This window comes from Staurois parvus, unplaced genomic scaffold (genome assembly GCF_062004578.1).
Source record: "Staurois parvus isolate SC_StPar_1 unplaced genomic scaffold, SC_StPar_1.0 ptg000376l, whole genome shotgun sequence".
Classification (NCBI taxonomy): domain Eukaryota; kingdom Metazoa; phylum Chordata; class Amphibia; order Anura; family Ranidae; genus Staurois; species Staurois parvus.
Window position 1 is genome coordinate 1,490,187 of NW_028318172.1, and position 72,089 is coordinate 1,562,275.

Below are 72,089 nucleotides of genomic sequence, written 5' to 3' on the forward strand. Positions count from 1 at the left end.
TGTAATCTAAGACGTGCTGGGTGTAATGGAGTTCAGTGTGAAATGTAATGGGGAAAGTGGGTGTCATCTAAGATGTGCTGGGTGTCATGGGGTTCAGTGTGAAATGTAATGGAAGAAGTGGGTGTAATCTAAGATGTGCTGGGTGTAATGGGGTTCAGTGTGAAATGTAAAGGGAGAAGTGGGTGTCATCTAAAACGTGCTGGGTGTAATGGGGTTCAGTGTGAAGTGTAATGGGGGAAGTGGGTGTCATCTAAGACGTGCTGGGTGTGGTGTCATGGGGTTCAGTGTGAAATGTAATGGGAGAAGTGGGTGTCATCTAAGACAGCGTTTTTCAACCACTGTGCCGCGGCACACTAGTGTGCCGTGAGATATTGTCTGGTGTGCCGTGGGAAAAATTGCAATTTCATCCGTAACATGTGGCCTCGGCTCACAAATAGACCAATCGTTAGAACAGCAATGGGCAAACTACGGCCCGCGGGCCGTATACGGCCCGGCGGACCTTTTAATCCGGCCCCCGGAGCGTGATGCTGTCAGGATGATCTGTCCCCCTCGACGTATCTGCGCATGTGCCGGAGATCGCCGATCGGCTGCTAATGCCTGAAACTGGCACATGCGCAGATACGTCGAGGGGGACAGAGCCTCATAGGAGACAGATTTTCATGCTACACCGGAACGGCGAGAGGAACGCGCGGAGCAAAGGTAAGTGAATTGACACAGGGGGGGCTTGGGGACTTAATATGGGGGATGAATTAATATGGGGGATGAATTACTATGGGGGATGAATTACTATATGGGGGATGAATTACTATGGGGGATGAATTACTATAGGGGGGATGAATTACTATATGGGGGATTAATTACTATAGGGGGGATGAATTACTATGGGGGATGAATTACTATAGGGGGGATGAATTACTATGGGGATGAATTACTATATGGGGGATGAATTACTATGGGGGATGAATTACTATATGGGGGATTAATTACTATAGGGGGGATGAATTACTGTGGGGGATGAATTACTATATGGGGGATGAATTACTATATGGGGGATGAATTACTATAGGGGGGATGAATTACTATATGGGGGGTGAATTACTATGGGGGATGAATTACTATATGGGGGATGAATTACTATGGGGGATTAATTACTATATGGGGGATGAATTACTATGGGGGATGAATTACTATATGGGGGATGAATTACTATGGGGGATGCATTACTATATGGGGGATTAATTACTATGGGGGATGAATTACTATATGGGGGATTAATTACTATGGGGGATGAATTACTATATGGGGGATGAATTACTATATGGGGGATGAATTACTATGGGGGATGAATTACTATATGGGGGATTAATTACTATGGGGGATGAATTACTATGGGGGATGAATTACTATATGGGGGATTAATTACTATGGGGGATGAATTACTATGGGGGATGAATTACTATATGGGGGATGAATTACTATATGGGGGATTAATTACTATGCTTACTATGGGGGAATATTACTATACTTACTATGGATGACACATACACATCATTCATCTACTCTTGGTCCGGCCCCCGGGTCCAATATATGAACCCATTGCGGCCCTCAAGTCAAAAAGTTTTTCAATAAATTTTTTTAACATTTTCTAATGGTGGTGTGCCTCGTGATTTTTTTCATGAAAAAAGTGTGCCTTTGCACAAAAAAGGTTGAAAAACACTGATCTAAGATGTGCTGGGTGTCATGGGGTTCAGTGTGAAATGTAATGGGAGAAGTGGGTGTCATCTAAGATGTGCTGGGTGTCATGGGGTTCAGTGTGAAATGTAATGGGGGAAGTGGGTGTCATCTAAGATGTGCTGGGTGTCATGGGGTTCAGTGTGAAATGTAATGGGGGAAGTGGGTGTCATCTAAGATGTGCTGGGTGTCATGGGGTTCAGTGTGAAATGTAATGGGAGACATTGGTGTCATCTAAGACTTGCTGGGTGTAATGGGGTTCAGTGTGAAATGTAATGGGGGAAGTGGGTGTCATCTAAGACGTGCTGGGTGTAATGGGGTCAGTGTGAAATGTAACAGGGAAAGTGGGTGTAATCTAAGACGTGCTGGGTGTAATGGAGTTCAGTGTGAAATGTAACGGGGAAAGTGGGTGTCATCTAAGATGTGCTGGCTGTAATGGGGTTCAGTGTGAAATGTAATGGGAGAAGTGGGTGTCATCTTAGATGTGCTGGGTGTAATGGGGTTCAGTGTGAAATGTAATGGGAGACATGGGTGTCATCTAAGATGTGCTGGGTGTTATGGGGTTCAGTGTGAAATGTAATGGGAGACATGGGTGTCATCTAAGATGTGCTGGGTGTAATGGGGTTCAGTGTGAAATGTAATGGGGGAAGTGGGTGTCATCTAAGATGTGCTGGGTGTAATGGGGTGCAGTGTGAAATGTAATGGGAGAAGTGGGTGTCATCTAATATGTGCTGGGTGTAATGGGGTGCAGTGTGAAATGTAATGGGGAAGTGGGTGTCATCTAAGACTTGCTGGGTGTAATGGGGTGCAGTGTGAAATGTAATGGGAGAAGTGGGTGTCATCTAAGATGTACTGGGTGTCATGGGGTTCAGTGTGAAATGTAATGGGGGAAGTGGGTGTCATCTAAGACGTGCTGGGTGTAATGGGGTTCAGTGTGAAATGTAATGGGGGAAGTGGGTGTCATCTAAGATGTGCTGGGTGTCATGGGGTTCAGTGTGAAATGTAATGGGAGACATGGGTGTCATCTAAGATGTGCTGGGTGTCATGGGGTTCAGTGTGAAATGTAATGGGGGAAGTGGGTGTCATCTAAGACGTGCTGGGTGTAATGGGGTCAGTGTAAAATGTAATGGGGAAGTGGGTGTCATCTAAGACTTGCTGGGTGTAATGGGGTGCAGTGTGAAATGTAATGGGAGAAGTGGGTGTCATCTAAGATGTGCTGGGTGTCATGGGGTTCAGTGTGAAATGTAATGGGGGAAGTGGGTGTCATCTAAGACGTGCTGGGTGTAATGGGGTTCAGTGTGAAATGTAATGGGGGAAGTGGGTGTCATCTAAGATGTGCTGGGTGTCATGGGGTTCAGTGTGAAATGTAATGGGGGAAGTGGGTGTCATCTAAGATGTGCTGGGTGTAATGGGGTTCAGTGTGAAATATAATGGGAGACATGGGTGTCATCTAAGACGTGCTGGGTGTAATGGGGTTCAGTGTGAAATGTAATGGGAGAAGTGGGTGTCATCTAAGACGTGCTGGGTGTAATGGGGTTCAGTGTGAAATGTAATGGGAGAAGTGGGTGTCATCTAAGATGTGCTGGGTGTAATGGGGTTCAGTGTGAAATGTAATGGGAGACATGGTTGTCATCTAAGACGTTCTGGGTGTCATGGGGTTCAGTGTGAAATGTAATGGGGGAAGTGGGTGTCATCTAAGACTTGCTGGGTGTAATGGGGTGCAGTGTGAAATGTAATGGGAGAAGTGGGTGTCATCTAAGACGTGCTGGGTGTAATGGGGTGCAGTGTGAAATGTAATAGGGAAAGTGGGTGTAATCTAAGATGTGCTGGGTGTAATGGAGTTCAGTGTGAAATGTAATGGGAGAAGTGGGTGTCATCTAAGATGTGCTGGGTGTAATGGGGTTCAGTGTGAAATGTAATGGGAGAAGTGGGTGTCATCTAAGATGTGCTGGGTGTCATGGGGTTCAGTGTGAAATGTAATGGGAGACATGGGTGTCATCTAAGATGTGCTGGGTGTAATGGGGTTCAGTGTGAAATGTAATGGGGGAAGTGGGTGTCATCTAAGATGTGCTGGGTGTAATGGGGTTCAGTGTGAAATGTAATGGGGGAAGTGGGTGTCATCTAAGACGTGCTGGGTGTAATGGGGTTCAGTGTGAAATGTAATGGGAGAAGTGGGTGTCATCTAAGATCGTCTGAGTGAAATGGGATTCAGTGTAAAATGTAATGGGGGAAGTGGGTGTCATTTAAGACATGCTGGGTGTAATGGGGTGCAGTGTGAAATGTAATGGGAGAAGTGGGTGTCATCTAAGATCTGCTGGGTGTAATGGGATTCAGTGTAAAATGTAATGGGGGAAGTGGGTGTCATCTAAGATGTGCTGGGTGTCATGGGTTTCAGTGTGAAATGTAATGGGGAAGTGGGTGTCATCTAAGACTTGCTGGGTGTAATGGGGTGCAGTGTGAAATGTAATGGGAGAAGTGGGTGTCATCTAAGACGTGCTGGGTGTAATGGAGTGCAGTTTGAAATGTAATAGGGAAAGTGGGTGTAATCTAAGATGTGCTGGGTGTAATGGAGTTCAGTGTGAAATGTAATGGGAGAAGTGGGTGTCATCTAAGATGTGCTGGGTGTAATGGGGTTCAGTGTGAAATGTAATGGGAGAAGTGGGTGTCATCTAAGATGTGCTGGGTGTCATGGGGTTCAGTGTGAAATGTAATGGGAGACATGGGTGTCATCTAAGATGTGCTGGGTGTCATGGGGTTCAGTGTGAAATGTAATGGGAGACATGGGTGTCATCTAAGATGTGCTGGGTGTCATGGGGTTCAGTGTGAAATGTAATGGGGGAAGTGGGTGTCATCTAAGACGTGCTGGGTGTAATGGGGTCAGTGTAAAATGTAATGGGGAAGTGGGTGTCATCTAAGACTTGCTGGGTGTAATGGGGTGCAGTGTGAAATGTAATGGGAGAAGTGGGTGTCATCTAAGATGTGCTGGGTGTCATGGGGTTCAGTGTGAAATGTAATGGGGGAAGTGGGTGTCATCTAAGACGTGCTGGGTGTAATGGGGTTCAGTGTGAAATGTAATGGGGGAAGTGGGTGTCATCTAAGATGTGCTGGGTGTCATGGGGTTCAGTGTGAAATGTAATGGGGGAAGTGGGTGTCATCTAAGATGTGCTGGGTGTAATGGGGTTCAGTGTGAAATATAATGGGAGACATGGGTGTCATCTAAGACGTGCTGGGTGTAATGGGGTTCAGTGTGAAATGTAATGGGAGAAGTGGGTGTCATCTAAGACGTGCTGGGTGTAATGGGGTTCAGTGTGAAATGTAATGGGAGAAGTGGGTGTCATCTAAGATGTGCTGGGTGTAATGGGGTTCAGTGTGAAATGTAATGGGAGACATGGTTGTCATCTAAGACGTTCTGGGTGTCATGGGGTTCAGTGTGAAATGTAATGGGGGAAGTGGGTGTCATCTAAGACTTGCTGGGTGTAATGGGGTGCAGTGTGAAATGTAATGGGAGAAGTGGGTGTCATCTAAGACGTGCTGGGTGTAATGGGGTGCAGTGTGAAATGTAATAGGGAAAGTGGGTGTAATCTAAGATGTGCTGGGTGTAATGGAGTTCAGTGTGAAATGTAATGGGAGAAGTGGGTGTCATCTAAGATGTGCTGGGTGTAATGGGGTTCAGTGTGAAATGTAATGGGAGAAGTGGGTGTCATCTAAGATGTGCTGGGTGTCATGGGGTTCAGTGTGAAATGTAATGGGAGACATGGGTGTCATCTAAGATGTGCTGGGTGTAATGGGGTTCAGTGTGAAATGTAATGGGGGAAGTGGGTGTCATCTAAGATGTGCTGGGTGTAATGGGGTTCAGTGTGAAATGTAATGGGGGAAGTGGGTGTCATCTAAGACGTGCTGGGTGTAATGGGGTTCAGTGTGAAATGTAATGGGAGAAGTGGGTGTCATCTAAGATCTGCTGAGTGAAATGGGATTCAGTGTAAAATGTAATGGGGGAAGTGGGTGTCATTTAAGACATGCTGGGTGTAATGGGGTGCAGTGTGAAATGTAATGGGAGAAGTGGGTGTCATCTAAGATCTGCTGGGTGTAATGGGATTCAGTGTAAAATGTAATGGGGGAAGTGGGTGTCATCTAAGATGTGCTGGGTGTCATGGGTTTCAGTGTGAAATGTAATGGGGAAGTGGGTGTCATCTAAGACTTGCTGGGTGTAATGGGGTGCAGTGTGAAATGTAATGGGAGAAGTGGGTGTCATCTAAGACGTGCTGGGTGTAATGGAGTGCAGTTTGAAATGTAATAGGGAAAGTGGGTGTAATCTAAGATGTGCTGGGTGTAATGGAGTTCAGTGTGAAATGTAATGGGAGATGTGGGTGTCATCTAAGATGTGCTGGGTGTAATGGGGTTCAGTGTGAAATGTAATGGGAGAAGTGGGTGTCATCTAAGATGTGCTGGGTGTCATGGGGTTCAGTGTGAAATGTAATGGGAGACATGGGTGTCATCTAAGATCTGCTGAGTGAAATGGGATTCAGTGTAAAATGTAATGGGGGAAGTGGGTGTCATCTAAGACATGCTGGGTGTAATGGGGTGCAGTGTGAAATGTAATGGGAGAAGTGGGTGTCATCTAAGATCTGCTGGGTGTAATGGGATTCAGTGTAAAATGTAATGGGGGAAGTGGGTGTCATCTAAGACATGCTGGGTGTAATGGGGTGCAGTGTGAAATGTAATGGGAGAAGTGGGTGTCATCTAAGACATGCTGGGTGTAATGGGGTTCAGTGTGAAATGTAATGGGAGAAGTGGGTGTCATCTAAGATCTGCTGGGTGTAATAAGACAGAAGGAGGAGTTAGCCCAGTTGTCAGGAATAGATTAGATGAGCAAATGAACAAAAATGATGAGTAGTGATGAGTCACTAGCAGGCAGAGGTGGGAGAGGTCACTTAGAGACACAATGCATTGTAGATCATTAGTACAGTGGTGTATGGGAGGGGTAGTGTCAAAGCTAAGGAAAATCTATTCCAGTGCAGCAGCAGACAATACAGGTTTAGAAATATACAGCGAGATAAGAGAGGCTAAACACTGCCTCTATATGCAGCAACACTGAACTATGGCTAAATACAAAACTGCCGATTAGCTGCAGCCAGTTTGTGTGTGGTCAAACCTCCGCAGAAACGGTGACTCTGGGGGCACACTGGCTGTGTCGAGGGACGGTCCGAGGCTCTATTCACATGTAACGGCTTGGTTACATGTGGACACCAATGGCAATAACACCTTTCTATTGGAACCAGCATTGAAGTGGTATAATAAAACTGATGAACAGGCAAGAGTTTTAATGTAGAAGACATGTTTTTTCTTTTCTGCATTAAAGTTACTTGCCTGTCTGTTTGCCACTGTACACTGATCCACGCATGCGCAGGACACTGTACAAATTCATCAATTCCAAAACTGACTGACAGTGATCAGGGATCAACACCTGGAAGCCGGCTGAGGGACGTTGCATTGCGAGAACTGAGGTGAGTATAATTCTGCTTTAACTTTTTCAGCAATTTGAGTTACAGCAGATCTTCTATTACTACACAGACCAGCCTTTGCTCCACAAATGTGTCAATAAGCAATGGCCGCCCATGACCCTGCTGCTGGTTAGCTGTTCTCCTTCCTTAGACCACTTTTAGCAGCTCCTGAGCACTGCAGGCCAGGAACATCCCACAAGAGCTGCAGTTTTGGAGATGATCTTATGCAGTTTTCTAGCTCCGGGGTCTCTAAACCTTTCATTCAAAGGGCCAGTTTACTGTCCTTCAGATTTTAGGAGAGCCGGATTGTGGCCAGTTGAGGTAGAAAGGTCCCAGGCCAAGCATCAGTGAGCATAAGCATGGTCTCAGGGTTGGTGGTCAGTAGGAGTAGTAGTACCCCTTTGTTGGTGTTAGTGGGAGGAATAGTATCCATCATTAGTATCAGTGGAAGAAATAGTCTCCCATTTTTAGTGTCAGTGGGAGGAATAGTGCCCCATCATTGATACTAATGGGAGGAATATTACCCCATCATTGATACTAATGGGAGGAATAGTGCCCCATCATTGATACTAGTGGGAGGAATAGTACCCCATCATTGATGCTAGTGGGAGGAATAGTGCCCCATCATTGATACTAATGGGAGGAACAGTGCCCCATCATTGATACTAGTGGGAGGAATAGTACCCCATCATTGATGCTAGTGGGAGGAATAGTGCCCCATCATTGATACTAGTGGGAGGAATAGTGCCCCATCATTGATACTGTGATGGAGGAAAGGCAGGACAGAACACACAGAGTGGATGGCAGATGCACAAAGCTTTATTGAGACAAACAGACGGCAGTCCTTCAATACGGGGGATGGCAGAGAGGGTGGATTTGCCACTAAATGGTAACGATGGGGCCCCACCCACTTATAGTCCACTAGGAGAGCCAAGGGGGTGTTCCTGTAACAGGGGTAGTCCGACACAGGAGAGGGGTGCGAGGAGTCACCACCACAACAGTTCAGGTAACAGTGGGGAAGCAGGTACTCACGGATCCAACAGGGTGCCTGGTCACCCAGGGGTAGAAGCAGAACGCAGGTACCTGTGGAGTCCGGATCAGGCAGGTGGCCTCTGGCTCTGGCAGACGGGCTGTGGTAGTCTCTCCCCCTTCTGTGGGGTCTCTCGCAATTGCAGGCAAGCTTTCTCTGGCCGGCCTCTTCCCTCCTGTGGGGTCTCTGTGAGGCTGGGGAGTAGACTTGCAGAGTCTAGTCAGAAAGGTCTCGCCGAAGCTTGAGATCCCTTGCGGACTCCACACCGGAATGAAAAACGGAGCTTCTAGCATCAGCCTCTTAAACTGCTGCAGGACGCTCCCCGGTCGCCTTGGCAACCGGGAGGGGGGAGGTAATACTAGACCTCAGGGAGAATCAGGCTGGTTACAGGGACATCCTGGGGGGCAGGGATGATCTCTGCACAGATGAAAAGTTGGGAGATGTGCAGAGAGCTCCCAGCCAGCTGGCAGGAAGGGAGGGGGCCCAGAATAATTTGATTAGGCCATTTGGCCTAGTGACACAGGGGACAATTGGAACAATACAGAGCAGGACTCTGAGGGCATGTTATACAAGGCACTAATAAGGGGATTAATAATTGGCAGGCTCCCACACCGTGACAGATACTAATGGGAGGAATATTACCACATCATTGATACTAGTGGGAGGAATAGTACCCCATCATTGATGCTAGTGGGACGAATAGTGCCCCATCAGTGATACTAGTGGGAGAACAGTGTCCCATCATTGATACTAATGGGAGGAATAGTGCCCCATCATTGATACTAGTGGGAGGAATAGTGCCCCATCATTTATACTAATGGGAGGAATAGTGCCCCATCATTGATACTAGTGGGAGGAATAGTGCCCCATCATTGATACCAGTGGGATGAATAGTGCCTCTTCATTGATACCAGTGGGATGAATAGTGCCCCATCATTGATACCAGTGGGATGAATAGTGCCCCATCATTGATACCAGTGGGATGAATAGTGCCCCATCATTGTTACTAGTGGGACGAATAGTGCCCCATCATTGATACTAGTGGGAGGAATAGTGCCCCATCATTGATACTAGTGGGAGGAATAGTGCCCCATCATTGTTACTAGTGGGACGAATAGTGCCCCATCATTGATACCAGTGGGAGGAATAGTGCCTCATCATTGATACTAGTGGAACAAATAGTACCCCATCATTGAAGCTAGTGGGACGTATAGTGTCCCATCAATGATACTAGTGGGACGTATAGTGCCCCTTCATTGATACTAATGGGAGGAATAATGCCTCTTCATTGATACTAATGGGAGGAATAGTGCCCCATCATTGATACTAGTGGGAGGAGTAGTACTCCATCATTGATACTAATGGGAGGAATAGTGCCCCATCATTGATACTAATGGGAGGAATAGTGCCCCATCATTGATAGCAGTGGGACGAATAGCGCCCCATCATTGATACTAGTGTGACGTATAGTGCCCCTTCATTGATAGCAGTGGGATGAATAGTACCCCATCATTGATACTAGTGTGACGTATAGTGCCCCTTCATTGATAGCAGTGGGATGAATAGTACCCCATCATTGATACTAGTGTGACGTATAGTGCCCCTTCATTGAAACTCACGGGAGGAATAGTGCCTCATCATTAGTGTAAGTTGGAGGAATTTTGCCTCACTATTGGTGTCAGTAGGAGGAATCAGAAGAATAGTTCCCGAAGGGCTGAAAAAAGGCTAGCAAAGGGCAGCATCCGGCCATTGGGCCACAGTTTGGAGGCCACTGATGTAGCCATTACAATTTGGCCCTTGTCATAATTGCTGAAATCCTTACTCTTGCTTACTTTGTTCTTCTTTGAACACATCAACTTCAGGCTCAACATGTTCACTTGATGCCGTGAGATTTCCCACCCATTTTCAGAGACCATTGTATCTAGGTTGTTCACTTCACCTGTCACAATATTATGGCAGAGGTTCTAACCCCTCCTCCCTCCCTTCCTCTTCTCCATCCAAATCTAACAGGAAACAAAGTTGGCTTTATATCGGCTACCCTGATTTAGATGATAAAGTGCCATCTTGCGGCCAATAAGAATAACACATATCCCGATGTTTACAAATGTGGGATTCCCGTGCAGTGCAGTGAGATGGCTGGCCCTCCTTAGAGGAAGCCGACGTGTTCGGCGCTGAGGTGTACCAAGATGGCTGACTTCGTACACGGAAGTGGTCCAGGTTGGATTGGCCTCTGTGGGACACCGTAGAAGGAGCCGGGTGACAGAGTACGGTGGCCGGGACGGCTGAGTGGAGAAGCGTGAGAGCGAGCTATGGCTGCGCGGGTTGGGAAGCGAGGTGCAGGGGGAGATGAGGAGCTGCCTCCATTGTATGCCGTGCTCATAGCAGACAGCTTCAATAAGAGGTTCTATCCGATCACCAAGGACAGACCACGGGTAAGAGCCGGAGAGTGCAGTGATAGAATGGAGGGTGACAGCCATGACATGTGTCATTGCCTCATCCTGGGCTCCTGTATGTATGGGGCAGCTCAGCTGGGCTCACCCCTTATTCATACTAACACATGGCCACGTGTGCTTTTATTTCCTATTTAATGTGTTCGCAATATTTCCAGCTGTATTCCCTTTTCTTCAGGTAGGAAATGCTCTGGGTGGGGGATGGATTTTATATTATTATTACTTGCCACTTCACTTCCAGTATGTCCCCCCCCCCCTCCTGGCCATGCCATTGTTTGCTGTTCAGCACTGTCATACTTTGACAATGACTAATGATTAAGGGCTGGTTCACACCATAGAAGCAGTCTGGATGCGTTTCTGCATGTGCGTTTTTGATGCGTTCAGGTGTATTTTTAATGTGTTTTCAATGCATTCCAGATGTTTTTTTTTCCCCCCTCTTTTTTGAGTCATTTGGGGTCCAGTGCATCTTTAATGTGTTCCAGTGCGTTCCTGATGTGTTTTTGATGTTTTGTACCACGTTCCAATACAGTTCTTTGCAGGAAAAATGCCGCTTGTTCTACTTTTTTTTTTTTTTTTTTTTCTCCAAGGACTGAAACGCACTGGACTGCAAGCACTGGTGTGAACCATGCCATTGACAACCATGTAACGTACTTTCAGTGCATTTCAGATGCAGGGAAAAACACACTGGAACACATTTAGTGTGAACCAGCCTTTAGGGCTGGTTCACACCATAGAAACACAGTCCAGATGTGTTCTCGCATGCGCATTAACACGTTTTTGATGCATTTTTGATGTGTTCTGGTGCGGTTTTAATGTGTTCCAGTTCATTTTTTTCCCCCTCTTCAATTTAAATAGGGACATGTGTGTTCCAGTGCGGTCAAATGGCTGACACGTTTCGGGGACGAATCCCAGCAAGGCTCCCATCATCCATCCACTACACATCTGCATCAGAGGCTGGTCAGTAGCTCTGAGGAAAGGGATTCATCTCCGAAACGCCATTTGACCGCACTGACAGTGAGAACACCTTGCTTGCCATTGTGGCCATCATCATAATACAAATTCTTTTTAGATACATGCTTCGTCTGTGAGTATATTTTTATTTTTCACTCCTTTTAATAAACCTTGGATAATGCACTAGGTGTGTGCGGCACCCTTTTTTTTCTCTATCTAGTGGCAAAAATTAAAAGTCAGCCCCTACAAAAACCATAGCAGCTGACTTTTAACCGCTTCCCTGCCGCCCTATAATACAAATACTGCTGCAGGGCTGCGCAAAATTACTTATATATACGTGATTTTGTATTTCCCAGTAGGGGTGTTCACGTCCTACCCGCGCCACCGTTGGTGGCTACAGCTGTCAATCACAAGGTCCCGGTCGGAGATTCCCCGCTGGCGTCTGGTGATTGCCGGCTAACACTGACGGGGGAGAGGTCTGTATGTAAACGAAACAGATCTCTCTTCCTGTCAGCTTCAGCATGCTGCTTTGTATTGCTCTGCATAGCACAGCAATACAAAACCGCATCCCTCCCTAGTAAAGCGCACACAGTAAAACACACACAGTCGCCCCAGATGTTTTGATGTAGCACCAGGCGATCGCCGAGTATCACTGACGGGGGAGAGGTCTATTTGTAAACAATACAGATCTCTCCCCTCTCAGCTCCAGCACTCTGCTTTGTATTGTTCTGCATAGCAGAGCAATACAAAGCATTGTGCTTACACTGTAAAACAGCACACAGTCAACCCTTTGATCGTCCTAGATGTTACCCCCTTCCTGCCCAGTGTCATTAGTACAGTGTCAGTGCTTTTTATTAGCACTGATCACTGTATTGGTGTCACTGGGGATGTCAGTGACAGTCAGTTCCCCCCAGTATCAGAATGGCCGCCGCAGTCCCGCTATAAGTTGCTGATCGCCGCCATTACTAGTATAAAAAATTCCAGTATGTATACGGCCATTTGTAGATGCTATAACTTTCACATAAACCGATTAATTTACATGTATTGGGAATTTTTTTTTTTTTTAGCGAAGACATGTAGCAGAATACATTTTGGCCTAAATTTTTTAAGAAATTTGATAATTTTTTTACAGGATATGTTTTATAGCAAATGTCAAAAATATTGGTTTTTTTTCCCTCAAAATTTTCAGTTTTCTTTTTTGTTTATAGTGTAAAAAATATAAATGTAGAGGTGATCAAATACCACCGAAAGAAAGCTCTATTTGTGGGGAAAAAAAGGACATAAATTTCATTTGGGTGCAGCGTTGCATGACTGCTTGTGGAAGCAGTTAAAATGGTCTGGTCAGGAAAGGGGGTAAAGCCTCTGGAGGGCAAGTGGTTAATAAACAAACACTCACCTGTCCAAGGATGCAGCGTGTCCTTCGGGTCCCTGGAGCTAGCATGTTTACTGTGGGCTACCGACTGTGATTCCTTCTGACTTCACACTGCACATTTGTGAGTGTACTGCGCTTTGTGAATGGTCCTGCAGCCTTCTACGACCTGTGACGAGTCCCAGAACGTTGCGGGTGGGGGACTTCCAGTTGGAGTGGGTAGCAGACAAAACCAGGTACCTGCAACCCCCTCCAAATGTAGCCAGGGTGGGGTGAGGAAAAGCGGAACTTTCCCTTTTGGGTGAAGTTTCACTTTAGCATGTACCCAGATCAATTTTTGAGGCGGATAGAGCTTTCTTTTGGTGGTATTTATTAACCATCTTTTTTTTTTCTTTTGTTTTTTTTGTTTTTTTTCCCCCAAATAACCTTGTTTTGAAAGTAGACAACCCACAGTGATCTCATTTTTTGACACATTTTTTTTAATGGGAATGAAGAAACATGTTAATGTAAAGGTCAGTGTAGGTGCAGTGGGAGAATGGAGATGAAGGGGGGTTAATATTCAGATGTGCTTGATAAGGAATATAAGGGTGTTAATATACAGGTCATATATAAAGAGGATTGAGATTAGATGTACATAGAAGGATGGGGAGATGAAAGGGTTAAAAAAAACCCCACTCAATCCTATAATAAAACCCCTTGACGACCACATAATGTATATATGCGCTGGTAAGGAAGGCAGGCTTTAATGCTCAGCCACTGCACTTCCATGGTTGGCTGAGGTTGTGTGCTGAAAGCACACTTGCTGCATTATCCCAGCACACTGATGGAACTGTCACTGACAGCTCTTTGTCTGGGCTTCTGATAGAGAGCCAGCAGGATGGGTTCTCGATCATGTCAGCTGTGAGAGCCAATCAATGGTAACATGATACAAAAGTCGCATTCAGGGTTTAAAAATTATAAAATGAGTCTACAATCCACCCTCACCCTTAATCTGCTGCTTCTTTTGTTTGGGAACCAGTGAATGATCTTAATTCATTAGTTTCTTCACCTTCCTCTGTTGTAAGAGGAAGGGGCAGGCCCTGTGATGAAAATAGTAGTACTGTTTACATTTTGTGAGCACGAGGATTGGTTATTACAGTGATCACATAGTACAGAGCCATGCAGATCAGCTCTGTGCATTGTCTGTGAACCAAGCTGGGATGGCACGGCCTGCATCCCTAACAGGCGCACTGGCTGGTCAAGGGCTACTTCTGAAGTGCTGCTCATAAATGGACTTCAGAAATTGACATCTACCTCCCTGACATTTTTTCCAAAACCGCAGTAAGAAGGTGGTTAAACATTAATCATTTTAAGATATGGGCCTGTTTGTTTATTTTTCCTTTTCAATGTGTGTCTTTTTTTTTTTTTTTTATTCCCAGCTGTATTACCTTTTCCTCCTCAGTAAATGTGTATTCTGGGTCGAGGTGTGGATTTTATATTCTATTTAAAGCCGAATATTAAAAGTATAAAGTATACTCCTTTAGGCTGAATATGGAAGTGCATGTCAAAGAGTTCAGAAACGCATGTTGGTTCCGTAGCAGCAAGTGCAAAAGTTCAATGTTGTGAGAATCTGCACAGTGGTGACCAACTGGGTTCTGTGATATTCCTTTACCCTCCCAATACAAATAACATAAAAAAGGTTAGAAATGTTGATAAACTAATTCAGCCCCTGCTCCTGGACAGGGTGGGTGATGTTACTGTCCCTTGCTCCTGCTGCCGGCACAGGGTGCTTGAAATCTTACAAGAATTCACTACTGCAATGGGTTGAAGCCTATTGTTGGCTTTGAATTGACTAGCTTTTCGGTGGTGAGGCATGGTGACATCCCCCTGGCCAGAAGCCAGGGGCCAAGGTAACCGTACATATTGATTTGACTCCAGCATAACAAAGGCCTATACTCTTACAGTTTCCCTGATTTGGAGATACCAACTTAAAGTGATTTTAAACCCTTACCTTCTAAAAAAAAACCTGTTTAGTTTAAAATAGAAATGAAAGCAAAACATTTGTGTAATAATATATAAAAAATATAGTGAACACATAGCCTCTGTTTTCAGCTGCCCAGAGAGGTGAGGGTGGAGACACAGCAGTACACTGAAATTCCCAGTGAAAGACTGCACAGGGGGGTCAGGACAAGTCTGATCATTGTAGAAGAGCACACTGAGTTCCAGCACAGCTAGAGTAGAGAACTGACCACGGTGTGTTCTCCTGCTTAACGTGGTCATTTTTTATAGGAATGCAGAGGGACTGGAAGGAACACCAGGGATTTCACACAAAGGAAGAAATACAATGAGAACAGGATATTTTTTTCATACAAGTATATAATATTCATATATGTATACTAATATAATAAAGTACATGGCAGGCACATATCAGGAATATGAAATGTTGGGTTTACATATTCTTTAAATATATGGTATTCTAGATTGATCTTTAAAAAATATATAAATAAAAGGTAGGACAAATCTGCAGGTGAATGTCTTCTTTATGCAGATATCCTGATCTGGGTCTGACATGTATTCTGTACATACAAGATCCTTTGGTCTATTCATCATGCTCTCTGCTTTTTTTTTTTTTTTTTTTTTTTTTTTGAAGGGGTATTTGGGGTATAATGGTTCAAAGTACAGTAATACCTCGGTTTATGAATTTAATTAGTTCTGCAGGACTTTTCGTATAGCAAAAAATTTGTAAACCGGAATGCCGTTTTCCATAGGAATGCATTGAAAACCAATTAATCTGTTCCAGAGGTCAGAAAAAAGTAAACGCTACTAAAATACCGTATGAGTTATTTTATCAAGTCGTGTGGTATTTTAATAGTGACAACCATGTGTTAATGTTTCAGCTGTCAGCGGGGTTCTCCACTGACCGCTGAATGTAAAAGAATTGATGGAAATTGAAAAAATAATTAAGAAAACGGAGTGGGTCAACCCCTTCAATCCATACCAAGCCCTTCGGGTCTGTTATGGATTTTGAGGGGAACTCCCACGTCAAAATTAAAAAAAAAAATGGTGTGGGGGTCCATACCAGACCCTTATCCGAGCATGCAGCCCGGCATACCGGGCTCCTGAACCATACCAGGCCACATGCCCTCAACACCCACCCCCCCTTCCCCAAACCATCTTGATGGGGACAAGGGCCTCTTCCCCACAACCCTGGCCGATGGTTGTGGGGGCCTGTGGACAGGGGGCTTATCAGAATCTGAAAGCCCCCTTTAACAAGGGGGGCCCCCAGATCCGGCCCCCCCATGTGAATGAGTATGGGGTACATGGTACCCCTACTCATTCACAAAAAACAAAAAGTGTAGTGCGAAAAAGACAGGACATGATCTTTGACAAGTCTTTTATTAAAAGAAAAGAATATCCCCCGCAGTAGATCCAACGTCAATCACGATGCCTGCCTTCACTGCCGCCGACCCGGAAAGAGAATTTTAAAAAAGGCTGTGCGTTAGACGATGGCTTCCAGCCTTCTTCCAGCTCCAGTGGTTTGACAGTTCTTAAATATGTAAGGGGTTGGGCCACCTGGGGACATCAGGCATGTGACCCCACCCCATGTGACATCAAGAACTGTCAAACCACTGGAGCAGCCAGAAGGCTGGAAGCCATCGTCTGAAGCGGAGCCTATTTTAAAAATTCATTTTTGTGGGTTGGCAGCGGCGTTGATGGTGGGCATCCTGATTGATGTTGGATGTACTGCGGGGGACATTCTTTTAGTTTTTTCTTTTAATAAAGGACTTGTCAAAGATTGTGTCCTGTCTCTTTTCACATTACACATTTTGTTTTTTGTGAATGAGTAGGGGTACCATGTACCCCATACTCATTCACATGGGGGGGGGAGGGATCTGAGGGCCCCCTTGTTAAAGGGGGCTTCCAGATTCCGATAAGCCCCCTGCCTGCAGACCTCCACAACCACCGGCCAGGGTTGTGAGGAAGAGGACCTTGTCCCCATCAACATGGAGACAAGGTTCTTTGGGGGGAAGCCCCCCTCCCCAAAGCACCCCCCCATGTTGAGGGCATGTGGCCTGGTATGGTTCAGGAGGGGGCGCTCGCTCGCCCCTCCCCTTTTCAGACCTGCCAGGCTGCATGCTCAGATAAGGGTCTGGTATGGATTTTGGGGGGACCCCCTTGCTAATTTTAAAAAAAATTTTGGCGTGGGAGTTCCCCTCAAAATCCATACCAGACCTGAAGGGCTTGGTATGGATGGGAGGGGGGACCCCACACTGTTTTTTTTATTTACAGTATTATAGTGCTGGTTTTTAAATGTAATTACCGCTGGGTTTTTTTTTCCACTATAGCTCAGAGATTCAGCTGTCACTTTCCCCCCAGCTAAAAGAGAGAGAGAGAATTTTCTTTTAGTTTATTTCCCAGAGTTAAGAGAAACAATGTTTCCTTTTAGTTTCTTAAAAGAAAACAAAGTTTCCATTTACTCCAGGGAAAGTGACAGCTAATTCTGTGAACTATAGTGAAGAAAAAAAAAGCTGGCAATTGCATTTAAAAATCAGCACCGACATACACTTTGTATTGCGAAAAAAATTTGTAAAAAATTCATAAACAGAGGCATTATTTTCAATGGATTTTAATTTGTAAACCGAAAATTAAGTTAACCGAGGCGTCTGTAAACCGAGGTACACCTGCAATGACAATCTGTAGAAATCTGTAAAGCAGTTTTGCTGAAAGCTAATTTTTAAGTATGACTTCCAGGTTGAATGATGCTGGGTTGAAGTCGAAGGATGTCTAGTGACAATAGGAAACTTTCTAGTTTTGGATTGGACAGAAAATGGTTAAAACTTTTATTTATCTATTTTTGCTTTTTGCATTTGGGAGATTTTGACATACTTTGCTTTCCGGAGACACAACAGGAAGTTAGAAATATCCCTAGTGACAGGAGAAATCTTAGCTATGATAGCTGGTACTGGGGGAACTGTCCTCTATCTTCTGTTCCTGGAACAACAGTCATTAGAGCAGAAACAGACACAGATAAAAATAAAAACCTATAAGAGCTATTTTTTTCTTACTTTATTCAGATTTAGGCAAAACCGCTATGCTGGAGTTTGACTTTGAAATACACCTGTAACCAGGTGTAAGAGGTGCTCTGATAAATAATTGCTTTATACAGTCATGAGTAGTGATGAGTTCAGGCACTTTGGGATCCCAGTCCAAAGCCAAACGAGTCCGTATGGAAGCCATCACCTATACTGGACCAGTCATTTGTGGCCGGGGCACTCCCTGCCCCACAGCTGCATGTGTACAAGGGGCATGTATACATGTGGCTGTGGGGCGGGAATACCTTGGCTGCAGATGATTGGCACACTACAGTGGCAGCTTCCTAGCGTGCACATTATGAGGGTTTGGCCTTGGGTTCAGAAGTGTCTGAGCTCATCACTGGTCAAGAGCTGGTCTGGCCCTGCCTTGTGTAAACCACTCTGTCCTTTTACGTGAACGATGACCTCATTGCCCATTAGGAAGTTGCAGAGAAACTTTTCACTTTTGGGAGACCTTTGTTCTAACTTCAACCCCACCCTTCATATGCCAACAGCTCTCCACATGCCCTGTCTGGCAGACCTATGCTCTTGAGTTGTCACATGTGGCATAGTTGAAGATCTCCCAGGTGAGTTTCCATACTGCAAATCCTTCGGAGTGAGTAGTCAAAACTGACATCATCTAAGTAGAGCAGACAGACTTTGCCAAAATTATTGTTGATCCCTGACTGGATGACAGCATCTAGTCTTCGCTTGGCAAGACCTCTGGATAGACGTTATATGGACTATCGGAGCATCCTTGCTTTTTGGGATCCTGAGTTGCTGAAGTTCTTGTACAGAGATAGGTGTTAATGTGAAACTGATTTTGCTACTTAAACATCAGAATTCTATTCATGAAGGTAAAAAACCTGTGTGCAGTGGCCCCTCCAGCCCCACCAAATCCTTACCTAATCCTCCTCTGATCCAGCGATGTTCTCGACAATCTCTGCTGTCAGGGTACCCTTCCTCCTCAATGGCTGAGACCACAACGGGAGCCCATTGGCTCCCACTGCTGTCAATCACAGCCAGTGAACCAATGAAGAGAGAGTGGAGGGGGCATGCAGTGGCTCTATGTGTCTCATGGATGCATAGAGCAGCAGCTTGGGGACAAGCACCTAGCTTTTTCTGGGGGCGTGGCTCATCTAAGGGGGGGCAGAGCCAGGAGCGCCAGCGGGGACCCGAAAAGAATAGGATCATGGCTGCTCTGTGCAAAATCACTGTACAGAGCAGGTAAGTATAGACAATGTTTGTTATTTGAAAACAAAATGAAGCTTTAGTGTTACTTTAAAGCGGAACTTCACCCGCTCAGTTAACTCTGATTATTTTTAATCCTTATGCTGCTAGCATTCGTAAATAGATAGAAAAGTATGTCATATTTACTCTTTTAAAACTTTTTTCTTTTTTTTACATTTCTTAAGTTACTTCCTGGTTTCCATGCCTAGACAAATGAGGTCATATATCCCTGGAGTGTTCAAGAGGGGAGGAGGGGCTTTCCCAGCTAAGCACACCCTCCTGCCTGCATTTCTGAGCTAAGGGCAGATGGATTCCAGGAATTAAATGCTACATGAATATTCTGCCCTTACACAAGATGGGCATGGTTAGAAATGCTAGGGGGTGTTTTTCACAAAGGTTTCTCAGCATAATAAAGCACAAAGACAGGGATAGATGGGCGAGTTTACTTTGAATATTAAAAATGAATTAAATAGCATTTTTGGTTTGTGGTGCTCAAATGCAGTGAAGTTTCGCTTTAACCTCTTTCCGTCCCCCCAATAGCAGAAATACTGCTACAGGGTGGCATGGGTGCGCAAAATCACGTGTATATATACGTAATTTTGTATTTCCGGGTAGGGGGCATGGGCAAGCCCTACCCGTGCCGCCATTCACTGTCACGGCTGTCAGTCACCGGGTCTGTGATTGGTTTTTTGTTTTTTTTTGTTTTTTTTAGCAGAATTCAATTTGGCCTCAATTTATGATGAAATTAAAACAATTTTAATTTTTTTTTACTGGACATGTTTTCTTTCTCAATTGTTGGTCTTTTTTTTTTATAGTGTAAAAAATAAAAACCGCACAGGTGATCAAATAGCACCGAAAAAAAGCTCAATTTGTGGGGGGGGAAAAAAGGATGTAAATTTCATTTGGGTGCAGCATTGCATGACCGCGCAATCGTCAGTTTTTTAGTAATGCAGTGCCGTGATGCAAACAATGGCCTGGTCAGGAAGGGGGGGTAAATCCTCAGGAGGGCAAGTGGTTAAAAAACAAACAAAAAAAATCGGTGCGCTCGATGGACCACTCGGTCTTTTTTTTCTGCTGTCACTTTTCTATATTTCTATGTTTAAATATGGTAATGGGAAGATCTGTTTGTTAATATCACAAGTAGCAACAAATCATATGAATCTTCGTTCAGAGCAGTTTAGGGCATTCAGGAGGCAAATTCAATATTATTGCATGTTAATAGCTTAGGGCATTAGCGTATTTATTGTTTTTCCTCTTACAGTATATGCCACAGTACTGGTCTCTTGACACAACCTGTAAACAAATGATTTAAAGTTCATCTCCCCCCCCCCCCCCCCCCAAAGTACGGCTTCCCTATGTGCCCATATACCAACCGTGTACCTTTTGATGCAGAAAAGAAAAAGCTGTCCCTATGTTCTGGAGCAGGCATCACCTGAGTCCCTGCTTTGTTCCATAGAAACGTACCCATGGAGGAAGGAGGGGGTTGGAGAGAGTAAGAGAGACAAGAGAGGAGAGAAAGAGAACCCCTGATCACGTTCCCTTGGATTTAGATGTTCCACATTACAATTTCTTCTGCGATAACCAGCTTTAGGACCCTTGCATGCAGGGGTTTAGCTTATGTGTGCTGATTAGCAGTTTTGGGTCTAATTCAGACACGCTGAGACCTGTCCTCTGTGCTGAGTCTGTATAGAGAAGCAGTGGCTGCAATAATTTTGACATGTGAGGGTGTCCGCACGACTGCATACACTTCTATGGGCTACCTGTGTGCAGATCCGAGTTGGCCATGTCAAATGGTGGGTGTGGCCAAATTGTACTAACTAACTATGTCAGGATGACTTTACAGTGAGACTCCATGTACGTCTGCCCATTCCCGGAACACGTGAAAAACTGGTTTCATGCTTGCAATGCCATTAACAGCATCCCAAAATGTGGAGGAAAATGCACATTTTGCCACGCTCAAAATTGCATGTTAAAGTCAGTGGGCTACCCTATGCGTGCCATGGGAAAAACACACCAAAAAAGTGCACTCCCACCACGCTAGGTGTGAATAGGGCTTGAAAGTGAATTTGGTGTATTTACAGCCTCCCCCTTCCCTGAGCTGAAGCTGGATTACAAGAACAATGACAGCTGAGCTTCTCCACCTGCTTCCTCCCATGTACTTGTATAAAGCTGGCCATACACTACTGTGTAATAGGAGGACCCACCTGAACAATCCATTCCATTTGTATGATATTGTACTACACTATATACAGGTGCATCTCTATAAATTAGAATAAAAAAAAAAAAGTTAATTTATTTCAGTAATTCAATTCTAAAAGTGAAACTTGTATATTATATAGATTCGTTGCACACAGACTGATATATTTCAGGCATTTTTTTCTTTTAAGTTTGATGATTATGGCTTACAGCTAGTGAAAACCCAAAATTCAGTATCTCAGAAAATTAGAATACTACCTAACACCAATATATATATATATATATATATATATATATATATATAAAAAAGGATTTTTAATACAGGAATGTTGGCTTATTGAAAATATGTACAGTATAGTATGCACTCAATACTTGGTTGGGGCTCCTTTTGCATGAATTACTGAACCAATGCAGTGTGGTATGGAGGCAATCAGCCTGTGGCACTGCTGAGGTGTTATGGAAGCCCAGGTTGCTTTTGATAGTGGCCTTCAGCTTGTCTGCATTGCTGGGTCCGGTGTCTCATCTTCCTCTTAACAATACCCCAGATATTCTCTATGGGGTTTAGGTCAGGCGAATTTGCTGGCCAATCAAGCACAGTGATACCATGATCATTAAACCAGATATTGGAACCTTTGGCAGTGTGGGCAGGTGCCAAGTCCTGCTGGAAAATGAAATCAGCATCTCTATAAAGCTGGTCAGCAGAGGGAAGCATGGAGTGCTCTAGAATTTCCGGGTAGACTGCTGCGCTGACTTTGGACTTAATAAAACACAGTGGACCAACACCAGCAGATGACGTCTCCCCAAATCATCACTGACTGTGGAAACGTCACACTGGACCTCATGCAACTTGAATTCTGTGCCTCTCCACTCTTCCTCTAGATACTGGGACCTTGATTTCCAAATGAAATGCAAAATTTACTTTCATCCAAAAAGCGTACTTTGGGCCACTGGACAACAGTCCTGTCCTTTTTTTCTCCTTAGCCCAGGTAAGACGTTTCTGAGGTTGTCTCTGGTTCAGGAGTGGCTTGACACAACGAATGCAACAGTTGTAGCTCATGCCCTGGATATGTGTGCATGTGGTGGCTCTTGAAACACTAACACCAGCCGTAGTCCACTCCTTGTGAATCTACCCCAAATTCTTGAATGGCCTTTGCTTCATAATCCTCCCAAGGTTGTGGTTATCACTGTTGCTTGTGCACCTTTTTCTACCACACTTTTTCTTTACACTCAACTCTCCAATAATATGCTTGGGTACAGCATTCTGTGAACAGCCAGCTTCTTTAGCAATGACCTTTTGTGACTTACCCTCCTTGTGGAGGGTGTAAGTGACTGTCTTCTGGACAACTGTCAAGTCAGCGGTCTTCCCCATGATTGTGTAACCACTGAACCAGACTGAGAGCCCATTTAAAGGCACGAGAAACCTTTTATAGGCGTTTTGAGTAATTAGCTGATTTAGAGTCATGAGTCTACAATATTGAACTTTTTCAAAAATTCAAATTTTAGCTGTAAGCCATAATCATTAAAAAATTAAAAGAATGAAATGCTTGAAATATATCACTCTGTGTGTAATGAATCTATATAATATAAGAGTTTCACTTTTTTAAATTGAATTACTGAAACATATTAACTTTTTGATGATTTTCTAATTTATTGAGATGCACCTGTAGTTGTTGGTAGATCTAAAGGAGATTGTGCAGTGTATGGCCACCTTAAAGAAAAAAGTAGAACAGTGGGTAGAAATAAAAAAGAGGTGCTGCAGAAATTAGGGAGGTGTGTTCCAGGGAGGTAAAACACACCCTACACACCTGTGAATCAGTAAGACCGTGAATGATGGGATATGAAGTTTCTTGGATGGTCACATGATGCCACAGGAAGTCAGGGGCTTAGGTGCAATTTATTTTTTTAGTTTTGAAAAGAGAGGTGCAGACTCAAGGTTGATATTGACAAAGTAAGTGAGAGATACACACATTGGGATTGGTTGGGTAGAAAAGACACTAGAAAAGGCTTTTATTTATTATGAAAAGTAAAATTCTGCCTGAAATGGTGAACTTCGCCTTTAACAAGTTTTTCTTTCTATTACAGGCTCTTTTACCACTTGCCAATGTGGCATTAATAGATTATACACTGGAATTTCTTACTGCCACTGGGGTTAAGGAAACATTTGTCTTTTGCTGCTGGATGGCAAATGAAATAAAAGAACACCTAAGGTAAGCCTGAAAATTCTGTTGGAGGGTTAAAGGGTAGAATTGACATTGTCTAGACCAGCTTTTCTCACCTCTTTTACTCCAGAGGAACACTAGAAATAAATGTCCGGTCTCGGGTAACCCCTAATACTTATATTCCACCAGGGGTCATTGGGGACATGCTCCTATGTTGGTGGGAGAATACCCCACCTTACAGAGATGGTCAGAATGCCACCCTTGCAGTCATGCTGCTGGCTCTGCCAAATGGCATGACTGCAAATGTGGCATTCTGACCATCCTTGCAGTCATGCTACTAGCTCTGCCAAATATCATGACTGCAAATGTGGCATTCTGACCATTCTCGCAGTCATGCTGCTGGCTCTGCCAAGTGACATTAGACCTGGAACTGTGCAGGCACTCAGATGGGAGGTCAGTTATCCACAGCTCAAGGAACCCCTGGCAACCTCTGGAGGAATCTTAGTTAAAAATGGCTGGTCTAGGCTCTGGAGAACCTCTTCTAAAGGTTTTCTAGAGAGATTTGTTCTTTATATTGCTGGATATAGCAGATGGCAGGATGACCAAGGTTTTGTTCACACCATATGTGTAGAAAAACTGAGTGAAACTGATGTGCAGATTTCACTGGCAGAGACCTCAGTTTACACCAGTTTTCATGCACGCTTTAATGAGTTTTAGACATTTTGGAGATTCCTGCACAGAAACGTTTTGCCGGGATACTATTGTGGCAGTGTGAACAGGGCACATAGAAGAGAATTGATTTAGTTGTGCCCTTGAAGAAAGCATGCAACAAAACTGGCGAATCTGCACGATGGTGTGAACAAGCCCTAATGCAGGCCATAGATGTGGGGAAAATCGGCATTTTTTTTTTTAATACAAAATCGTAAATCGGTCGTTCAGACGGCCGACGTTGCCACTAATTAAAAAAAAAAGTCGGCGGGTTTTAGTCCCGTCTACGGCCGTCAATTAATATAATAGCGGTGTCCCTGCATAGAGACCTGCTATTATATTTGACAGAAGAAATAGATTATGCAGAAGAAGAAGAAGAAGAAGAAGAAGAAGAAGAGAAACAACATTGTATCTATTTGTACTTGAATAGAAACATCTGTATCCGAAATGCATACAAATAGATACAATGTTGCAACTTTTTTTTCTTCTCCATCTTCTGCAAAATCTATTTCATCTTCTCTTTTCTTCTATTCTTCTTCTTGATATTCTATTTCTTCTTCTCCTGCAAAATCTATTTCTTCTATTACTACTTTTTCTTCATAGTCAATTTATTGTCAAATCGGCCAGAAGAACTGCCGATTTGACCATAATTTACCGTGAAAATCGGCCGATCTAACAAATCGTCCCAGGATTTTCCAGCTTGGCCGATTTTCAAAATCTCATAAAATTAAGAAAAACGGCCGACATTTTTCCCCACTAACGGTACAAATATCGGACGTTTTTTTTTTTATCAGCCGATAATTCGGCAAGAAAATTGGATATCTATGGCCTGCATAAGACCAGGAATGGATATGTAAATATATTTTCAGGTAGCAAAATTGTTGCTTGACATTATTTAGCAGTCTTTCATTGGAAATACTATTATATTTCTTGTGCATATGTGCTCTCCCCCACAAATTATGTAAACATTTTGAGAGGCCTAAAGTGTTCATAAACATTTTCCATTACCACTGATTTTTGCAGCGTTCCAACAAAACTTTCTGTATTGTATAACTATCTCGTATGAAAGAAGCGCCATCTAATGGTCAAATCCCTTTTTTCCCCTGACTGATGTAATTAAAACAAATACCATATTACAGCCACTAGATGATGATACGAGATATATAAATAAAAATGTGTCATTTTGTTTCTTATCAAAATTTTGGACAAACTTTTAGTTATTCAGAGATGTATCTGACTTTCCGAATCACAATAGTAACAAATTTCAACATCTCTAAAATGAATTCAGGAAATGAGTAAGGTATAAAAGGGAAATAAGATTCCTACTTGCAGCATAGAATTTAAAAGAATAGAATAAAACAGAATAGAAAATAAGGGAATATAAAAGAAAAGACTAGAAAAGAATACAATACAACTGAATAGAACATAAAATTAAAGAATAGGATAGAAATTGAAAGACTAGACTAGAAAAGAATAGAAGAGAAGAAAATAGAATAAAATAGAACAAATATAGCTTTTCTCCAAAATATGAATTCCAAATTTCTGTGAATAACAAATAGACTAAACAAATTCCGAAAAGGAATCACTGTAACATGACAAAATTAAATTTATTAACTTGACGAATGAATCTGAAAGCAAACATTTTTTCCATTGTGCACATCTCTAGATAGAATTATATAATATAGAATACTGCAAGTTTCGTAGGAGCTGTGTGAATGTGTCACATTTGTTCGGTATATATATATATATATATATATATATTCTATTAAGTTCATGGAGCTTGGCTAAGTGAATTCATGTATAATTTACCTTCTCCTCGCCCCCTAAATTCACATTCTGGGGGTCTGTTTAGAAATGTTTTCACACGATTCACACAGCTTTCACCCAGGATTCACACATTTGTTGGGAAAAAGCTATAAATCCTGGTTGAAAGTTGGGTGAGTATTGTGGGAAACAATTTATAGTTAGACAGCTTGGATTCACACACTTGAAAATTCTTATTTTTAGAGCTTTTTATAGCAAATCGATCTGTAAGCACATATTTGTGCATACCGAAGTATGTTGATTTCTACATGATTAATTGCAAACTAATAAGATGTTATTTAAGGTAGAATTCCAGGCTAGATATAACTAAGCTTACACCTACTCTCACCATCCCTTTCCCTTCTAACGCCTATTCTAACTACTCTGTATAAGGATGATGCTTATACTTGCCTATTCTCAGGGAGCTCCAGTCTGGTCAAGTGGTCAGCTCCCAGTGGCTGGTTTCAGGGGAGAGGAGAGCTTGCCGACAGTGGCTGGAATGCCTGGGTGGTGACTTCACCCATAGGTTCACTATGTGGCATGCATTGTCGCTGTTCCTCCCTTCCCTGAAGTCAGCCACTGGGACCAATCCTGTGATCGAACCGTAGCCCCACGAGAATAATTAAATACAGTATATGCATCTTCCTCCTACAGGGTAGTTCACCCCTTCACACTGGCGTAACACAAATATGCGGCCTCACAGAACTGGGCTTTTTGCCTTGGGGCTGCATATTTGTGTACCTCTCTTTGTGCTGGGAGTGTGCTGCACAGCGCGCTGCCAGCACAAAGACTGGGGTGTCACTGAGGGACCCGGGTCCCGTTCTAACGATCAGGACCCGGGACTCCCCATTTCGTGTCACATGATTGCTGTGATAGCCTCTGATTGGCTATCACAGTGATCAGTTCTCTCTGAATGGAGCAGAGAGATACATTGTATCTCTCTCCCTGCATAGAGAAAAAAACTGAACTATTTGTTAAAAAAAAAAAAAAAAGTAAAAATACATTTTAAAAAATACCTGGTTTAAGCTTTGATCTAGTTCCGTGCCAGGGTTAGTGTTTGGGTCAAGGTCAGGATTTTTATTTTATTTTCTTAAATTGGTGTTGGTGTCAGTGTGTTTTTAGGTAAAAAACTACAAAAGAAACAAAATGCGCACTATTGTTTCTGGGCTGTACTACGGGTAAAAACCACAAATAACATACACATATATGGTATTGCTGCAGTCGCCAAGAGCTGGAAATTTTATTTTGGGTTGTTCTTTGGTGGTAGGTTATGGTAGTAACAAGAAACACACAGCTAAATTTAAAAATGTATATATATTTTTTTTTTACTATTTTGGGCCAGTTTTGCTTTGATAATTAAAAAAAAAAAAGTCAGGAGATATCCAATACCATTTACCACTAAATGAAAGCCCAATGTGTCCTGAAAAAAATGCAGTATAATTCACCTGGATGTACAAAGTAGTTGTGATGATATCTACGGTTTTACTAACATGTGAAAGTTGCAAGATTGTGCTTAGGCATTAAGATTTGTTTTACCCTTAGGCATGAAGGGGTTAAATGGGCATTAGAAGGGGTGTGGGAGCCATTTTAAGCTTCGTTACTAGCCTGGACTTCCACTTTAATATTTAATTCATAATGATAACATTTTGTATGTAATAAAAAGCACACACAATGTATATTGGCATATCTTTATTGACTATATGGGTTAACGAACAAGGTTACCGTATGTAAATCCCTTTATTTAGTAATGCATCTAACGTTACCATTAGTAATAGCCAAATCAAAATACTTTATAGCTGCAGGTTATACATGCCTCTAGATTATGAGAAATTTTGGATAATTTCTGTTTACTTTTTGTTATCTTGCTTGAATGCTGTGCCTAAAGTGTGTGTAAACTCTCACCTCATAAAACAATCCATTCAGTTTAAAATAGAAATGAAAGGCAAAACATTTGTGTATAGATATAAAAAAAAAACCCATTATAAACAGTTTCTTTTTCCTTTTTGTGTTATGTGATCACATTCTCTCTGTTCTCAGCTGCTTAAGAGCTGGGGAGGAGAAACAGCAGGAAACTGAACTTCCCAATGAAAGGCTGTGCAGGAGGGGTGTGTCAGAACAATTCTGATCATTGGAAGAGAACAGATTGATTTCCCAGCACAGCTAGAGCACTGACCACTATCTGTTCTGCTTAGTGTTGTCAGTTTTTAATAGGAAAGCATAGGGACTGACAGGAACACCAGGGATTACACACAAAGGAAGCAAGTACATGGTACAGCAGGCACATATCATGAATATTAAATATTGGGTTTACATATTCTTTAAGATCATGCCACAACATTTTACTGAACATTAATGAAAGTGGTAGCAAACTCTCAAATTTTATTTTTACCTACAGGAGAGCTTATAATAAATTAAACAAATGTGTTGCACTGTTAAAAGTAATACCATTCAAGTGCATTGATTGTGGTGTGAAAACTGCAAGAGGACCAAAAGGGCAGAGCTGTAAACAAGTGAGGTCCATCCTTTATCAAGCGGCTAGCTGCCCTTGGAGTTTATGTGCTGATCCATCCATCCTTGATTGGGATTTGTCCCTAAAACGCAGCTAGACCGTAATTCAGAGGTCTCAGCTTCTGGTAAGAAGCTTTTACTTCTCTTGGTGGTGCACATGTCGGTGAGGATTGGAAGCACAAGACCACTTTTTTGTTTGATGCACAGACTGAACATGATTCGTTTTACATGAACCTGGCTTATGAACTTTATTATATTTATTTATGACTCAGTTGAGTTAATGTGTATTTTACAGTTAATTATTGGTGTGTGTGTGTGTGTATAATGCACTTTATTGAATGATATTATTTTTAATAGCGCAACACATTTGTTTACTTTATTAACTTTTTCTGTGTTTTGGTGGAAGACACAGTGAGTGCAGCTGTTTATTTTTATTTTGATTTAACACTTTGATTAATTGCTTGAGTAATTATATTTTTTATACTAGAGACACGTAGTGCAGGATATTACTTTTATTTATAATAAAGCTTTCCTGTAGGTAAAATAAATATCTCCTAAACGTGAACAATTTAGGAGATTTTTTTAGCGAGCAACAGCCGGTGACATCACCGTCGCATGCTCTCTGAAGGAATGGCATACCCTTATGTGCAGAAGTAAAGTCATTGTGTCTCGGCCAATCAAGCGGCTGCAGCACGGGAACCCAGAAGGAAGACTGCAATGCATACTAGCACATTATGCTTTGTATTCTGTCTTAGGAGAATTTTTGTAGCTTTAGTGAGATATTCATTTTAGATATGAGACTAGCATGCCAAAAAAAAACAGACAACCATTCGTCCGATATTGTCATCGTGGGTACGAGGCTTAAGTCAAGGTAATCTGAAATTTCTTTTGGTCAGATCATGTTGTACTTCAACTCTGAAGTACAACTATCTATAAATTAAAGTCCAACTCTAGGAAACTTTAAAGTTTTCCTTGAGTGGGGCTGCATTTGCGCTGATGAAGTTAACAGAGCATTTAAGTCTAGGGGAGTTGTTAAAGGAGGTTTACTTTCTCAATCCTTCAGTCCTCCTCGCTGCTAGGTTGGTCCCCGCAGTGTCTTCTCCTCCTAAGGTAGACCCAAATGAGCAATTAGCTTTTGTAGAGTGGATGCAGTCCAACTGCAGTGTAGACCTTTCAAGTTTTCTGAAGTTTGGCTTTAAACATCATGTATTAAAGTGTCAGGTGTTTTCACAAGGCCTGTACACTACACAAGGCTGCTCTAGTAATGAGAAATGTTACAATACTCTGATTCAAAGTCTCCCACGCTGCCATTCAACTATATGTGAATCAGTCCGAAAATTAAAAATGTAAATATATGTGCCTTTCCAAACTCCAATATATTGATTTGATTGCAGCAGCTAATATCATGTGATCCCACACCCAAAATATCCAGTTAGATTAAATACAACCACCGCACAAAGTTAATTACTTCTATATCTAGATAAATGAGAATAACTCAAATTACACCATTGTTCAAAATACAAATATTTAAAAATTCAATATGCTGTGAAAAAAAAAAACTAAATAATAAAGTCCATAATAATTTCTTCCACCTCTACTGTAGAAAGTCCACTTTAAATGTCCATTTCCAATATTAACTCCACCCGCGTTCACAGCAATCCTTTATCTCAAAAGTGCTTCCACCACCTCCTAGTGAGGCCACTTATCTCAGATAGCTGACCTGCATTCTAGGTCAAAACAGCACCTTGCCGTTTAAGGGCACCAATCCACACCACTTTGTAGATGTCAAATTTCCCCACGACTTCTCACTTCTTCGTATAGATACTCATAGGAATAAAAAGAACCTCATTGCGCAATATGTAAAACTCCAAATTACTATTTATTACAATTAAACAAATAACACGCACAAAATAAGTTTACTATATCCAGTGCACGCAGAATAGATTGCCTCTTTAAGTTATTTTCTCCCTTAAGGCTGGGTAATGGCTTCAGATAACTCACCAAGATTGGCGTCTTGTGGTTCCTGAATGTGATGACATCATCTGGCCCTGCTCTTGGAGCTTTTCATCATCCAATTATGACTACTTCAGATGGATCCTTCTTGTTGCTATTAACTCATTGTGTACCAGCAGATTTTAAAAACCTATTTCTTTCCCTTTTTTTTCATAAATGTACTTGAAGCCTGTTTGTGCTACGCATTACGTGTTTGCCATGCGAGTAGCATGGATGGTACCAATAGGAATGTCTGTTCACACATAAACCTGTTTTAGTTTTCTGTTTTTGGCAGCAGATAATTACCATAGTTGCTTAAAACCATCTGTTAAATAAAGGTATGGCCTTTTTAAAGTGGTTGTAATGGCTGAAGGTTTATTTTTACCTATTACAGAAGGTAAAAACCCTGTGTGCTGCTCCTCCCACAGCCCCCCTGGTACTCACCGGAGCCTCTTCTCAAGCCAGTGATGTTCACAGGAGCCTTGGCTTTTCTGGGTCTCTCTGTCCTTGCACTACATACAGTAGTTGATGGTAGATTTAAAGGAGATTGTACAATCAGATTGTATAGTGTATGGTAAGCTTTACAGAACCCAGAACACTATTCCCTTTATTTGGGAGTTTATTTACAGCATGCTGAAATCACTTTGCTGCTAATAAAACTGTTGAGTTTCAAGACATCACCCAGCCTGAGCCTTAACCCCTTGACGCCGACGTAACACAAATATGCGGCCTCACAGAACTGGGCTTTTTCCGTGGGGAAGCATATTTGTGTACCTGTCTGTATGCTGGGAGCGCGCCGCACTGCGTGCTCCCAGCACAAAGACTGCGATGTCACTGAGAGCACCAGGTCCTGGTCTAACGATCGGGACCCAGGACTCCCGATTCCGGGTCACATGATTGCTGTGATAGCCTCTGATTGGCTATCACAGTGATCAGTCACTGTACAGCCTGGCCCCCTTGTGTTTTTCTCTCTATGAATGGAGGAGAGAGATACATTGTATCTTTCTAACTCCTGGCATGTTTGAAAAAAAGATAAATATTAAAAAATAAAGAAAAAATATCTAGATCAAGATTTGACTTAGTTCAGTGTCAGGGTCAAAGGTCAGGATTAAAAAAAAGTGGTATTGGTGTCGGTGTGTTTTTTAGGTAAAAAAAAAAGATAAAAACAAAATGTGCACTATTGTTTTTGGGCTGTACTACGGGTACAAATAACATACACATATATGATATCGCTGCAATCGTCAAGAGCTGGAGAATTTATTTTGGGTTGTTCTTGGGTGGTAGGTTATGGTAGTAACAAACACACAGCTAATAAAAAAATATATATTTTTTTACTATTTTGTGCCAGTTTTCCTTTGATAATAGAAAAAAATCAGGAGCTATCCATTACCATTTACCACAAAATGAAAGCCCAATTCGTCCTGAAAAAAACAAGGTATAATTCACCTGGATGTAGTTGATATGTATGGTTTTACTAACACATCAACGTTGCAAAATTGTGCTTAGGCAATTAGATTTGTTTTACCCTTAGGCGTGAAGGTGTTAAGCTAATAATATATGGATCAAAATTTGACTGATTCAGCAGGAACCAGTCATGCTGTCAGAATACAGTGACACAGCGGGGAGGATGTCCCCATCCACCTTGATTGTGTGGACAGGGAAATTAGTGAAGTTTTGGGGGGTTTTTTCGTTGTCAGCTGAGCCATGTATGGTTAGCTTTACGTGTTCATTTATCAAATCTGGTGCAGCTCTGCATATAAACCAAACAGCTTCCAGGTTTTTTTTTCTGTCAAAGCTTAATTGAACAAACTGAATTTAGAAGCTGATTGGCTACCATGCAGAGCTGCATCAGATATTTGCGCTCCCCAGTTTTAGTAAATCAACCCTGTAGTCTTACTCAGAGGCATCCCTAGGGTTGGTGTCACCTGGTGCGGTAACACTTGGTGACACCCCCTCCGACGATCCCCGCAGAATGAATTGGATCTGCGGATTGAGCATAATGGATCGGACACTGATCCATTATGCTCAATCCGCAGATCCGATCCATCCTGCGGGGTTTGTCGGCTTTCTTTACAACTTACCTTTCTTGGAGCGGGTCCGGTATCACCCCGTATAGGTTGCATGCCGACTGCGGGGATCGCCGGCATGCAACCTATAAGGGGTGACACCGGACCCGCTCCAAGAAAAGGTAAGTTGTAAAGCAAGCCTACAATCCCTGAAGGATGGATCGGATCCATCCTGCGGGGATCGTCCGCTTACCTTTTCATGGAGCAGGTCCGGTGTCACCCCGTGTGGTCGGTGTCACCCGTTGTGGGCCGCACTCCCCGCACCTGCCTTGGGATGCCACTGGTCTTACTTTATTTGGTATTGTAACATTGAGGAAGATCAGAACACATTTTCAGGACAATCAATGCTTTAATTCACAAACGATATGACAGCCAAACGTGGCCCTCAGCTCTCCCTAATGTTGCTTATTGCAGCTTTTAGCTGTAGGATTGCTTTGATATAAACCAGGTTTTTTCTGATCATTTGCTTCACTGAACACTTCTTATAAGCAGGAAGTTGATCAATCGAGAGATAAGCATCTTTATTATGTTCCTCTTACAGCATTAGTGTCATTAACAAAGGTTTTATTTTGGTTACATCCTTCTAGGGCTTTTAATGAAAATGCAACATATTAAATGTCAACAAAGAACAATGAATCAATCTACAATGTCAACTGTATTCTAGATGGCATCTATGCTCCTTGAAGAGCACATTAGCATTAGGTTGGAGAAAGGCAAACATACAGTTTTACATATACAAGACAAAAGCTCTTCTGTAATTAAATGGTAAGTCAATAACATTACAGACGTCAACTGTCTGTATCATTTTGAGAAGCCTAGGTGTGGGGTAATAGGAAAACTGCTGTCATAGACCATATTTAGAGATACTTTTTTCTGTGTAAAAAGTACTGAAGCTGTAACTTTTTTTCTGTATATAAAAATGCTGCAAAAAATACTTTTTCCAGTAAAAAAAAAAGTTTTTTTTATGAGTAAGGTATTTTTATGTTACCCCACAACTATGCTTCTTAAATCTAAAAACCAATATGACATAGACAGTTGGCACCTGTGATGTTATTGACTTATTCAATTACAGAAGAGCTTTTGCTTTTGTAAAACTTTACTGTATTTTGTTTGTCTTTCCCCTACCCAAGGCTTATGTGCACTTCAAACCTGCGTAGATGCCTTCCATAATTATACTGTTGGCATTGTGGATGAATTCATTGTTCTTTGTTGATATTTAATGTGTTGCATTTTCATTAAAGCTTTTTTAATAGACAAGGTTAAGTCTTGGAAAATCACGTGACTTACAGTGTGACTTTGCCAGGTGACTCGAGCATTACTTTGAAGCAACTCTGAAGCAACTTTTAGGGAATGCCTGGGTAATCTTCCTGTAATGTCAGATCCAAGTCACATCAATATAGATGAGGATCCGACTTGAAGGCGACTTTCTTTAAAGTCTATGGGCACAAGTCGGTTAGACGTTGTCTTGATGTATTACAGGAACCTTTTTCTAAAGTCGGAGCGACTTCAGTAGTGCTAATTAAGACAGCTCTCATTGACTAACATGGGATTTCACATGTCATGCAACCTGGGGTCTCACAAGTCTCATCCCAAGTCGCGGCAGTGTGAACCGAGCCTAAAGTGAATGGAAGTATAGGTGCAGCTGTTATCTAACAATGTATGTATTCCTGGACAGGAATTCCAAATGGTGTCGACCTACCAACTCCAATGTGGTGCATGTAGTGACCTCTGACCTTTACCGTTCACTTGGGGATGTCCTCAGAGATGTGGATGCTAAATCTTTAGTTCGATCGGACTTTATCTTGGTCACTGGGGATGTGGTTTCTAATATAAACGTTGAAGCAGCTTTGGAGGAGCACAGGTAAGATATTTGTAAATTTCCTGTGGCTAATTTTATTAAGTGTTCTTCATTATTTTTCATAACTAAGAACTTTATTTCTTTTAGGACACGTCGGAAATTGGAGAAAAATGTTTCAGTAATGACCATGATCCTGAAAGAGTCCTCACCGGGTCACCGCACAAGGTGTCAGGAGGATGATGTTATCATTGCTATGGATGGCAAGACAAAACGTGTACTACTCTACCAAAAGAGCCAGGAATTGAAGCGATACCACTTTCCAACAGTAAATGAATGATCTTTCTCCCAAGCCCTGTGCAAGGAACTAGAAAGACAAATTAACTTAAGGGTTTTCATACAGTAAATAACCTTAGGGTATTGCTAACTTCAAGGCTTGCTTTTGAATTGCTTTGATATGTCTGGGTGGCAAAGCTAAACTACTATAACCTCATTTATCAGTATCATGGGTTTACAGTTCTCAACCCACATTTGTAGACAAACAGAAAATGGTACTACAACGTCTCTGCATGCATATATGCAGCCTAGTATGGCTACAGATGAGACAGGTTGGTAGGTTACAAGACATTGTATAATTTCACTGGAGAGTGTGATCGGGTATTCACTGGGAGAACTTTAAAAATTGATTTTGTTATTGTCTTTGTAGAGTATCTTCCAGAGCAAAACTGATGAAATAGAACTGCGCCATGATTTGTTGGACTGTCACATAAGTATTTGTTCCCCTCAGGTATGGATTGTTTATTTTCCACAGATCAGTCATCTGCAGCTGTATTGTTGTAACATTTTGTAATGTAATTTTTATACATTTTTTTTACCCTTCAATTTCTTAGGTAGCAGAGCTGTTTACAGACAACTTTGACTACCAAACAAGGGATGACTTTGTTCGTGGCATCCTTATTAATGAAGAGGTAAGATATTCAAAGTCTAAGAAGCTGGGTAGACTTAGTGGCATTCCAGTCACACCCTAACTAAGCCTAAATCTACTACCACCCCCATTCTAAGTTTATTCTATTTACCCTGTAAAGAAAAGATCCCTAGATCACATGACTGGTTCCAGCACCAGCTTCAGTGTACAGGAAAGGCAGCGACAATGGTTGCATATTATGTCATCTATAGACTTACTAAGAGGCAGCCATTGTCTGCTGTCCCTCCTCTATACTGAAACTGGTGCTGGATGCTGGTCAGACCAAACCAGAGCGGCTTCAGAATAGGTAAGTATAGACATATTTTCTTTTACAGGCTAGATAGAATAGTTTAAAAATGAGGGTGGGAGTAGATTTAGGCTTAGTTAGGGTATGACTGGAATTCCACTTGTACGTGATCAAGATTGCTTTACAAGATACATAAGCTATTTAGTACATTTTGTGGCATCAGCAAAGAATAGTTCAGGTCTGGAGATTTCTCCTCTGTTCACTGCATTTTCTGAATGTTTGTCTTGTGTCTGATTTAGCTTATTTAACCATATTTTTGCCTACATGCAGATCTTGGGAAATCAGATCCACCTTCACGTGACTCAGGAAGAGTATGGTGCTCGTGTCTCCAACCTGTCCATGTATGAAGCTGTAAATTCAGATATTCTGTGTCGCTGGTTGCACCCTATAACTCCTGAAATGAACTTCACTGATCAAGATAAACAGAATTACACTCACTCCCGTCACAATATTTACAGAGGGTCAGAGGTCAGTCGTGGCCATGGCAGTATTCTGCATGAGAATGTTTTGATCGGCAGTGGCACTACAATTGGGGCAATGTGTAACATCAGCAATGCCAGCATTGGAAGAAATTGCAGAATCGGTAAGTTACAGGGAGAAATGGGGTGGTTCAATGAATGGTATGGAAATTAAAGTGTGTTTAAATCCCAAACTCTTTTTCTTTAGCTTTGAATAGGAAAGGTGTGTGTGTGTGTGTGTGTGTGTGTGTGTGTGTGTGTGTGTGTGTGTGTGTGTGTGTGTGTGTGTGTGTGTGTGTGTGTGTGTGTGTGTGTGTGTGTGTGTGTGTGTGTGTGTGTGTGTGTGTGTGTGTGTGTGTGCGTGCGTGCGTGCGTGCGTGCGTGCGTGCGTGCGTGCGTGTTTTCTTAGAGGAGTTTTAGATTTAAATATTCTCAATATAATGAGCTCATCCAGAAGGCTTTAACCTGCAGTTAATCACTTTCATGCCTTTTACTAAAAAAATCAGTACAACAAAATAACATTTAATAGCCCTGATGCTCATAAAATTTAAAAGAACTTGGCCACCACCATTATGGTAAGCATTATTAATGAACTATTGTTCATTTATTTTATTTACTTGTATCCTCCACATTAAGCTCCGATGTGTCAGATGCTCCTAAACTCCTAAAATATCTAGAATGTTACACATTCTTTTTTCTCTATTTATTCTGACCCCTGAACTCTGTTAGCTGGGCTGTGTGTTATTTATACCTCTTGACCCTACACTTCCTATATTACATAGTCATGACTCCCTGTATACTTATCTATGTTCCTGCTTGGGAGATTTACCCTCTCTATTTGTCCTAATGACTTTGTCGCTGTCAAATTTTGGGGTTGGAACAGGAATAGATGGGATGTCTTCTAGTGGGGGACACTTGTAGTGACAACTAAGAGGATTTCTCTTGACTTCGGAGAGATTTCCTCTCACTCCTGATGTCTACTGGGCTGAAAGTTTGTGTATATGTATGTGAGAGTTTGTGTTTGTTTGAAATGCTTGATACAGGGTACTGTTGTTCTATGAATAAAGGGGTTGGAATCAGTCATGGGGGGTGTATACGCCTAACCCTTGAATTCTGTTCGCTAGACTTTTCTGCTTTCACTCCTGACTCATGCACTCTGTACATGGGTATGATAAGCTGGCACGCTTATCGGGTATTGGTAAGATGATTAGGTGTGCACATCACAAAGGAGGGAGTCGCGGGCATTGGGTGACCTTGTCATCTGCACAAGGAAATTAGAGAAATGGCCTTTTGGAATCTTTCTGTCCCACTCTGAGTGTGCTGTCATAGAAAATTCCCATTAAGGAATTTCTGATAATTTTTTTTTTTTTTTTTTTTAACATGCAGTTTGAAAAAAAACAAAAATATATAGCATAGATGGGTACACATTTCATTAGAACGCTAAAGGACTCCCCATTTAAATTCCTTTTTTATGCATTCATTAACCCCTTAATGCCATCTCTTTAAGTGGGCTTTATTGCCTGGCAGGTGGGCATGGCTTCTGTATCATGTGGCTCTCACAGCATGCACATGATTTGGAGCCCATCCTGCTGGCTCCCGATCAGTAGCTGTGATTAGTAACTCTCACTGAGTAGATTTGTGTGCTCGGAGCACACAGCGAGCGCGCTCGCATGCCATCGTGGACATGTGTGGCGGCTGGCCGTTAAAGCCCGCCTCTTTTGCCACTACATATATGCATTACATAGTTGACAAGAGATTAAATATGGTTCATATGTAAGAAGTACATGTTGATAAGCTATCTAAATTTGAATATTTAGGCACATAACAAAAGATTTGCATATGTATCTTTTGTTATTTTTTTTTTATTTGTTACATTTATTAAATGTATCTGCATTTCTGATATCTAGGTCCCACAGCATAGCTATTGAAAAATCTGAATTCCTTAGGGTGGTGTTTTAGTAGTAGTTAAATCAAGAGATCTATTGTGGTAACATTTTTAGGACACCTGGAAAGGTCACCTTTATTTATTTTTTGCCTTGAAGTCAGTTTGTTTGTTTTTTTTTTAATTGGTTGCTTGTTGTTTGCATTCTTAAATTGGTAAGCCTAGGTTCACATCTATGCAGGTAGTGCGCCTCATGTATGCGCGGGCACATCAGCCCATTCATTTAAATGGACTTCTGTACCTGTTTTTCTTAAAATATGACTGCATGGTGCTTTGGCCCCATTCAGTTTCACCTGAAATGGGTAGTGTTTTCCAATGCATGAGGATGCCATCAAGATGAAATGGCACCCCCGCATATCTGCAAGAGAACAGCGCAGGAGTGCAGGAAAGCGTGCGATTTACACATGGTCCCACAACTGTGAACCTAGTCTGAAAGCTAAAAAACTGTTATATGGAAGCAGTCTTTTGGAGCATTTTGCCAAACCTCTGTCATTGTTCATATATTGTTGTTCCTTCCTGCAATGTTTAAATTTTTTTTTTTTTTTTTTTTTTTTTTTTTTATCTGTATTTTGCTAGTTTTTCACATTTTATTGTGTAGACCCACAAATACCTGCTCAGCCTGCAAGTAAAGTCAAAAAATTAAAAATACACACTCCTGCGCCACAGAATAATCTCCAAACAAAGGTATGAGATGCTGCTGTACACTAGTGCAAAACACCAAATAATATAAACCAAAATAAACAGCGCAAAACAATACCCAAACAATAAAATTAATTGGATTATTAATTTGGTTTGGGTATTGTTTTGCGCTGTTTATTTTGGTTGCAAGTAAAGTCAACCTAATGTAGCTTCCTGTGATGGTTTGGCAACGATGCTGCACATCTACTGAATTCAGAACAGTTTCCCCTCTCATCTAGGCTGTGTCTGCTTGCTCTGCAGTGGAATGGGAAGGTGTTGCAGAGGAGAGGACATCAGCATTGTTGCTGCTGATCCATAAGCTTGTATCTTGTTAATCAGCACCTGACCACACTTAGTCCCGACCAATGCTTTCTGGATTGACAGCACTGCCTCTTTGGCTGAAACCACCCCACTGTAAGCCCCAGTGTCTTGGGGGGAGGGGGGAGGTGCGGAGTGTGTGAGATACAAATGAAGGCAGATATGGCTTTATCAGGGAAGGTAAAGAAAGTTATTTGTTTATTTTATGTGGCTTGTACATCACATAGTATCCAGTATTAGTGGTACAAAACCATTATGCAGTAGTGGTGCACCGTAAAAAAAAATTCAGGGTGCATTTGGTGAAAACCGATATGGACAGTTTTTTTTATTTATTTTTTTTGTGTAATTGTATTATATTTGACTTTTTAATCATCATGAAATAATGAAATCATGACATTAAATTAATATTAATTTAAAAAGTACAATGCAGTAACGCAAAATAACTTTTACTGAAAATAACAAACAAAAATTGGACAGAAAATAAAATGAAATATATAAAAAAAAATTAAAAAACTTAAGTAGAGGCTTTTTTGCATTGAAGTCAGTGGGACGCGATTTTGCATTGAAGTCAGTGGGACGCGATTTTGCATTGAAGTCAGTGGGACGCGATTTTGCATTGAAGTCAGTGGGACGCGATTTTGCATTGAAGTCAGTGGGACGCGATTTTGCATTGAAGTCAGTGGGACGCGATTTTGCATTGAAGTCAGTGGGACGCGATTTTGCATTGAAGTCAGTGGGACGCGATTTTGCATTGAAGTCAGTGGGACGCGATTTTGCATTGAAGTCAGTGGGACGCGATTTTGCATTGAAGTCAGTGGGACGCGATTTTGCATTGAAGTCAGTGGGACGCGATTTTGCATTGAAGTCAGTGGGACGCGATTTTGCATTGAAGTCAGTGGGACGCGATTTTGCATTGAAGTCAGTGGGACGCGATTTTGCATTGAAGTCAGTGGGACGCGATTTTGCATTGAAGTCAGTGGGACGCGATTTTGCATTGAAGTCAGTGGGACGCGATTTTGCATTGAAGTCAGTGGGACGCGATTTTGCATTGAAGTCAGTGGGACGCGATTTTGCATTGAAGTCAGTGGGACGCGATTTTGCATTGAAGTCAGTGGGACGCGATTTTGCATTGAAGTCAGTGGGACGCGATTTTGCATTGAATTCAGTAGGGGGGAGATTTTTCATTCAAGTCAGTAGGGGGGAGATTTTTCATTCAAGTCAGTAGGGGGGAGATTTTTCATTCAAGTCAGTAGGGGGGGGATTTTTCATTCAAGTCAGTAGGGGGGAGATTTTTCATTTCAAGTCAGTAGGGGGGAGATTTATCATTCAAGTCAGTAGGGGGGAGATTTATCATTCAAGTCAGTAGGGGGGAGATTTTTAATTCAAGTCAGTAGGGGGGAGATTTATCATTGAAATCAGTAGGGGGGAGATTTTTCATTCAAGTCAGTAGGGGGCACTTGTTTTTTTTTTCTTAGTGGCAAAACGCAGATAACCCTATTTTCGGACCATAATTCTCAACCCCCGATATATCCGTGCATCACCTATGCAGTTCTAGATGTGTTAGATGTGTAAAAGACTGTAGCCAGTATAACAAAGCAAACCAGCAAGTATCCAAATAGAATGATCTTATAAAGCCTCAGGTCAGGTTAGCTAGAAAAGACATTTTAAGATCTTTCCACTTTTCTGCAATATTGGATAATGTTGAGCTAGTGTTTGTGATTTGTATTAAAACATCACTGTGAATCTTCGATGTATGTTCATTTGCTTCTACACCGTGAAAAAATGGAGCTGGCGGGATCAGGTTGAGCCAAGGATTTGCATACATAGTATAATTGTGCTGCTTTCCAATTTGGTGTCTTGTCTTGTCCTCCATGTTTTTGCTCACCTTAGTGTTGGCTGATTATACACATTGCAGGTTTCTGTTAGTGGATCCTTACTGTAGCTGTATTTATACTGACTGCCTATTACATGAACTCTGTTCACACACCTTACTGTTTCCCTTTTCTTCTGCCAGGTGATAGAGTCATTCTTGAAAGTGTGTCCATTTGGGATGATGTTCACATTGAAGACAGTGTCACAGTGAAGAAATCCATTATTTGCAATAATGTTATTGTGAAGAAAAGCGTGCAAATTAATCCGCACTGTGTATTAACTTCAAAGGTAATAGAGATAATCATTCTGAAAAGTAAAGGTGCATGTAGTGATATTCATAATTAAACACCAAACAAAGGTTTGGATTTATACATTCTGTTCCAGGTGGCCATCTATTTTGTGTCACCCTCCTTACCCCAGTCATCTAGACATCCTTGCTCATAAAAATTCTGGATTAGGTGCCATAGCCACAATGACTTGTGGAACCTGGAGATAAAGAGGATAAAAGACAGTTTTCCCACTCTGCACTGGTACACCTAGAAGCTATCACCAGGCTAGCGGTTTAGTTCTAGGTGCATAGTCACTGCTTAACTAATGAAATGCACAGGCTGTCCTGTGAAGCAATAATGAAGACTGGCAGGGTTGGTATTGGCAGCCAGGAGGGCAATTTGTAAACTTTTATTATATCCAAATATATTGCTGAAAATGTGCAGCAGAATGTGTATGCAGCTACAGTTGTGTTTAAAATAATAGCAGTCAGACATCACTAACCGATCAATCACTGTTTTTGGTAGAAATGATATTTCTACATGGCAAATAATTTACTAGCAGGTGTAGTAGAGTAATAGAAATCCAACAGACCCAACAGTCATGACATGCATGCTGCTGATTCTGTGTAATTGAATAACTAATTGAAAGGGGCATGTTCAAAATCATAGCAGTGTGGAGTTCTAATTAGTGAGGTCATTCATTCTTTGAAAAACAGGTGGCAATTATTGCCCTTATTTAAGGAAGGAAGGCAGCAAATGTTGTACATGCTGGTTACAGTGCATTTCTCTCTGAAATTCTGAGGAAAATGGGTCGTTCCAGACATTGTTCAGAAGAACAGCGTACTTTGATTAAAAAGTTGATTGGAGAGGGGAAAACATATAAAGAAGTGCAGAAAATGATAGGCTGCTCAGCTAAAATGATCGCAAATGCTATAAAATGGCAACCAAAACCTGAAAGACGTGGAAGAAAGCGAAAAACTACCATTCGAATGGATAGAAGAATAGCCAAAATGGCAAGGACTCAGCCAACAATCAGCTCAAGGAAGATCAAAGAAGATCTAACGTTATCTGTGAGTACTGTTACAATTAGAGGACGCCATGTGAAGCCAAGCTATCTGCAAGAAGTCCCCGCAAAGTCCCACTGATGAAAAAAAGATGTGCTGAAGAGGTTACAATTTGCCAAAGAGCACATTGACTGGCCTAAAGAGAAATGGCGCAACTTTTTCTGGACTGATGAAAGTAAGATTGTTCTGTTTGGGTCTAGTGGCCGGAGACAGTTTGTCAGACAACCCCCAAACACTGAATTCAAGCCACAGTACACTGTGAAGACAGTGAGGCATGGTTGCGCAAGCATCATGATATGGGGATGTTTCTCATACTACGGTGTTGGACCTATTTATCGCATACCAGGGATCATGGATCAGTTTGAATACATCAGAATACTTGAAGAGGTCATGCTGCCTTATGCTGAAGAGGAAATGCCCTTGAAATGGGTGTTCCAACAAGACAACGACCCCAAACACACCAGTAAACGTGCAACATCTTGGTTCCAGACCAACAAGATTGACGTTACGGAGTGGCCAGCCCAATCCCCGGATCTTAATCCAATAGAAAACTTGTGGGGTGACATCAAAAATGCAGTTTCTGAGGCAAAACCAAGAAATAGAGAAGAACTGTGGAATGTAGTCCAATCATCCTGGGCTGGAATACCTGTTCACAGGTGCCAGAAGTTGGTTGACTCCATGCAACACAGATGTACAGCAGTTCTCAGAAACAGTGCTAAATATTAAGTGATTCAAAGGAAAGCAAAATCTTCAAACATTTTTCAGTTTATATAGTGAATGTTTGCGTTTGTAAAGAAGAATACAAACACTGCTATTTTTTGGAACAGTCTAATATTCACTTTTCTTCAATTTTTTTAGAGGAACAACACAAATTTGATATATTTTTCTTCATGTTTTGATTTGAATAGAATGTGTAGTGTTCCCAATGCATTTGTGTGTATGGAAATAAAAGCTATCAGAAGGATTCTGAGCTTTATTCACTTTTTTCAACACACTGCTATTATTTTGAACACAATTGTAGGTGCGACATTGAAAGCCCAGCCACTCTAAGCCATGGCTCAAGTCTGGCACTGAGGACAGAGTAAAAATTGCATGCTTACCTGATGAAGTTAATTTCCCCTCGACATAGTTTTCTATAGGAGTTGTCCTTGGTTTCACAATGGCACGATTTCCTCTTAATGCATTTGTATTGAAATTTTACATTTTCAAATCTAGCATTTTGGTCATAGAACAAAACAGAGTGTAGATAAAATGTGCTTAAACTGACAGAGTAAATTGATAACCAACTACACAGGATTTTCTATTTTCACAACAGTAGGATATAGGTCTGGTGTATGATCTAGAGTTTGCACTGTTCCAAAAACCCTGCATCTCTGTGTCAGAATCTCAGGGTCGGAGGTCAGGTAATCGCACAGAGGAGACAGACCCGGAAATAATAAGTATATAGGAAGAGCTGTATCAAAAGGTGGCAAGGGAGCGCGGGAAAGTGATAAATAATAAAGAGGGAAGGAGGAGGAGGGAAAAAAGGGAGTTTGGAAGAGGAGGGGAGTCAATCTTGCTCAGCAAGATGAATTTCCGCCTACAGAGGCCTAGGTAAAAAAGACGTTGACTCAGGCCTAGCTAGAAGAATTTAAGTTGGACGGATCTGGAGATAGTTATATATATAGTGTGTGTGCGTGCGTGTAATTTTTTTTTTGTTTGTTTATCCAGGGGGTTGAATGAAGGAAAAAAAACTGCACAGAACCCCACATCAACACAAGTGGTATTGATGCAGGGATCTCTCCTGTTGTGCTATTGTATTCTGACAGGTACAGTGAAGAGTACACATATACCAAAAGTTGTCTGGTTCCTGCTGAACCTGGATGACTTTTGGCATGTGTGTACTGTAGCCTGCTTTAGATAGTGGGAAGAATACAGTCAAAGTCCACTGGCATGTAGTGTGTAATCCAGAGTTCCCATGCTTTCTGGAATTTAGATTTTTTCCCATGTCATGCACACATTAATGTGAAATTGAAGCTCTGCAAAAGGAATGTTTGGCTTTATCCTTGATCTAGCAATGGTCTGGTTTGCAGCAGTAAAGATATATGAGAGAGTTTGAATTCTGACTTTGAGTAATCAACTGGTTTTCTATCTAGAAGGGCCTCTACTGGTGTTTTCCAAGATGGTATATATTATTTGGTAGGTGTGAGACCAAAAACTATGACTTTTCAGATCATTCCACCAGATTTTGTCCAAATGTGCCATCAGCATTGCATCCCCTAAAACAGTTAGTAGGATATCCAGGAATCACGTGGAAGAGACCAAAGGGTACCAAGTACCATTGCATTGACACATTATTATTTGTTTCTGTGGTTAGGACTTTAAATGAACTTTTCGATGTGTTAGACCATATTTCTTGCCAGTCATCAGGGGAGCTAGTGATCTCAAGATCCAACTCCCAATTTTTGTTATATCTGGACGGCAAGGAGGAACATGACAAGACTATCAATGGGTAAATAGTGAAAGTAATCCTTGGAGCATGGGGATCAGTATTACAAATGTGTGCAAAAGTTGAAAGCGACATAGGGGTATCAAAATGTCAAAGCTGGGAAAATGTGTAATGTTTAATTTGAATATATTCAAATATTTCTCTAGGTGGCATGGTATGTCAGTTACTAAAAGATTCAAAAGACATTAATCCAGAAGGACTTAAAAGATTGTAATTTTGGCATAAGGTAAAATCTTTTCACCATGAGAAGTGGTTAGGGGGGTCCTAGGGTAAAAAAAATGGATTCCTCAAAAATGAGTAAAGGGAAAGATGAGCGGATACAATTTTGCCTGAATACTTGGCATTTCCCATACCTTAAATGAGTGGGAAGGTAATAGGATTAGGGAGATCTCTTCAAAAAATGGGGGAGTGAAATAAGAGCCTGAGTTCAGATAGGTGATATTGCGTAAGCTTACAGGCTCACCCAAAAAGGGATATTTTTCTGGGCATGAAGGAGAGCCCAATGCAAATGTGTGCAGGCTGAAAATATCAACGGCGCATTTTCACATAATTTGAAGCATATCCAGTTTACCCCATGCTTTTGTGATAAGAGAACCTTTCAGCAATTTTCTGTCAAGATGATCACAGCATTTGTAATCTCTCAAGTGACCTTACCTTAAAGTGCTGCTTAGTCCTTTTGTTCTACTATGTCCACCTTTAGGTCATTGTTGGCCCTGATATAAATCTGCCAGAGAACACTGTCATTTCACTACATCATCCAGATGAGGATCAGGAAGATGATGATGACTTTAGTGATGATTCAGCCAGTGGTAAAGAGAAGGATAAGTTGAAAGTGAAAGGTAATAAGGACAATAACATGCAGGTTATAAAAATGTTAATGAAATATTGTCTCTTTCTAGCATTTTAGTATGCTCTTTTCACAGTTTACAACAAGGAGGAGGTTGGACTGAAAGGAGAAGGCTATGTGTGGAAAACTTCAGACATACCTGATGACATAGAGGAGGAGGAGGCCTTGCAGAGAAGTCTGTGGGGTGAGTAAGAAGCGGCAATGGGGAAATGTACATTGAAGTATTAATACCCAATACTGTAGATGTGGTGCTGTGTGTAATTTGTCTGATAAATTAACAGATCATGCTTCCAATAACTGACTTTTCTTGATAGCTGCCTTCTCCATTGCTGCTTGTCCTAGACTGTCAGATCTTCAAAAGTTACAGCTGCCTTCTCCATTGCTGCTTGTCCTAGACTGTCAGGTCTTCAAAAGTTACCTTTCCAGTGCTATAGTTTTTGACAGAACAGAAGTGGTTGGCTTCTTTTTTCTTTGGGTCCAACTCATGGAATCCCACTTCCATTATGAGTCTTATCCCTGGCCAGTTGCTCAATCCTTCCATCTTTTGTAGAATTCTTTTTATTTTTTACCCAGTTATCCGTGAACTACAGCTTTTGCGCTTTCTCTTTTTTTTCCCCCACATCAAGCTTCTACTTTCATAGTACATCCCTTTTGTCATATCATATCTTCTGTTCCAGCCCTCACCAAGCTCCACAATTTACTCCTTTCTGTGGGTATCCACTACAAGTAGGAGAAAGCATTTGAACGCTGAACTGACACTGGAGAAAGATCCAGGATGGTGAATTAAAGCAGAATGAACCCTTAAACCCAAAATCAAACATTTATTATATACTGCTTCACCGTGCCCTGCGGGCCCAGGTCTTAGATACAGTTCCTACCCTCCAGACCCTATCTGGACCCTTATCGCGGGTACAGAACCCACTAAGTTGTTTTCTGCCCTGTACAGTGCTTTGTGCACCCCCACAGTCACCTGCATAGCCAAATCTCGTTTGGGCTCCTTTTCTCGTTTATCCCAGGTTATTGGATAGACTCACGCAATTATACATTATGCATAGAGAGTATCTTGCTCCACTCCGGGTCTCTAGATGCTGTGCCTTTTTCTATCTGCTATGGACCTGTCTGATGATATGTTCCTGTTGGACACAAATCATTAAGTTACTGCATGACTGGATGGGCTCTCCACTCCAATTAGACCTTAAACCCTGTATATCTGGCCTTCTTCCTGACCCAGACGCAAGCAAATTTTTAAAATATTTTTCTATGCAAAACTCTTTTCAGTGCCTGGAAGCCTGTAGTGCATCATTGGAGTCCAGGCTTTTCTCATTTACTTGCTGGCTGTGATTTGGCAGCATTGGAAGCACACAGTAGAGGTATACGTTTGAATTTGTACAATTGCACAGGCATCTGTAATTTTTGCATACTGTGGCTGCGCATTGTAAAAATTATCTTGAGGTATATTTAGGTTTGTGGCTTCTCTGATCTGCATTAAAATCTATTGTTAAATATATTTTTATATACATTTACCTTTTATCCGGCTCCCTGTTATTTCCTAGTTGTTGAGCTTTGCCCATTGATTTCATAATTTTTGCATATTTTGAAAACATTTTAACATTTTTAAAAGTGACCTGAAAATTTAAAGCTGAAACCTTGTTTTATTTATATGGATGTTCTTGAGTTCTATGTGCAAAATGGTGCTTATCTAGTTAGGATTCTCATTTCTTTGTTAACCTCTTCACGCCAAGTGTACGCAAATATGCCTTTCGCCAGCTGGGTTTTGACGCTGAGCGGCCGCATATTTGCATACCATTTGTAAACAAAAGTGCTGAGAGCTTGTGCCCTGCGACACGTGTCGGCGTCCCACTGAAAGGTCCCGATGTGATCGGGACCTTTCTGATCAAGTGACTGCCGTGACAGCCAATCACGGCGTCACATGACCCTAAGCCCTGCCTCCCGGCATCAGAAACCCCTTAAAGGGCGCCTCACCAGCGTGAAGGGATTAAATTGTTAGACCTTCAGTTATGCACCAGAATGGATGCAAGAAAGAGAGCACCAACACTTTAAGTTCACATTGTACCAAGCGCTTTTTGCATTTCCTCCTTGTATATCACCCTTTTCTTTCTAATCCTAGGTCTTACCATTACCAATGAAGAGGACAGTGATAGTGAAAGTGGAAAGAGCACAGCTTCAGAGCAAATAGACAGTCGACCAACTTCACCTCTTCTAGATGACATTAAAGGTAATGATTTATAGTGATGTATCAGGAACATATTACATTTAAGTGGGTTGCTGTCTCTGTTCCAGTGTTTAGTTCTACTAAATTGCCTATAAAGTGTTGGAAGAAAAGAGTTCCCTATTCACAAAAATAATAATTTAATGAAATGGTGCCCTCCTCTGCTTGATTCCTATTTCAAATTTTTTTTCTCAATTTAGTTTTTCAGAATGAGGTTTTGGGAACACTACAGAGGGGCGTAGAGGAGAACATCTCATGTGAAAATCTGCTCCTAGAAATCAACTCTCTCAAGTAAGTTGCAAAATGTATTAAAAGGAGAAATGTGGGGTTAGTAAAAAAAAAAACCAAACCTACAAACTTGCCTTCATGCTGACATACTCCCATGACACTGCAGCCATGCCATGCTAATTTTAAGATCTGACAGATCACGTGACCGCTAGTATGTAAGCTCTCAATCTGCACCCTGCTCGGCTCCTCTAGCACTCAACGGAGCAACAGGCTGGGGAGGGAGCAGGCATGGCTGGCTCCTGCTTTCATCCATGTGCTGAAGGCACAGCTAGCTATATTATCCAAATCCTTCCTGAACATGGCACAGCCCTGCTCTGTCAGCTGATAGTAGTATATTAGTTGACTCTCTCAGGAATATATTAATAATCATACTCCACAAAACTGAACTCTAGCCAAAAAACAGTTATTTGCAATTTTGACCAAGATTATTACATAATTTTCATTCTCCGTAACAAACAGGACGTTTTAACAGCACATATTGTAGTGGGATAATCGTTGCAGTGGAACTTTATTCAGAAAATAAAGTCTTGCTAGATCACTTCAGGCTGGCCCCATTTGCAGATATAGCTATGTAAAACATTAAAAATTAAGTGCCTATACAGTTTAAAATCCAGTAATACACTGTCTCACCCTGGTCTGCACATGCTCAGTTGCTCTCCATTTTTAGGTACTATGCTGAATTTGTAGAAGCAGATCTTATGACAGTCTAAAGCCTGTACACACGATGAGAATATTGGACAAATGATTGTCCTTTTTTTTTTTTTTTTTATTGCATGCTAGTCTCATATTAAAGTGAAGTGGTTATGAAAATTCTTGTACGACCGAAAGAAAATTTGGAAGTGGTGTAATGTATTTATATTGTATTTTTGGATAAAAAAACTCTACTAATTAAACAAAAATCATACGATCTGGTATCGTACGAGAAACATTTTCGTGCTTGTGCCTTCAGATAATTTCAGACGAGAACTGTGTACTAAAGATCAGATTTATCGTACAGTTGCTTCAAAAGCGGTATTTTTCATACAATTTTCTAATCGCGTGTACTAGGCTTAAAGACCAGTTCACACTGTCTTGCACCAAAATGTATAGAAAATGGATGTACATTTTCATCAATTTTAGTCAGGCGCCGACATCCGTTGGCATACATTTTTGATATCCGTTGACATGCATTTTAGCATGCGTTACAGCGTACTACACTTTCACAGGATACCCTGTGCATTGTGTTGACAGCCACTTACATCCGTTGCGCTAAAATGCATACATGTTGCGTTTTAGTGCAGTGCACGTCAACACAGTGTTTTATGGTGTGAATATCGCACATTGGAAGTTTTTTTTGTTTTTCAGCTGTCCTTCCGTTGATCTGTCTTTTACAACTGCGCAAAAATGCTGATTAACACACTGGCATGAATTGGCCCTAAAGATTATAGTAGAACTAAACTTAAATATTTAACAGTTTCAAAAAACGGTTACATTCCCAGTATGCCAGAAATGTAACTGTCACATTTGCTTGTGTTCTCAACCAACCTGTAAAACCATCAAAACACTGGCGTTATAACTGAAGACATGTGCAGCATCATGGCAGTTGCAGATTAAACAGAGGGCAGCTTCCTTGGCTGAAAAGGATAGGAGGATTTCACTGCTTTAACTGCTGTTCAGGGCTTCAACAAAATGGCAGCCTCCAGTAAGAGACTGGAGCAATGCTGGAGGCAATTTACAGCACACACTAATTTTGATAACATTCTTTAGCAAGGAACATACATTCCACATTAATAATTATGCTATTTTTTTTTATCAATCGTTATGAGTAAAGTTCTGCTTTAATATACCTTACACCATTACATTCTTTGTGCCATGCTCACCCTCTCTGCATCCTGCTGATTGACACAACAGTAGCTATAGAGGGCACCAGGAAGAGCGTACGTTGTATCTTGGAAACTGAGCTTTTAATTCTGGTTCAAACCTATGGGGTAAGACATGTTGAGAAATTATTTTGAGTAATTGGTTACAGACATAAGTCATGTGCTGTGGTTTTTATAATCATATGTGATTATGCTATATAGTAAATTAAGACACAATACAGTAATTCTAGGCAGAATTTTAAAAAAGCGTTTTAATGGAAAGCTGTCTTGAGAGAAATGTTTAGAATGCCATTGCTGATCTTCTGAGAATACTAGTTGCCTGGCTATAATACTGATAATCAGGCTTCAGTACTATGTCACTGGGGTTTATTTACTAAAGCTGGTTCACGCAGAATCTCGTGCACTTCTGCATGGAAACCAATCAGCTTCCAGGTTTCATTGCTAAAGCTTAATTGAACAACCTGAGGTTAGAAGCTGATTGGCTACCTGCTTTAGTAAATCTCCCCCACTGTCTTTAAACATAAGACGTGCAAGTGAAGCCAGAACTCCTGATATGGATACTTGTTTAAGTCAGTGATGAAATAAACAGTGATATCAAACGATTGTCATGGCAACCAGAAATTAAGCCTTTTCTAAAGCTGGTCAGAAATGACGACCTTGATATTTTTTGTGACAGATTTCAGACTGACTGTTTCTCAACAAATTTTATATATATTTAATACATATTTACACAACAATTCTCAAAATATAACCTCAAGATTGCAGGTCGTAATAGGCTCTGAAAAATCCCTATGGTTTCCGCTTTTCCTGCACAGAAAAACGTGCCAAAATTTACAGGCAATGTTTTTTTTTTGTAATGTGAATTAATAAAATGGATCAGGGTGATCTTAAAAAAGTGATAATAGCACTGATGTTTTGAAGTAGTTTATGAGGAATATAGGTACTCAAGAATGCAAATTTAACTTTTTCTATTTCAATCTATACAGACACGCCTACAACATCTCTCTTGTGGAAGTCATGCAAGTTTTATGCAAGGTGGTCTTAGAGTTCCCTTTGCAGCAGCTGAATGGAGTGCTTGATATCAATCCTTACTGCAGCACTCTGCTACCTGTGAGTGTTCCTCTCTTGTCCTGAGGACATTTCTTATTGTAGTAACTATTCAATCTGATTTTGACTGAAATGAAATGTTGTGGCTTCCCTGGTCTGTGAGGTTGGTGAAGATAAAGAAGTGAGGGGTAACCTTTCTGAGCCCATTCATAGTGAATATGTATGACCCTAGTGGCTAAATGGTTAGCATTTTCGCCTGGCAGTACTTGGCTCATTGGTTTGATTCCAAGCCACGGCACCTCCTGCCTGGAGTTTGCATGTTCTCCCTGTGCCTGAGTGGGTTTCCTCCGGGTACTCCAGTTTCCTCCCACACTCCAAATACATGCTGGTAGGTTAATTGGTTCCTGTCTAAATTGGCCCTAGTATGAGTATGAATGTAAGTTAGGGACCTTAGATTGTACGCTCCTTGAGGGTTATGGACTAATGTGAATGTACAATATATATGTAAAGCGCTGCATAAATTGACGGCGCTATACAAGTACCTGAAATAAATAAATGACCCTAAAAATGGACTACAAAATGGATGCATTTTTAAATTGCTGTGAAAATCGCACTTTTAAATTGCTCAGTGAAATCCAGTAGTCATTCAGTAAACAATCATTTGCTGGTTGGAGAAGGTTGCTATTTAATATAATGGCAAATGCATATAAAAGAAGAAAATGGGCCTTAAAACGTTTTCTGCTTTGTGATATAAGGAGTAGTTCACAAACCAGAATGCATTCATTTTACATTTTTACGTAGTGTTTATGGTTAAAAATATATGGATTAATCACTCTTCTGTTTCACTAGCTTCTGAAGAGATGGACTCCACTTTTCAAGAACTACATAAAGCGTGCTTCAGATCACTTGTGCTGTCTTGTAGCTATGGAAGAATTCTTTCTAGATCACGAGTCCCTTTGGGCAGCAATTGCAAAGGTAAAGTAAAAGGATGACTCTAGGAGTGACCTACACAGAGGTTTAAACAGTAAAGTATTATGTAGCTCTGTTAGTAAAATATTCGTCTCAAAGAGCCTATTCATATTGGAATTTCCTATTCAAATTAAAGCAGAACTAAACCCTCCTATCTTTTATAGCCAAGGAAGCTGCCATCTTAGCTTCTGTTTGATCTGCAGTTGCCACGGTGCTTCAGATGTGTTCATTTGTCACACCATCTTTTTGATATCTTGACCATTTGGTTGAAAGCACAAGGACGTGTGACAGTTATCATGCACGGTATGCCTTGAATGTAAGGTCTCGTTCACACCATACGTGCAAAAAAACTGACATGCAGATTTCACTTGCAGAGACATCGGTTTTCATGCGCGCTTCAATGAGTTTTATACACATTGCAGATTCCTGTGTTGTAAGGCAAAGACAAAGGTATCCTTCAATAGAGTTTCAAGCCATCTGTCAACAGAATCTGTCAAAAGGGTTCGTTCACACAATACGTACATAAAAACTGATAGGAAACCCGCACAGATTTCACCTATGTAGACAGGAGTTTACATCAGGTTTCATGCGTTTTTCAATTAATTATACACACTTTTCAGATTCCTGAGCAGAAAAATTCTGCATGTGATACTAGTGTTGTGGTGTGAACAGGGCACATAGAGAACAATTGATTTTATTGTGCCCTTGCAGAACGCGTGCAGAAAAACTGATGTCTCTGCACCATGGTGTGAACGAGCCCTGACTGTTTTGGGAAACAGTTAAATTGATGGATTTAGTTCTGATTTAACTAAATAAAGCCTTTGTGGAACTAAAGGGGTTAATACTCGCCTTTCCAATGGTCCCTCGCTGGCGCCAGCATCTACTCCTGTGTGCAAGTCTTCAGCCTTCTTCATTGGCCAGTACAGTATGATGTCAAAGAGGGCTGCCAGATGCCACATGTGCAGCTCTGTTTACAGTGCTAGAGAAGACCTCGAGCAGGCAGGGAGCGACATTTTATTGCAAAAGAGACATTGCATAGTATGGTACAAACTGTTTTCTGTTATCACTATCATTAGAACCAAAATACAAATGTTCCCACAATTCACATCGGTTTCCAAATATTTAATACTTTCATTTGCAAATCACAACACATTTAGTGATATTTCATGTGCTTTATATCAATATGCAATCTCCCAAAATGCTTTATAAGCAGGGTCATTTATGATTCTTAGAGCAAATTCGGCTTTTTCAGAGGGAATTTTTAAGGCATTCTCTGAATGTAACTGTTTTGGGAAATGCTTTAAGGCCATTTATTTCTATTTATAATTAAGAGATATTGATGAAAACATAAAATTGACTTCATTTATACACCCTTATGTTAGATTTTGTAACATAGCAAAACCTCAGTTTATTAAATCATACTAATTACCAATGGTAAAACCTCTCCATAGGATGCATGCCACACCACCAAATTCTCCTCCAATCAATTATCGTGAAACTGAAAGAGAATTAAATTTTGGAAACTATGACTAGGGGCCTCAGAGCGAAAGAAATGAGATGATACAATATTCCATGGCCTCTGTATATTAATCTCCTGCCATTATCCCAAATGTTCTCTTTAACCCCAACCACTGGATTGACCTAGTCCCTGGTTGTGTTGTGAGAGAAAGGAGGCTAGAATAGTGTTCACCCTTTTATCTTCTACTGTTCTCTCATCATTGCAGTACAGTATTTATATATATTTTAGATTTATACTTGCCAGATAATGATGCGTGTGTCCAAATGCAAAGTCAGTCTGGATGTTAGAAATAGTGTCCCAGCTTAAAACTCTGAAACAGTTCTGAACTTTGCCGGATTGATACAGTTGACTCTTTCCATCCAAGAGACCTGGCAGGCTGAAAACACTCAATTTGAAAATGCATACCTTCATAACAATTATTTATTGATATACTAGTAGGGTCACTGCCTCGTGAAGTGTCTGTGTTAACTCTTGAATCCGTTTTTGTCTCACTACAGTAAAGGAATGTTTTCTCTGCATCTACTGTATATGTACTATTTGTGCTAATGCTGGATTTTTGTCTAGTACCTGAACTGTTGTGTATTGTAAGCGTATTTATTTATTATTCCACCATAGGTTTTAATGGGATTTTACCAGCAGGATGTACTAGCAGAAGAGATGATTCTCCGTTGGTTTTCACAATCAGACATAACGGATAAGGGACGACAACTGCGTAAGAAGCAAGCGGTAAGTGTTTTTTATGCATTTCTGTTTTAATTTCTTTCCATCTTAGTCTGTATTGGTTTTTGAGCCATATAAATTATTCATTCATACAGCTGCAGAAGTTTATACAGTGGTTGGAAGAAGCTGAGGAGGAATCATCAGATGATGAGTGATAAGGACATTTGTCTTGCCTGACTACAGAACCCTATGCCAGATGGTACCTGTGGATCTTCTGCTTCAGTTCCAGCACACACAAGCCTGTGTTCCCAGGGTGGCTTTATTGACTTTCTATTCAGAGTCTAAATGGCACTGAAAGAATTACCTCTTTTTGGTGCCATAAAATATTTACACATTGCCCTCCCCAGATGGGTACATGATCTTGGGGTTATTTGGCAAAAGCAAACCACCAAATTTCTTGTGTGTAAATATTCATGGATGGGAAATATAAAGTGGTATGTAAAATATTGTACTTTATTTGTACTGATGCAATGGGCATTGTTGGTTTTAAAACATTTTTTCTACAAACAATATTTATTACATACCATATATTTCCCACTTATGTAGCAGAATGTTTAATAAAGGTGATTGGTTGCCTTTTAATAGTTATGAATGACCAAGGATCCATGGCAATTTGTTCATAGTTTGCTACATGACCATGTATGCTGTTACCCATATATAAGACTGAAAGCTTGCATGTTTGAGTGCAAATATTTATTTCAGGGAACAAATAAAGTCTATATGGATTTTGTCTGCGTGTGCACTTATTGAGTAAAAGTATACCATGGAGTTTTTGTTGGTAACAATATGAAGAATGGTACACTAAATTATTGTGCATCTGTAATTGTTGCTATATATATCATGACATGTAGTGCTGAGTGATAACAAAGTATTATGTCTTACTTATATTGCTCAGAGCAAAAAGAATTTTACATTACATTTTAAGTAATATATAATAAGTTGCGAAGTGTTTATCACATATTATGTTCCCTTCCCAGAGTACCTTGAGGATTGTGTGTGCTTATGTGTAAGGGCAACAGATTTTGATTTAAACACCAGCCCAAAGCTGATAGTGCAGCAAAACAAATTTACAGCGAACACAATAGCAGCCACCCATGGAAATATTAGCTGGAAAAATAGTTGGCAAGAGGATGTCTGCTGTTGCAGACTGTATATAAATTAATTTGCTTTTAGATGTAACTGTCTACATCAATTGGCCATCACCTTGTCCCTTTTTAAATGAGTTTAAAAAAGTTTAAGGTACAGCTATAGACATATCTCAACAACTATAAATGTATATTCCAGCTGAAATGGAAAAGCCATTTTACCAAAACAATTTTTCTTGCCTCTCTTAGTCAATGAAGATTATATGCTTGGTGCTCTCTCCCCATTCAGAAATGGTGCTGGCAGTGGGAAAGTCTATCCATCAACCTACATGTTATTTCAGGAGAAATAGAAGGCAGTGGAATAAAAATAAATTTTCGATGCTTTCTTGCACCTTATGCAGTTTGGGAATGTTTGATTGGCTGATACTAGCCACAACTCTTGGGAGTCGGCAAGTAGCAGGATGCACGAAGTGCTGTTGAATGGGGTTTGTGGCTGATAGACAAGTTAGCTTGTCTGTCAGCTGTTAGGGCTGATTCACACTAGTAATTGCATGGGAACACTCTGTGTGTTCTTGTGCGATTCACATGCGGCTCAGTGTGGTGTGATTTGAGCCCATTCCAAATTAAATGAAAAATCACTCTGCACCGCACCAATAGTGGTGCACGCACTACTTTTGGAAACGCACTGCAACCATTTTGCATGGTACTTCTCTACCATGTGATCCAGTGCAGGCAAACGCACAGCCTTTGCGACCTGCACTTGGGTAACTTAACATTGACACCTGCTGCTGATCACAACTGCAGTGCGCTTTAAACGCGATGCTGGAGACACACACTGAACACAGGTATCCCGAATCACGTTCTGATGTGAACAGTGCCTCACAATGGTATTGCTCATGTCTCTTCCCTGTGTTGGAAAAGCGCTCTGTAGTCCTTGCAAACAGAACTGATGGGAGGCTGATAACACATCATGATTTTTGACACGGGGTCAGAAAACATTGTTTAGCTAGCAAAGGAAGTGACACAAAGGAGAATGGTCTGGCAGCATCAACAGGTAATTTCTGTTGTATGCAGGGAGAGTAGAACAAACAAAACATATAGACAAGGCTTTTAATGGTGCTTAACAGATACATTTAAATTTTTTGCCTAAAATTTTACTTTAATGAACTGGACATAAACATCGCAAGGGCTTTGTTTCAGGTGTTGGTAACTAGTGATGCACAGATATATGAGCCGCCGAAAATAGGGTTATCAGCGTTTTGCCAATAATGATGATTGACTTCAATGCAAAATCATGTCCCATTGACTTCAATGCAAAAATGCCTCCTATTTAAGTTTTTTTTAATTTTATATATACGTATTTTATTTTCTGTCCAATTTTTGTGTGTTCCTTTCAATAAAAGTTGTTTTACGTTACTGAATTGTATTTTTTTTATTTAAATTCACGATATTAATTAAAAAGTCGAATATAATACAATTATATATAGAAAATATATATTTTTTTAAAACTTTCCATTTCGGTTTCAGTTTTTGGCCAAGTGCATCCTGAATTTTCGGTTTTGGTTCAGTATTTTCATTTCGGTGCAGCACTATTGGTAACATTTAAGAACACCTCAGTCTTTAAAGTGGAAGGAAAGGCTTGTTTCAATTAACTCCATGCAATCAGTTACACCATACTGTTACCCTGATATGTGGAAAAGATGTTTCTTTAGTGAAATTAGATTTACTGTTTACACCTCTTCATCATTCCTGCAAGCCAAAGCAAGGCTTGGAGGATGGGAGCTGCTGAATCATATTCCCATTGGAGTTCTCACAATGCACAAGCATTCTCATTCATGAAAAACATACGGCATTACTGATGGTACAGGGCCAGGTGGGATGGGGGTGGAGCCGTGCTGTGATTCTTAAACAGGCATCAGCAAAGGTTCCAGGAAGTGCCTGTGAGTAGCCATGTTCGGCTGCACAGGCACACCATTGTCGGTTGCTGAATGTCCAGATTAGACTAATGTATCTAAACAGACAATCAGCAATTGCAATAATGCAGAATATAAAAAGTTTACTTATTATACAAACTAACCAATGGCAGATTTTCATTTTAGACCAGAATTCCACTTTAAGGCCTAGTACGCACGGGCTGAATGTTGGGTTGCATCAGCCGGTACAATAAAAACCGGCCGACATTCGGTCCATTTTTACGGCGGCCAGGCTGACAGACGTCAGCTCTTTGGCTTGCTTCTGTCGAAGGGGCATGATCAAAAAAAGGTCTGCCGATCGGCTCCCGATCAGCGGTCTCAGCCAATTGCTGAATCGAGTGTAAAGGAGAGCTGACCATCTCCCTGTCAGAACACAATAGCTCAGCTGGGGAGAATTGTTAGTACAGCGGCTCCTCCAGAGCTCTGCAGCCCCCTGGGTTGAGTGAAAAAAACTGCTAGTGTGTACCAGGCTTAAACATTTGAAGAATCCAGCAGTATTTTCACATTCTGCAGCAAGTGATTATACCCTCCAATCTGACAGTTAAAGGGAAATTGCACTGTACTTCCAGTGATCTCATATTGTACATTTTACCTTTTAAAGTGGCATTAAACCGAAAACCAAAAATTTAATATATTGCCGTTTGCCAATCTTTAGAGGTAGTGGATGCATTAGTTTCCCTTTTTTTTTTTTTTTTTATTTTCCCCCATCTGTTTTCACCTAGTGTTTTAGCCAGTAACACCTAAATTTAGATACCATTCTGGATGAAGGAGTAACGGTGAAACACAGCTCTAGACAGTAGCATTATCAGTCTGGGGAAGGGTAGTGTTAGATGCACTAGCAGATTTAGATATACTAACAAATTGAAGCTAAACTTCAGTTAACACTTTATAAGCAGTTATACCAACAGTTTTGATGTAGCAGTTTAGTGTCTGATCATTGTAAGCACCCCTGTTGGTGTTCAATTTTTTTGTCTCAACCCTCTAACTTCTACATTTGCAACAGGGCAGCTTGTTCTGTAAAAAAAAAAAACCCAGCAAACCTACTGGCTAGATTACCAGGTGAAAATATAGAAAACAAAACCTAAAAAATGCCAATGCAGTCACCGCATTTTAAGAACTGGCAAGCTGCAATTTAATATTTGCTTTTGGTGTTTAATACCGCTTAAAGCATTTTGTATATGACTTTAACATGTAACAAGCTACCTCTCACTTTATTTTGTTAAAGGTAGAGTTTTGATGGGCCAATTCACACCATAGAAATGCAGTCCGGATGCATTTCTGTAAGCACATTTTTTTTATAATGTGTTCCCGTGTGTTTTTGATGCATTCTGGTTAATTTTTCCCCCTCTTTTTCTTCAATTTAAATAAGGACATGCATTTAGGTGCGTTTTTTTTTTTTTTTACTGTGTTGCAGTACAGTTCAGTGCAGAAAATATGCAGCATGTTCTACTCCTTTTTTTTTTTTTTTTTTTTTTTCCTGGAACTGACCGCACTTGTTTGAAGTATGCCATTGGAAACCATGTAACCTACTATCAATGTGTTTTTGATGCAGAAAAAAAAAGCACTCGGCTGCATGTGGTGTGAATCGACCCTTGAACTACATAACTGCTGTTGATATAAAATATTATTCAGGCAGGGAGGGCATTGTTTTTATTGAGCCGCCTAACTCACAGACTTGCATTATGAGAAAGAATAGAAAAGCACAACCATTCTGTAGCACTGCAAAGTTGGAAGCAGATCCTGCATGTGTAGTAACCAAATTGGTATTTTAAATATTAGAACGCATAAGATTGTCATCAAGCTGATATCCCTTATATGTACTAAAAAAAGACTATAATGTGTTTAGCATAAAGGACCTATGTACCAAAGCAAGACCTAGATGTCCTTGTAACTATGGTATGTAAGAAAAGTTCAGAATTGCGTCTTTGGCTAACAAGGGTAGCAGCATATAACTATCTCTGTTTAAACCGATGCTTAGTCCATACTTTGTTGGGACAAGTATTGTATGAAATCTCCATAGGATTAAATAAAGATTTTTTTTTTTTTTTTTTGGGTACTCCTTGTGCAGGTCATACATGGGTCGATTTTCTTTAGAAAATTGAAAAGGTGTGTTTTGTAATCTGATTAGGCTTGCACCTCATCCCTTTAAAACTGAACACATTAGTTACTCTGTTCTGGGCCTGATTTAATGCAGATAAGGCATTAAGTGAGTTTATTACCACCCTAAGCACTCACAGAACATGTATAATTAATATGGGTTTGGTTTTAAAAGGATGAGGTTGCAACCCTAAATCCGATGGTTGATTTTGAAATTGGACCAACCAAGCCTTCAATTTCACCTTATGTTGCTGCAGAAGATAATTTTTGTGACTGGGAATCTTCTTTTATTTCCAGGTCACTGGAACAGGTAAGAGGAACTAAATTTATTCTCTCTTGAGAAGAGGAGATTAAGGGGGGATATGATCAACATGTATAAATACATCAGTGGTTCATATAGTGAACTCAGTGTAGAGTTATTCACCCTGAGGTCATCACAGATGACAAGGGGGCACTCTTTACATCTGGAGGAAAAGAAATGTAATCTCCAAACACAGAAAGGTTTCTTCACAGTAAGAGCTGTGAAAATGTGGAATAGACGCCCTCAAGAGTTGGTTGTAGACAGCTCAGTGGATTGCTTTAAAAAAGACCTGGATTCATTCCTAGATACACAGAATATAACTGAATATAACATTTAGAGGTAAAGTTGATCCAGGGAATATCCAATTGCCTCTCGGGGGATCAGGAAGGAATTTTTTTTCCCCTGCAGGAGCATATTGGATCATGCTTTGCTGGGTTTTTTGCCTTCCTCTGGATCAACTGTGGGTGTAGGATTATAACTTTTTTTTTTTTTGGTTGAACTGGATGGACTTTTGTCTTTTTTCAGACAGACTAACTATGTAACCGTGTCACAGCTCATGCTCGTTTCTTTTTCAGCTATATTTCTTGCACGATTCTCCCATCATTCATTAGAAATTCGTTCTTTTTTCAAAAAATTGCCAACATGCCCAATCACTCAAATCTGATGGCTACACAAAAGTCGGCCAATGCTGTGGCCAACTAATGGTGCGAAATTGGAAAGAAAATTCCTAGGATTTCATAAGAAAATTATTTTGGAATTCAACCTATGTATGGCCGGCATTAGGTTACTTTCACACTAATCCACAGAAAAAAACGCAAATGCGGTTTTACCTTGTTTGTGATGTGTTTTATACAGGACATGTGACTCAAAAAGTGCATCAAAAATGCAACACAGGTCTGAAGAAGTGGAATTAATTTTTCTTCATAGATTTCCTGAGGGAGATTGTTGATTAAATATATCTGTCGCAAGTGGAGGAGTTTCTCCTGCCCACTCTGCAGGAGGGCCACCATATTTCCTCTGACCATTAACCTGTACATGATTAATATTACACCTTTCCCTCCACTCCAGAAGGGAAGCTATATTGTGTTTATTCAGAGAAATAATCCAAGCCTTTCAGCATTCATCACATTGCTGTCCATCATTAGAGAATGATCTGCTCTCTCCATGGGATGAGACTGAACTGAGCCCTTCCATGGTCTGACTAGGTGAAGCAGACACAATCCTCTGTCTCTTCCATGGGCCATAATCAGTGGCTGGAAGGTTAGCCCCTAGTCCCCTCCAAAAGCCCATGTCCTGTTTCAGTCTGTCACAGAATGATTTGCTTTACCCGTTTATGTTTTTACCTATGGAGAGGGTAGGGTGGTACTGCAGGTACCAACCTGTCACAAAGGAAAATGGCAATCAGTTACAAAAAAAAAAAAAAATATGCGCTGACCAAATAATTCCCCAGGAAGGTTCAGAAAAAAACATTCGGAGAGGTCTACAAACATAAAAAGTCTGGCTCTGATTGTAAATGGCAAAGCTCAGTGTACAATTTTGTCATCTGCTGGGATGAATAAAGGGCAGGCACACTGCATTGCAGGAAGTTCTCTTTAAAGTCTAAGTCCATGTTCGCATTCACTTTAAATAGTTTATTTGGTTGGACGTAGCTTGGCGCATTGAGCTGTAGGACGTCCATCGCTGCAGCTCCCGATCCGGACCTCTCCCGCAGGGCTCCTTACCCTCTACAGAGCAATACCAAGCCCTCTACATGGGCAGGAACCAGCACCGGACCCCCAAGAGATCAGCTGGGGGCCAGGCCAGCAGCGATTTGGGCCATTTTTTCACTCGATCCACGGCCGTGGCCTTGCATACTCCAGCCGACAAGATGGCGTCTCTTCTCTCCTGGACACGGCTGCCGAAGGAAGCCCAGGTGAGCTCTCAGGGCAAACCCTCTTCTCCTGGGGACTCAGATAAGCTATCTCAGCGGTCCAGCAGCCCCTCTCCTGCATCTTTTTGCTCTTGCAGTCCCACATGCAGTCTCTACACTCCTATATTAGATCCCTGCCTATTAAAGCAGATTTTGAATTATGTGTGAAGCGTATTGAAAATATGTATAAACAAGAAATCTCTGACTTAAAAACAAGATATTTGCATGTGCATGGAAGAGATTGAAAATACCTCTGATGGCATATGCAACGCTTTACAGTCACACGAGGAGAGCCTTAACTCTCATACGATTTTACTACAACTCATGTACCACCAAGATGATATAGAAAACAGGAACCGCCATAACAATATTTGGATCAGGGGTGTACCAGAGTCCACTGAATATAAGAACTTAGCTGCTGCGGTTACTGCTATCTTCAATCAGCTCTTACAACAACCTAAAGAAACTTATATTGAGCTAGACAATGTACACCGTATTCTGGGTCCCAGGAATTCTGGCCCCTCCTTTGTCCATGATATCCTATGCAGAGTTCACTATTTCAAGGTCAAGGATGCCATTCTGCATGCTGCCAGCACACAAGATACCATCTTATTTAATGAAACCAGTGATGCTCCTCCCTGACCTATCCCGCCAAACTCTGATCATGCGTAGGGCTCTGCGACCACTCACTCAGCTTCTACAGGAGAGGAACATTCGCTATCAATGGCAGTTCCCTTTTCAACTCAGAGCATTTCAAAATGGTAAATTTGCATAGTTCCGCACCCTTGAAGATCTGCCCACTTACCTTGGCACTCTTGAACTACCGCAGGTGTCCCTTTCAGACTGGCCCCTACAACCACCAACTCCCAGTCTTCTGTTTCCCTCCCCCTGGCAACGGTCTGGCCTGAAGAAGCGCTCCAGGTCCTCCTCTCAGAAGATTCCAGACGGCTGATCTTTTATCCAAGTGTCTTGGGGGGGGGGGGGTCTTCTCCAAGTATTTAATTGAGTTCGTACTTTCCCGGACCACTGCTTTCGTTCAGCCGGGGAGTCTTGCTGGTTCCATGCTCTTGCACTGATCTGATTTAATTTACTGCACACTGTTATTTATTTTTTCTGTTATAGTAAGGATTATTCTTTTTTTTATATCTCTGTGCTTGTTTCACTCTATGTCTTGGGGCGATAGCTCGAGGTTAGTTCTGCAGTCCCACCATAGATGTTTTCTGGGGGAAATATGGGGGCTCCTCCACAGGCCTCAGGCCTGTCCTCTCCACGACTACTACAGTCTCATGGGGGCAACTCTCCTGATACCAATAAGTTTCCATTTATATGGAGAGGAGGATGGCTCATTTTCTGTTATACGTTTGAGGGTTATTTTAAAGTGTTATAAGAGGGGTCGCTCTTTCATTAGGGTATCTCCCCTCGTGGTTTCTGTCTCCCTGCAGGGGGCCTGTGTCAGGACTGGATCCTAGTGCCTTTTACGATCCCCACCTAGGCCTTCAGTGTACTATTTCCTGACACACTGTATGTTATTTAGACGGTTCTATTGTCTACTAGTCTCTTCTTTTGGCTTTCTTTCTTTTCTCCTGGTTCTTTTCTCCATTCTACACTCCACTTCTGCTAGCATCTCCTTTTCTTTCTTTTCCCCCTTCCTTATTTCCCCTTCTTTTCTCCTCTGGGGTTGGGGGGGATGTAGTGAAGCACTTTCGGTGGTATACGTTCTACCTGTTTTGCTTTACCTTGGCCGAGTATGACGCCGATTCGTTTTTCCTCAGTTAATTTCAGGGGCTTTAATACTCCGGAGAAGCAGAGCCAGATGCTTTACCATTTCCACAAACTTAGATTACAGATCTTACTCCTACAGGAGACCCATTTATATGTTATTGTTTTGAATTTTATCCGTTGAGAAGCAAGTGGAGGGATTGGCAGAGAGGGATGGCAGATACGGAACGGTTAGTAAGGTGGATGAGTCTGGCAGCAGCATTCGTGATAGACTGAAGAGGGGATAGCCTGCGATGGAGTAGGCCAATGAAGAGTACAATAGTCAAGGCGAGAGATAACAAGGGAGTGAATATGTTGCTTAGTAGTTTCCAAGGTTAAAAACGGCCGTATCTAGGAGATGTTGCGGAGATGAAGTCTACATGATTTGGACAGCGATTGGATTTGGGGCTGAAAGGACAGACGGAGTCCAGGATTATACCTAGTACCCAGGCATGAGGGGAGGGATTGATGGTTGTATTATTGGTCTTGATGAAGAAGTCAGGGAAAGATTGAGTTTGAGGAAGTGGAGTGACATCCATGCCGATATGTCACTTAGTAGGTTAGTAATGCGAGAGGAGGCTGAAGGGGTGAGGTGAGGGGGTAGAAAGATAGATTTGTGTGTCATCAGCATAGAGATGGTACTTGAAGCCATGGGAGTTTCTCAAGTGACCAAGGGAGGAGGTGTAGGATGAGAACAGAAGGGGTCTGACAGAACCTTGAGGAACCCCTACAGAAAGATGGAGTGGAGAGGAGGAGACAGAGTTATAGGTAACGCCTAAGGAGCTCTGCGATAGGTAGGAGGAGAACCAGAAGAGAGCAGAGTCTCGCACGCCAAGAAAGTGGAGTTTTTTTTGAGGAGGGGATGGTCAACAGTATCAAAGGCCGCAGAGAGGTCAAGTAGTAAGAGTACGGAGTAGAGGCCATTGGTTTTAGCAGTTAGTAGATCATGAGTGAGTTTTAGTAGGGCAGTTTCAGTGGAGTGTTGTGAGCGAAAGCCAGACTGTAAAGGGTCAAGAAGGTTGTTGTCAGTGAGGTAGGAGCTCAGGCGATTGTAGACTAAGCGTTCTAAGAGTTTAGAGGTGAACGGGAGCAGGGAGATAGGTCTTAAGTTGTTCATGTTGGTGGGGTCCAGGGAAGGCTTTTTAAGTATGGGAGTGAAGGCACCATTAGAGAGGGAGAGATTGAAGATATGAGTGAGGGAGCATCGGATGGAAGAAGAGGGTGACCGTAGTAGTTGTGAGGGGACAGGATCCAGGGGGCAGGTAGTGAGACGGGCTTCTGAGAAAACCTTAGTGACCTCTTCAAGTAGTAGCAAGGTCAAAAGAGGAAAGTGTTGAGTTAGGTTTAGTATAAGGTATGCTAAGTGGGATGGATGTCTGTGCAGTAGAGATGCCCCTACGAATTGCATCAATCTTGTTTTTGAAATGATTAGCAATCTCGTAAGCAGTGAGTGAGGTGCTGGGTGGAGGTGAAGGTAGAGAAAGTAGAGAGTTAAAAGTAGAGAAGAGACGACGAGGACTGGATGACAAGCTATTGATGAGAGTGAAAAGTAGGCTTGTTTGGCAGCATGGAGGGAGGAATTGTATGTTAATTAACCAGATTTATATAGGGTGAAAACTTGGTGTGATTTGGTTTTACGCCACATTCGCTCCAGCGCACGACTGTTTCTTAAGATTTTTGGTGTCGTCAGTCTGCCAAGGTTGTAACGGTCGGGGCCTGATGCTTTGTGCGGTTAGAGGAGCAAGTGAGTCTAATATGGATGAAAGTGAACTGTTGTAGACAGCAGAGGCCAGGTTAGGGCAGGACAGGAGAGAGATTCTTGCATAGAGGTGGTCAGTTGCAGAGTAGAAAAGAGAAGGGTTAAAGTTGTGAAGGTTTCTGCAGGTAATTACATCATAAACTGTTTATACTGACGACCTTCTTGGTTATATACAATCACTCACCTCACTCCCTAGCTTACTCCATGAGTTCCATAGGTTCGCCTTGTTTAGTAATTTCATGCTCAATATTTCAAAAACGGAGGCATTGAATATTTCTCTACCCGTTCATGTATTGTCACACCTTTGCTCCAATTTTTCCTTTCAATGTCGCCCAAAGGCCTTTTTGTATCTCGGGGTCTTGATCTCATCCGATCTCATTGCTCTTTACTCCCATAATTATTTGCCACTATTTTCTCCTTTGCGTAAAAACTTAATAACTAGATTAGACTTATTAATTAGATGTATTAACACTCTTAAGATGGATAATTTGCCGAAGTTATTATATGTTTTTCAGACAGTTCCTGTGTCTGTGCCCAGGAGTTTTTTCCTATCTCTGCGATCACTATCGATCAGATTTATTTGGCACCAAGGGTTCTCTAGACTAAAGTATAAACTGCTGACTTATGCGAAGCTTGGGGGGGGGGGGGGAGTGGGCTTACCTGACTTTGAGTTGTACTATAGAGCCACGTTGCTGGCACGGTTACTTGATTGGTTCCCCAGACCCTTTCGTAAAGCCTCTTGTGTAGTAGAACAAGAGTTATCTCAGATTGATCTCCGAGCCCTGCTCTGGGGTCATGACCGTGTTTTTCTTTGTCTCTCAGACCTATCTCCACTAACCATTGCAGTGTTACGTTTGTGGTATAAACGTGGTCTCCTTGCACTCTTATCCTCTGATCCCTCTCCGTTGTCACCTCTTTTCGATAATCCTGCTTTCCCGCAGGGGTCTGGAATCTCTATTATCGGTCCCTTTGCCTGTGCTTCATAGCCAGTAGCTCATGATTTTATTCACCCTCAGACAGGTCTCCCTCTTCTCCTGGGAGGCCCCAGGGACTGGCTGACAGCTTTACATCTATCCTCGTTTTGTAAACAATTGCATTCCACTTCTCACACTCATCGTCCACTTTATGAGTTTGAGCATTTGTGTTCTCTCTCTGAACCTCCGCAACATGTTTTAGCTTCCCTTTACAAAATACTTCACTATGCACTTCACTCTGAACTCCCTCCCTTTACTGGGGCTTGGTCCCGGGATCTTGGGAGACTGTACCAAGTCATTTAATTTTACACACAAATCTTTTATTTCCTGCTACTCGCCGGAGAAGAATTTTAAGCTCCTTTCTCGATGGTATAGGGATCCCTTCTCCCTTCACAAGATCTTTCCTTCCATGTCTAATCTATGCTGGCGTTGTAATAAAGCTGTTGGTACTCAGATCCACATATGGTGGGATTGTGACCTGATATGACCCTTTTGGCATCAAATCTTTGATATTTATAATAAAATCTATAGTGAGTCCTTGACCTCTTTGCCGGAGATTGCTCTCCTCTCTATACAACCAGGCTCGCTGTCGGCACAGAAGAATTGTTTATTGAGTTTCTTCCTGTCTGTGGCTTGCCAATTGATATCCCTTTCTGGAAGACGGCCACCACACCCCTTTTACCTCTGTGGGTTTCTGCGATCAATGATATTATGCGAATGGAAGAAATGTTGGCCTTTGCTAATAACACCTATGATAAACAAACTCCTATGGTCGGTCTGCCTCCATTTCTCCTCCTCTTCGACCCTTCAGGATTTGTGTGCCCGTTACATCTCACTAAGGTTGGGCCTCATCCGTTTGAACTGTTGGGCCTGTAGACACTTGTTTATCTCCAGCACGATACTTTGGATACGATTAATTAGGTTTAACCTTCAGGTCTTTTAGGGGTCTGCTGTTGTATCTTCTTCGGGGTCTTGACCCTGGGATATATTAATCATTTTTCTGATGTCTGACCGTGAGTCCCTGATCTCACTGTTGAGCATAGTATGTCATAAATATTTGTTTGGATTCTCTCCATGCTCCAGATTTAGGCAGTCCATATTTCTTTTTTGTTATGTTCTGTAAAATCCAATACAAAACATAATAAAGACAAATTTGCCTTTAATTAGTTTGTTTGGGCCAAGCATATCCAAACAAACTATATTCTTTAGTAGGTGATGCAGCTGATGCGAACACTGGATTATATGGTATGTAGCATCAGCTACATGCAATATGCAGTGATTCTGGCAGTGTCTCAGAAGACTTCTCGTTTGCTGCAAGAACAAAATTGAGTCAAGCCGAATGCTTCTCAGCCATTCAGAGGAAACCTTTTATTTTTATCCAAGCCAGAAAAAACTTTGCGCTTACTGTAAAATAAATACAGGAAATCAGCATTCTATCATCCGACTACTGGACAAAAACAAATAATGAGAAAAAAGGTGTGCTATCCCTTTAAATGTCAAACCATCAATGTAAACAATGAAATGCAATACAATCATCAAACATATGTGCTTGTATTTTTTATGAATAGAAGCCTTTCTCTGATTGGCTGACGTGGAAATCATGACATCATCTGCCCGCCTCTCCACCTTGATCATACAAAAGAAGCCTTGTGTTCATTGATAAGAATACATGGCTAATTCTAAATGGCAGAAAAGTACTCGTCTCGACTTAATTTTGTTCCTGGAAGCAGCTGGGAAGTCTCCCATGATGCTATAAGTTCCCATTATGGTATAGTAAAATGCTGAAAACAGCCACATCACAAAAAAACAGATTGTTTAGGCAAAATGAACTATTTAAAATAACAGGAAACTGGGACTTAGGGCCCTTGCCAAAGCATCCCCCCCATGTTGATGGCATGTGGCCTGGTATGGTTCAAGAATTGGGCTGCACGCTCGCGCCCCCCCCCCCTTTCCTGGCCTGCTGGGCTGCATGCCTGGATAAGGGTTCAGTACTGATTTTGGGGGAGACCCCGCATCATTTTGTTTATGTAATTTTTAGTGTGAGCTTCCTCCAAAAAACCATACCAAACCTGGAGGGCCTGGTAAGGATTGGGAGAGAACTTCACGCCTTTTTTTTTGTTACAGGGATGACTCGTCATTGTTAGGAAGCCAGTGGGTGCTGGCTCCTGAACAACCAATGACTCATCCCTGCTGCTGACTACAGGGATAAGCCACTGGTTGTTAGGACAGCTGTGCGTGTCGGTTTCTAACAACCTGATGTGAAAACGGACCATTTGTCTGTTTACATCTATTTAGATCTGCTTCCTGAATGGCCACGGATATAAATGGATGATCATCCGTTTACATCAGTCTATCAGTTTTTCATCCGTCAATGGATGAATGAAAAATGGACAGATGGGATGTCCATGTGAAAGAAAAAAAATCACTGATAAGTACACCCTCCTACACAAAACAGTTAATACAATTATGAAAATCCTTACAATTTAGGAGAAAAGTCTAATTGAATTTTCATGACCTCATCTCTGTAATTCAAATGATAAAAGTATCTGCTCAGCCAGGGAGGAGGTGTAACAGCAGGGATTACAACATATCCTCTCCTCTTTCTTTGCAGTAAAAGGAAACTACAGTTCCCATCAACTACAGAGAATTGTAATGAATGTGGGTGGGTACACTAGGCCTGTACATGTTGAATGTGTCTGAGAGTCTCAGTCCGCCCACCAGCGAAAGAACTACATAAAGGGATCTGCCAAGACCAGTGGCTGCGGAAATAGGAGGCATAGAAGCCACTGGTCTTACCAACAGGAAACCAAAGAGAATTAACGGTTTGGTTTGAAAAGGAATAGACTATTTCAGAGCAACTACTGATTGAACCATAAGATGGATGACATATTCAGTGAAGTAGGAAATCAGCAACAAGGACATGTAAAGAAGTCATTGCCTGGAGTTCTGCTTTAAGTCTGGAGCAGTGGTTCTCAACCACTGGGCTGTAGTCTTTCTCAAACCAGGTCCAGGTTTCCTATCTGTTCTGACACCTAATATTTAGCTGTAGAAGCAGTTGGGGCTGCAACTTGTTGAGGGTGCTCTGTCCTGCACTCCCATCGACTCCTGCATTGAGAGTGGAGATGCGGGTGTTCTTCTGGCTAGCTCTGACTGCCTTGGGCACCTGACTTTCCCAGCAAAGTGTTGCACATCAGGATCCAGCTTCACTACTAGTAAAGAGCAGCAGCCAGAGCTGGCAGAAAGAAGCCCTGCGACTTTTCCCTCATTCTGGAGGCCAGTGGGAATGCAGGAGAGCATGGATCTTGGTGTCATAGGGGATCTCGGAGTAAATGCTGCTGATGTCTGCCTGTACAAGCCTTAATATGCGACACTGTAGTAGATCCCCATTTGCAGGCAGAAATCTGGAGCTGGAGTGGGCAGAGGAGCAGCACAAAACAATGCCAGAAATACAAATAAACCTCCTGTGGCCACCAGGTTCGGCTGAATTGCAGTGCACATGGTAGGTTGGCAGGGAAGCATGCAATCTGCTGCTGGGATGGTGTATGTGTGTGGCTCAGGAGGGAGGCCAGCTTGGGGTATGCCATCACTTTCTCATTCTCCTCCTGGGTTCCAATTATCTATTGCTGGAGCTGAACACTACCCTCACCCTGAACACTTTTCTCTGCTGTCTGCCAGACTTGCTTTCTGAGAGTTTGCACCCATTCTGGTTTCTGCATGCTTTCATTTGACAAGTCACTATGCAAAAATGTCTGCTGTAGGGACATAACATTACATTAAAAATGAGAATTAAAAATATGCAGAGACCTGGAGTTGTTAATAGCAACCAAGCCCATTTCACTGTTTATTTTGGGGGGTAACATTAAACAAGAATTTGATTGGTTACTGTGGGATACAACTGCAATTGTGTGCTATTTTTAAGGGAGGCAAAAACCCTGTATGAAAAAAGGGGGAAGAAACAAAACTCTGACTACAAGGCCAAAATGATAAACACTATGAACAGAGATTAAGGTATTTCTCCAATAATTAGGTCAAAACCCAACGTAACAAATTCCAAACCAGGTTGAGTGTATCACAAAAATAACTTTATTATTTGACTAATTCCTAGAGAATTACTTTTTGACCATCTCAGACATATAAAAACATTTTTAAAAAATTAGCCATGGATCTCTATGGCCACAGTGGTTAAATCATCAATAGTTTGTTGAACCTATATAGCTATTTATAATAAATTATGAATTTAAAGTGTATTTATAGCCCAAACCTTATAGGTAGTGTAGGGAAGGTTTAGGATAGGGCCAACAACAGGTTGTTTGTGGTCTACCTATTGATTACAGCCATTTTGGCGCATGGAAGGTTTTGGAAGAATTTACTGTCCACCCATGGTTGAGAGCTGCTGGTCTAGAGGGTAGAGTAATAGGATGTAATACTTACCTTATTCCATGCTGTGGCAGACTTCCTTCATTCAATGCAAGTGGTTCCAGAGCACTGTTTCTCACTCCATCACTAGTGCTGTACAAGCTACCAGCCATCTTCTGATGGGCCTACCATGCTTGAAGGGTTACTAGCTATAGCGTTCCAATAATTGTGATGATATCAGGGAATGTAATCTTTTAAATTTTTTTTCCATGTTCAGAGTTGTGGTTTTTATTTTTTTACTGGTTTTGTAATAAAGAAATAACAGCAAATGTTTCACCCACACAGAGGCACAAGCAATGATTATAATATTATTCACTGAAAAGGTAAAACACTTTGCTGGTATAAGGTCCCTGGTAGGCTGCCAGAGTGCAGCCACATGTGAACCCATGCATTACCGCATTACATATATTGAACATTATGTGCAGCCTTTTGGTGATGTCAGGGGGGTGCATTTGAGGCCCTCTTTAGTGTGGCTTTACACATGTGCAGTGCGAGTTTTCACAGCTAATTGACAAAGTAGTTGTTCAGCGTTTCAGATCAGGTTTACATGAGGATCAGGTCAGGATTTTATCCTGTTCACAACTGATGACATGTGCGATTCAGCAACGTTCCCAATGGGCCTGAATTTGCACCCAAGCAGGACCCTTTTTGAATTCGCACTGAACCTGCACTATGGCTGCACTGGACATATGTGAACAAGCACAATGGAAAGCAATGGTACAGTTTCAGGTTCCTGTCCCACATATATGCATAAAGATACTATAGCCAGTCTAGACAGGAGCCACTTAACCTACGAACATGTCTTAGCAGTTTTTGCATTAAAAAGATAGTGAACCACAGTAAGCTATAATTTCTCGGAAGTGTGTTTTCATCGCAATCTCAAATGGCTTCATTTTCTACTCCCCTAATCGACACCTCATGGAACCTCACAAACAGCACCAACCTAATCATTCCTAAATAAACTCCCTTCCTTCCATCTGTGTATCACTTTTTCTGCTTGTTTTTTTATTTATTTAATTTTTTAAAAAGAATTGATATTTAAAAACTAAGTTCACCTTTTGGAACATGTTACATGTTCCACCCATATGTAACATGTTTTTGCACCTGCCATTAGTTCTCCTTCAAATCCCCCCCTCCCACACACTGGAATCAGCGAGCAGTGCAAGATCCCGCACTGGTATCAGTGCGCAGTACGAACAGCAGAGAGAGGGACATCTGCAAATATCAAGGGGGAGAGGGGAGTTTAGTATGCACTCACCAATTACCCCTTCAGGCTCAGCCAGCCATGATCTACTGCTAGTTTGTGTACTGCTGGAATCAGCGTGCAGTGTGGGATCACACATTGGAATCAGCACGCAGTGTGAGCACACACACTGGAATCAGCATGCAGTGCGAGATCACGCACTGCAATATGTGCGCAGTGCGAGATCATGCACTG

At 41.5% G+C, this 72,089-nt stretch overlaps 1 protein-coding gene across 1 annotated transcript; it reads left to right on the top strand.

Annotated features, from left to right (window-relative positions):
* The first annotated feature begins 10,494 nt into the window (after positions 1-10,494).
* EIF2B5 (eukaryotic translation initiation factor 2B subunit epsilon) lies at positions 10,495-56,880 on the top strand. Its single transcript, XM_089685464.1, has 16 exons — positions 10,495-10,694; positions 23,592-23,716; positions 34,421-34,606; positions 34,691-34,868; positions 35,247-35,327; positions 35,431-35,508; positions 36,082-36,394; positions 41,222-41,367; positions 45,601-45,739; positions 45,824-45,931; positions 47,876-47,983; positions 48,178-48,268; positions 51,111-51,234; positions 52,021-52,146; positions 54,275-54,385; positions 54,475-56,880. The coding sequence occupies exons 1-16, from the start codon at positions 10,572-10,574 to the stop codon at positions 54,532-54,534; spliced, it is 2,097 nt and encodes a 698-aa protein (XP_089541590.1). The 5' UTR covers positions 10,495-10,571; the 3' UTR covers positions 54,535-56,880.
* The last annotated feature ends 15,209 nt before the right edge of the window (positions 56,881-72,089 follow it).

Excerpts from the sequence above, each read along its gene's own strand:
- EIF2B5 (XM_089685464.1), top strand. The coding sequence starts at position 10,572 with ATGGCTGCGCGGGTTGGGAAGCGAGGTGCAGGGGGAGATGAGGAGCTG. Across the intron at positions 35,328-35,430 it reads TAAGTATTTGTTCCCCTCAG|GTAGCAGAGCTGTTTACAGA; the intron begins GTATGGATTGTT and ends TCAATTTCTTAG. Across the intron at positions 45,932-47,875 it reads CTTGCAGAGAAGTCTGTGGG|GTCTTACCATTACCAATGAA; the intron begins GTGAGTAAGAAG and ends TTCTAATCCTAG.